This window comes from Magallana gigas, chromosome 8 (genome assembly GCF_963853765.1).
Source record: "Magallana gigas chromosome 8, xbMagGiga1.1, whole genome shotgun sequence".
Classification (NCBI taxonomy): domain Eukaryota; kingdom Metazoa; phylum Mollusca; class Bivalvia; order Ostreida; family Ostreidae; genus Magallana; species Magallana gigas.
The window spans coordinates 38,407,270-38,465,008 of record NC_088860.1 but is presented as its reverse complement, the minus strand read 5'-3'; the positions used below and the strand labels follow the sequence as shown (position 1 = coordinate 38,465,008).

General features: G+C 33.7%; 2 protein-coding genes and 1 long non-coding RNA gene across 3 annotated transcripts; 1 reads left to right on the top strand and 2 right to left on the bottom strand.

Annotated features, from left to right (window-relative positions):
• Nucleotides 1-2,981: 2,981 nt before the first annotated feature.
• On the bottom strand, nucleotides 2,982-7,085 carry LOC105335567 (retrovirus-related Pol polyprotein from transposon 297). The gene has a single exon (XM_011439518.3). It carries the CDS (start codon nucleotides 7,083-7,085, stop codon nucleotides 2,982-2,984), a length of 4,104 nt encoding a protein of 1,367 aa, XP_011437820.3.
• Nucleotides 7,086-16,874: 9,789 nt separating this feature from the next.
• On the top strand, nucleotides 16,875-56,202 carry LOC105344137 (DNA polymerase lambda). The gene is made up of 9 exons (XM_066069672.1): nucleotides 16,875-17,524; nucleotides 21,348-21,425; nucleotides 23,264-23,371; nucleotides 23,571-23,750; nucleotides 25,222-25,350; nucleotides 26,652-26,820; nucleotides 50,393-50,484; nucleotides 51,695-51,856; nucleotides 54,904-56,202. The coding sequence occupies exons 1-9, from the start codon at nucleotides 16,907-16,909 to the stop codon at nucleotides 55,009-55,011; spliced, it is 1,644 nt and encodes a 547-aa protein (XP_065925744.1). The 5' UTR covers nucleotides 16,875-16,906; the 3' UTR covers nucleotides 55,012-56,202.
• On the bottom strand, nucleotides 23,366-48,128 carry LOC136270852 (uncharacterized). Its single transcript, XR_010708729.1, has 3 exons — nucleotides 47,791-48,128; nucleotides 26,643-26,807; nucleotides 23,366-23,501 (listed from the first exon to the last, which is right to left on the bottom strand). It is a non-coding gene; the product is annotated as an uncharacterized lncRNA (long non-coding RNA).
• Nucleotides 56,203-57,739: the final 1,537 nt, after the last annotated feature.

Genomic DNA, 57,739 nt, shown 5'->3' with positions numbered 1-57,739 from the left:
CTTTACCTCTTCAGATTTCAATACACATCCCAAAATTGAAAGTACAAAGATTTTGCATTACATCAGCCAATAATAAGTCAAGATGATAAAATTGAAAATTTGTGCAAGGTGTCCTGAGTACTTCCGAACTGAGAAAAGATGTAAACATTTCCCATTATAATTCTCTAGTCCATAAGAAATTTGTTTTTGTTCCAGTAAACTTTTATGAGTGAAAAGGGTCAATTTGTCAATGAAGATATCTTGTATATTTTCCATTTCATCGATTTCAACTGTACTTCTTTAACAGGTATGTGCATTTATATTAAAAAGTCATCAAAAAGTGATGGAAGCAATAACTTAGGACATGAATCTCAGTATGGCAGCTCTGACATAACCATGTTTAATTAATTATTTTATGCAAATTTAACAAAAATGCACTTTTTTGCTAAAGACTGCTCAAGAGCTGTGATTGTGATGTTTCAACTATCAATGCACGGTATATGATATATGGTCGAAGGTCCTAAAATCAACAGGGTCCAAATTTCGACACTGTTTATCTTTTGTTTACATCTCGCTCATTTGCAGGAATTAGAGAAATTTTGTATGCATATGATACTATGATAGACTAGAATCAACTGGCCTAGTATCTATTAAAATGCACTTCAAACAAGTAAGAAAATAATATATGAATTTTTCCTCACAAAAAACCAGGAAATTTTGTTAATCCACCATTATCCTGAATTTAAATCATCGTAACACAAAAATATAAACACTATGACGAAATACATGGTGTGTCGTCTGCAAGGACCGAAGATTCATTAATGAAAAACAAGTAATGTTGTGAGGATAAATTTTACTGACAAGAAAATGTAGTACAATCGTTGAATTTAGGACCCAGTAATGGCAGCCCCCGTATTTTTGTTGATGAATTTATTCATATATCTATATTATATACTTTGTATGTTGAAATAATAAAATACAAAAATGTTTATCAAATTATGTTAACACAGCAAGCTGATTGATATTCATGATAAATGTCTTAGCTTTCAAAATAATTGCTCATTTTATCTGAAAAGAGGACCTATAGATTAAGACTGTCGAAATATGGGCACACAAGGATATCATACCAAAACAGTGCCTTAACATCTTGGGGCTTAAACATCTTCAGTCTTCAAAATAACCTGGGAGTCCGATCCCCAGGGCCTGGTAAATTTTCAGGCGGGCATGTAAAAATTGCCAAATTACATGCTCGGATTAAATTTTCTGTCAACGTACAATAAGTTTACTTGCCATTTCTTCCATCGTACCCAAGTTTTTTTGTGTAACTTAATTGCTTTGTGCAGTCTACATTCTAGGTACGATTTGTCAAATAAGCGTCAATCGTAATCATTGAAGTGTTTAGTTAAACCTATTGTATATATGTTTGCTAAATTACGAGACGTACACCGATGCCACGTGTAGTCATGATTGGGCTGTCATGATACCATTTTTGAAATAAGCTAAACCAGTCAAACGACCAGAAAGTGACTCTAAATTGAATTATGAACAAAAACATGTCAGAAAGTTTCAGCACCAATGGCAGAAAGACAAGCCATGGCTGGTGTATGACTCAGAAAACAATCTGCATGATGTCTTGTGCATGGTGTAAAAAATTTGAAACATTGTCCCTAATACAATAAAATTAATATCAAACCTTTATTTATTTATTCATTTTGGTTGCACCATACATGTTAACATGTACCGGTAAATATAAGAATTTTGAGTTGGGCATGTAAAAATTGGAATGGGCTGGGTAAAAATGATGGGTTATTGCTTCCATCACTTTATGATAAAAAATTGTAGTGAATACTGCATCTTTGCTGGTGCCTAAACATCTTGAGGCAAGACATAAACGTTCATAATTCGTATATATATTAGACAATTATCAACATCATTAATCATTCGATGTTCTAGGGTAACACGGCTCTACAACAACTTATATAGTGCACTTATCCCCTTCGACGCCCCTCACTTGTAAAACCTGTTATTTTTTTTGTTAGGACCGAACACAAACATATACAAGAAAATAAAACAACAAATAACTCAGCGATTCTTATTTTCAATTTTGATTCCGTACTTTTATTTTTATGAAAACTGACCCACTCATGTCAGGCGTCTCTGCTGTAACCGTACTGTATTTCAAAATGGCGCTGCATAAGTTATATAAGTAAAATCTGTGTACTGTTTTGCATATACCCCATATACTTACAATTGTTGTGGTGCAGCCACGCTCTTTGAAGCTAGATGAATGTATTTCTTTAAAACTTTAAACTTCGATCACTTTGATAAGCAACGATTTTAATATAAATGCTCAAGCAGCTCAGAACTTTTGACCCCTTTCTTCTTTGTCAACAAATCCAATTGATGCCGATTGGCTTATTTTCGGTGCGTCTATTTACCCAAATGGACCCAAATAGCGATTCAAATGGATTAGTATCCCAAACCATATGAATAATTGAAAATGAATTACATTACAAAATTATTTTGTAAATAATTATACTTGGGGGATCAATGAATATATAAAGTATTTAGCTGCCCCTTTTTTTTAATATTTATTTTTAGTAGAACCGAAAGTTTCATTGGGCCGAGGTGTCTTTTACATGGGCTGGCGTGTCTATAAATTTGGGCCGACCCGTCTGGGCCGGGGTGTCAAACGCCCTTGGCCGAGGTGTCGTTGGATCGAGATGTCCGTCTACCATCTGTACATTATCACAAAAGACGGTGGAAAATAAAAAGTACACTATCAGGCCCGTAAGGCCTAAAAAAAAAAGTTGTGTGTTTAGGGTAACCCGACTGTTAGGTTTTATGTGTTTATTCAAAACTCAACAACTAATGACGTAAGCACTACTTGTGCACAATATACAGGGTGGCACTAAATACATTATCTAACATCCCCCTTTCTTTAAAACGAAAGAAAAAAAAATGCACATTTCAATTAAAAGTTCATACTGTTTGTATGTATCTTAATTCATAATGAAGTCATTGAACTTTGATGGTAATCTGGCAATTCTTGAGCTGCCACGCAATTTAGTTGAAGCATTCACTGCACAATTATTGTCACTTGTGGGAGATGTGATAGTCTCTCTTGAAGATCCAAATGCGGTTTGTGGTTTTGGAGCAATAGGCTGCTTCACACTCTCGTACTGGGGAGGTTCATTTGTAATCATGAGTGGATCATCCTCCGGCTTGTAGGGTAAAGGATCTGTTCTTTCTGCATCATGAGCCTCCTTGGTTGGGCGCATCTCTCTTCTGTTTCTACGGTATGCCTTTCCATTTAAGTCGATGAGGTATGACCTGTTCCCGAGAGACTGGGTACATGTTCCAAACTGCCAGTATTTATCATTCGGGTGTTTCTTCATTCGAACGTTTTGTCCAATCTGTAGTTCTGGAAGGTCCTTAGTATGTTTGTCATACTGCTGTTTTGAAAGTTGTCTCTTGCGCATGATCTTTTCATGGGTATTTGTGCTGATATTTGGTTCAAGTAGAGCAGCGGCTGTTGGTAAGGAATGTCTTGTCCTCCTAGACATCAGTCTTTGGACGGGACTACAATTCATATCCTTTGTAGGAGTGTTTCGCCAATCTAGAATTGCTTTCCAGATATCAGTCTTGCTAGAAATACACTTCTTCACTAATTTCTTTGCAATTTTCACAGCAGATTCCGCCTTGCCATTAGATTGGCTGTGATACGGTGATGAAGTAGAATGTTCAAATTCCCAATCACAAGCAAAGGTGTGAAAGTCTGCAGATTTAAACTGAGGTCCATTATCAGAAATAACGGTATCCGGAATCCCATGGCGAGCAAACTGTTGCTTGAGACAATCTATTACGGTCATTGCTGATGTGTCTGTTAGGATATCTAGCTCAAAGAAATCACTAAAATAGTCCACAGTAACTAGATAGTCTTGGTTTTGGTAAGTGAAGATATCAACTCCTAACTTTGTCCATGGTATTTTTGGTACATCATGTGTGATAAGAGGCTGGTTTGATTGTTGGTCCTGCATTTTGTTGCAAGTGCTGCACTTTGATATGAAGTCGCGTAGCTCAGCTGACATATTAGGCCAAAAAACTGCATCTCTTGCCTTCCTTAAACATGATTCAGTTCCAAGGTGACTTGAATGAATTCTACTGAGCATCTCAGGGCGAAGAACTTTTGGTATCACGACTCTGTTGCTCTTATAGATCAATCCATCCTGAGCCGTTAACTCGTCACGTATGTTCCAATAGTCTCTGACTGCTACTGGGACATCTTCTTGACGGTCATTCCAGCCGGTAAGTATGACAGTCTTGAGTGTTTGTAGTACTGGATCACTGTTAGTCATCTCTCTGATCTGCTGAAATCTTGAATGGCTGATCTTTGGAATCCATTCACTTTGATTAATCTGTGAGATTTCTTGCGAAAATGCGTTGAAAATGTATTCGGTATCCGTCACAAAGGCTCTTGACAGAGTGTCTGCTATGTAAAGTTCGCTTCCCTTGGTGTATGTTACTCGTAGATTGTACTTCTGGAGACGAAGTAGCATCCTTTGAAGACGTTTTGGAGCTGCTAATAAGGATTTCTTGAAAATTGTCTCCAAGGGCTTGTGATCAGACTGGACTGTCACAAGGTCTCTGCCATAGATGTACTGATCGAAATGCTCACATGCAAACACTATTGCCAAACATTCTTTCTCAATTTGGGCATAGCGTTGTTCTGTCTGAGATAACGCTTTGGACGCATACGCAACTGGTTGCCCTTGCTGCATTAGAGTTGCACCTAAACCAACTTCAGATGCATCACATTGAATAGTCACTTCCTCATTCACGTCATAGTACTTTAACACTGGTTCAGTGCTGACTAGTTGCTTTATTGCTTTAAATGCATTTTCTTGTTGTGACTCCCAGTGCCATAAGGTATCTTTAACGGTAAGTCTGCGTAGAGGTTCACAAGTTTCAGATAAGTGTGGTAAGTATTTGGATAGGTAAGTCACAAGTCCAATAAGTCTCTGAACATCTTTAACATTCTTGGGTCGTGGCATCTCGACAACAGCTTTCACCTTATCTGGATCAGGGCACATTCCTTCAGAGGTAAGTATCTGACCCATATACTTGACAGAAGTGAGTCGCAGCTTTAACTTCTCCTTGTTGAGTTTCAGACCTACTTCACGTGCTCTTTGAAGAAGCGCTTGTAGGTGAAAATCATGATCCCTAATTGCATCGTCCATAGTCTCACCAGATCCATAGACCAAGATATCATCCATAATGACCTCTGTATGTTGAAGGCCCTCTAATACTTCATGCTGCTTTCGTTGGAACTCTTCTGGTGCTGATGAGAGTCCAAATGGTAAACGTGTCCAGTGGTATCTTCCAAATGGAGTCCAGAATGTGGTGAGTAGACTGGATTCCTTGTCCAGCTTCACGTGCCAGAAACCTTCTTTAGCATCCATCACAGTGAACACTTTGGCCTTTGATATCTTAGGTAGAATATCATCTACAGTTGGCATTTGGTAATGTGGTCTTTTAATAGCAGAGTTTAAGTCTTTGGGGTCGATGCACAGTCTCAGTTTACCAGGCTTTTTGACAGCAACCATGTTACTAATCCAATCTGTGGGTGATGACACTTTCTTGAGAACACCTCTTTTGACTAGAGATTCAATTTTTTCCTTAATTTCTCCCTTAAGAGCTTGTGGTACCCTTCTTGGCTGTCTCTGTACTGGCTTCACTGTTGGGTCAAGTTCAATGTGGTACTCGCCTTCAAACTCACCGAGTCCCTCAAATACATCCTTGAACTCACTAAGAATTTGTTCCTTGGACATTGGCTTAAATTGTGATGACGTAGCTGTCAGCTTGTGAACTACATTGACAGTCAGTAATCCAAGTTTTTCACAAGCTTCTGCTGAAAGGATAGGTGTCTGGTCCATCTCGACTACATAAAAGTCAAGATTTTCTGTTTTTCCAGACTGGATCACCCGGCATTTCAAGGTTGCAATGCCAAGTGGAATGAGTTTCGATTTCCCTCCGTAGAGCTTTAGTGTCTTCTCGGTAGGTTTCAGTGGGGGGTCGCCTGTTTGCATGATTTGAGCGTACTGCCTAAAGTTTATTACGTTGCAGGTAGACCCACTATCCAATTGACAGGTAACATTAGAACTGTTTCCACTAGCACTCATGTGGATTTTTACGAACCACTGTTTTCCAGACGAAGAATTCACAGCATATAGAGAATCAGAGTCTGAGTCACTTGTGTCTTCATCTTGGATACTGTTCACAGTAGTCTGTTTACAAACTTTTGGAAAGTGATTCTTCTTCTTACATTTCCAGCATGTATGTCCGAAAGCTGGGCATTTGTCTCTGTCTCGTGGATGTGTGCCTCCACAGTACTTGCACTTAATAACCATTGCACTGTTCTTTGGCTGTACAGTCTTCTGCTGTTTCTTCCCTTGACCTTTGAATGGATGTTTTCCTCTGGGTTTATAGGCTTTGTCTCCTTTTGAACTGACGTATTTCACTTCTGCTTGTTCTGAATTGGCTGTATGACTGGTGTTGTGTTCTAACTTCTGCAGCTGTGATGAAGTTCTTTCGCTTGTCAAACACATTGTTATAGCTTTGTCCAGTGTTAAGTCGGCTTCTCTTAACATTCTGCCTCTTGATGCTGTGTCTTTGGTCCCTAACACTAGACGATCACGTATCATATCATCAGTCATGTTTCGAAATTCGCACGACTTCGCGAGTTCTCTCAGCCTGCAGATGTAGTCATTTAGTGTTTCATTGGGCAGTTGATCACTTGTATTGAAGATATATCTTTCATAGATAACATTTGTCTTTGGTGTAAAGTGTTTTTGAAGTGCTTCTATAACTGCTGCTATATCCTGTCTCTCTTCTTCCGTGAGGTTTAAGTTCTCATAAATATGATAACAATCTTTGCCAATGACTGTTAATAATGTTGCTATCCTGATTGCATCATGTTTCTTGTCCAGGCCTGTGGCTATTTCATAATTCATCCATTGTGATTTAAAGAATTTCCAGTTCCCTTTGAGGTCTCCCTTCACATTCATAGGTAAAGGAATCGGTAATTCACTTCGCACTACAGACATTTTGAAATGTCACAAACTGCACACCGTAGTTTTTCCCCAGAATCGATCGTTCGGTATAAAAATGCAAATACTGCTGTCAATACACTATTATGCAGTTGATATTGTATTTCTGATGCACACTAACATAAAATGTTGTCAAACTCTCAGACTTTTCTGATAAATAAATAAGTTCAAATCTGATTGCAAATGGCCGCCGTAGAAAACGTGCTCACCAGCGTGACAAACTTTAAAGCGAAATTTCAGTGTCGTTGGGTAAATATGCAACGTTACCACTTGCGCCTGATGTAGATATGAAGCTCTTTCGACGAAATAATCACTCGATTGGTGTTGTCTTGCTTCTGTTTGTGGAAATTGTGGCTTCGAATACGCCAGCTTCTGACACCATGTTAGGTTTTATGTGTTTATTCAAAACTCAACAACTAATGACGTAAGCACTACTTGTGCACAATATACAGGGTGGCACTAAATACATTATCTAACACCGACCTAACCTACGAAAATGCCCCGATCCTACCATATTTAGATGTCTGTTTTTATCCGATTGTGATTCTTATATTATTTCTATTAAAAACTCATTTTTAAATATGACACAAGCAAACATTCTTAGGATTCACGCACAAAAAAATATGATAAAATTAAAAAATGTCATCAGTGTTATCCTAAACAAACATTTTTTTTATCAGTTTGTTTATAGGCCTAACATCGTCTTTTATTTAAAATGGGGGATGGGGAATATTAAATTTCTATATCCAATGCTATTTTGTTTAATAATTTTGACATCCATCCAAAAAGTGTATGGGGAGGGGGGGGGGGGGGGGGTCGGATTACGTCAACGTAGGTGAATTTGATCTCGGAATTTTCGAGATTGCAAACATTTATACTTTCAAAACTGTACTTATAGTTTTCGTACAATATTGTAAAAGTGCTAAACTCAAATCGAGTCACATTAAGAAATAACGAAAATCAGCCAAACACTTTTATCTTGATGAATACAAATTTATCCAATAAAAAAATTAAATTATAAATAAATTATGATCCAGCGCTGTACCCAGCAGATCTTTGTGATGAATTGGTTAGATTTCTGAAATTTCCCCGCATGAATGTTGTTTCTTTGCTGGAATATTATCTGTTATGATAAACTCAAGCCAAATTGACCAATGAGAAATTATCTTTGTTTGTGCTGCGACGTAATTTTTTCGATCCCTTTTGAATTTCGCTTTTTCTTTATCCGCGGATTTATTGGTGGTGGTGGTGGTGGGGGGGGGGGGAGCTCAAATTTCTAAATTTCTTTAAATTCATATTATAAATTAATGCCAACAATATGCCTGGTAAAAAATTCTGGATACGGGCATGTCGTTTTTTGTAAAAAAAAAAATAAAAAAAAAATAAAAGTAAAGAATGATATCAATTTGGGATTGGATTGTATCGATCGATCGCTTTTTTTCTTTCTCGCATAATCTGAAAAGAATTTTGTTAAATATAAAATAAATACAATCAATCAATGAGCATGCTGATTTATTAACAAATATCTACATTTTTCAGCTCATCACATCACCAAACCGTGAGATTTCTCCAACATGTAGATAAAAAGCGGCGAAACTTTGACGCAATATATCTAGGGAAGAAGACATATTTTGTTAAGCATTGTAGAAGAGAAAATTATTGTATTGATAATTTTAATGGATCCTACTAATCAAAACACCATTGTCTGTCCCTATTAAGGATCTAGAGGACTGGCCCCTAAAATATTCAATCATTTGTATCTAAAAAAAATTAACAAGATTTCTAGATAAGTGTAAGAACCAAAAATGTCATTATTCGTGAGAAATTTGGAATGAACCCATGAAAAGGGGCTGGCCCCTTTATTAAGGGACCAATACTCTCGGAAACTCTATTACAGATAATTTAAAAACAATACAGGTTTTGCAATGCACTATAGAAGAAAAGTTTTTGATCGTTACAATATGTATCAGAAAAAATCAGTGTCACGCCCATTTATAACGTAATTAGGGATTTTTGGGGGCCTTAATGGTAACAGACATTGGTGTTTTGATTAAAGGAATCGATTAGAATCATCAACGCAAGCATTTTCTCTTCTACAAAGCTAAACAAAATATGTCTCCTTTCCTAGATATATTGCGTCAAAGTTTCAGTACTTTGGCCCCTAAAAATCCCTAATTACGTAATAAATGGGCGTGGCCATGATCTTTCCTGATAGATATTGTTAGGATCAACAACTTTGCTTCTATAATGCATTTCAAAATTTTTATCATTTTTTAGTTATTCGTTATAGAGTTTACGAGTGTCTTGGCCCCTAATTTAAGGGGCCAACCCCTTTTTCTTGAATTCAGTCGAAAGGCCTCACAAATTGTAACATTTTTTGTTCTTACACGTATCTAAAATTGTTGATCATTTTTGAGATACAAATGATTGAATATTTTAGGGGCCAGCCTTCTAGATCCTTAATGGGGACATACATTGGTTTTTTGATTAATGGAATCGATTAGAATCATCAATGCAATCATTTTCTATTCTACAATGCCTAACAAAATATGTTTCCTTCTCTAGATATATTGCGTCCTAGTTTAAGTACTTTGGCCCCTAAAAATCCCTAATTACGTAATACATGGGCGTGGCAATAATTTTTTCTGATAGATTGTGTTACGATCAACAACTTTGCTTCTATAATGCATTACAAAATCTTTATTGTTTTTAAGTTATTTGTAATAGAGTTTACATGTATCTTGGCCCTTAATTTAAAGAGCCAGCCCCTTTTTCTTGATTTCGTTGAAAAGGTCTTAAGAATACTAACATTTTTTGTTCTTACACCCATCTAGAATTGTCGATCATTTTGAGATACAAATGATTGAATATTTTAGGGGCCAGCCCTCTAGATCCTTAATGGGGACAGAAATTCGTGTTTTGATAAAGGGATTCAATTGAAATCATTAATTCAAACATTTTCTCTTCTATGATGTCTAACAAAATATGTCTACTTCTCTAGTTATATTGCGTCAAAGTTTCAGTACTTTGGCCCCTAAAAATCCCTAATTACGTTATAAATGGGCGTGGCAATAATTTTTTCTAATATATATTGGTACGATCAACAACTTTGCTTCTATAATGCATTACAAAATCTTTATCGTTTTTAAGTTATTTGTAATAGAGTTTACGAGTGCCTTGGCCCCTAAATAAAGGGGCCAGCCCCTTTTTCTTGATTTCGTTGGAAAGAACTTTTGATTCTCTACCACTTTTGTTATATATGTCTTAACAAAATATCAACTGATAAAAAGATACAGATCAAAACGTGTGAAAATTTTAATGCAAAATTCGTATTCAATTTTCGAGCCTAGGCGAGCTCAAAGATATGGCGCCACTGGTGCCAAAAAACTACGTTCTGCACATCTTCATATTATGGTCTACCTATCCTGAAAATTTCATATTTATATCTCTGATAGTCCCTGAGTTTATGTCTGCACAAAATTGGTCGTAAAAACGGACAAAATCGGCCGTAAATCGGAACCGGAAGTGACGATTTCAAAATTTCAAAAAACTTCTAGAATTATGACCACTGGCAATCATCTGTGAAAAAATGGTCGAAATCGGCCGAATAGTTTTCGAGATATCGCGTGCACAAAATTTGTGGAAAAAAATAATAATAATAACTAGATACGATCTCGTTACGAGTAACGAGGAGGTCTTCCGTTCAATTTTTCAAACGATACCATTAAAATATCAATGCAATTTCAGAATTTCCACTCACATTTCAAATACAGCACATTAAAGATTTAATTTTTTAATCCCCTAAAAATTCCTAATTACGTCATCAATGGGTGTGGCTATGAGTTTTACAAACTGATATTGGTACGATCAACAACTTTGCTTCTATAAAGCATTACAAAATCTTTATTGTTTTTAAGTTATTTGTAATAGAGTTTAAGAGTGCCCTGGCCCCTGATTAAAGGGGCCAGCCCCTTTTTCTTGATTTCTTTGAAAAGGTCTTAAGAATACTAACAATTTTTGTTCTTACACGTATTTAAAATTGTTGATCATTTTTTAGATACAAATGTTTGAATATTTTAGGGGCCAGCCCTCTAGATCCTTAATGGGGACAGAAATTCGTGTTTTGATAAGTGGACTCAATTTAAATCATTAATTCAAACATTTTTTCTTCTATGATGTCTTACAAAATATTTCTACTTCTCTAGTTATATTGCGTCAAAGTTTAAGTATTTTGGCCCCTAAAAATCCCTAATTACGTAATAAATGGGCGTGGTAATAATTTTTTCTAATAGATATTGGTACGATCAACAACTTTGCTTCTATAAAGCATTACAAAATCTTTATCGTTTTTAAGTTATTTGTAATAGAGTTTACGAGTGCCTTGGCCCCTAAATAAAGGGGCCAGCCCCTTTTTCTTGATTTTGTTGGAAAGAACTATTGATTCTCTACCTCTTTTGTTATATATGTCTTAACAAAATATCAACTGATAAAAAGATATAAATCAAAACGTGTGAAAATTTTGAATGAAAATTCGTACCCAATTTTCGTGCCCAGGCGAGCTCCAAGAAATGGCGCAACAGGCATTAAACAACTACATGCTGCACAACTTCAAACTATCGTCTACCTATCCTGAAAATTTCATATTCATATCTCTTATGGTTTCCGAGTTTATAGCTGCACAAAATGGGTCGTCAAAAATTACAAAATGGCCGACAATTCGGTACCGGAAGTGACTACGAAAAAATTAAGAAAAATGTATTAAGTTTAGATCACGCCCTAACATCTGTGAAAAAATAGATGAGATCGGTCGAATAGATTCCGAGAAATCGCGTGCACAAAATTTGGAAAAAAATAATAATAATAATAAATAATAATAATAATAATAAGAAACAGTACGAAAACAATAAGGTCTTCCGTTGGAAACGGAAGACCTTAATAACTAGATACGACCTCGTTACGAGTAACGAGTAGGTCTTCCGTCCGATTTTTTTTTTTGTTATTTTAAATGATACCATGAAATATTGATACAATTTCATATTTAACACCCCCCCCACCCCACCAAAAAAAAAATTAATTAAAATATTGGATAAAAATCTCTAATAACGTCAAACAAGGGCCTGACGATGATTTTTTTTCAAACCGATAATGTAGTGTTCAACAACTTTGATTCTATAATGCATAACAAAATATTTATCGTTTTTAAGTTATTCGTAATAGACTTTACGAGTCTCTTGGTCCCTAATTAAAGGGACCAGCCCCTTTTTCTTGATTTTATTGGAAAGAACTTTTGATTATCTACCACTTTTGTTATATATTATTTAACAAAATGTCAACTGATAAAAAGACACAGATCAAAACGTATGACAATTTTGAATGAAAATTCGTACCCAATTTTTGTGCCTAGGCGAGCTCCATGAAATGGCGCCACTGGCATAAAACAATATAATAGGGCACAACTTCAAACTATAGACTACCTATCCTGAAAATTTCGTATTCATATCTTTAATAGTTTCTGAGATCAGCTCTGCACAAAATAGGTCGTAAAAAGATAGAAAATCCGCCTTAACTCGGTACCGGAAGTGACGATTTCAAAATTTCAAAAAACGTCTAGAATTATGACCTCTGGCAATCATCTGTGAAAAAATGGTCCAAATCGGCTGAATAGTTTTTGAGAAATCGCGTGCACAAAATTTGTGGAAAAAAATAATAATAAGAAACAGTACGAAAACAATAAGGTCTTCCGTTGGAAACGGAAGACCTTAATAATAATAAGAAACAGTACGAAAACAATAAGGTCTTCCGTTGGAAACGGAAGACCTTAATAAAGTAAACAATGAATTTGTTATAGTTGTTACGTAGGATGATACACGCTTAAAAACATTTACATGTAATTATAAGTTATAGCGATACCTGCAAGCGGTACGATTATTGCTATTATGCACTAGGGCACATGCTTACAAGCTGTGGAACACGTGATGCTATTTTTGCTTTACATTCTATTATTAGTAACAGTCTATGTAAAAAGAAGAGGTTATATTGTGCATTCATCGATTTTAAAAAAGCGTTTGATTCTATTGATAGACGACTTTTGTGGCTTAAACTTTCAAAGGTTGGCATTGAAGGAAAATTATTGTCAGTTATTAAAGCGTTATATAGTCATGTGAAATCCTGTATTGGTGTTGATGGATTTTTATGTGAATATTTTTGTAATAACCTAGGATTAATGCAGGGCGAAGTGTTATCACCTATTTTATTCAATTTATATGTAAACGATTTCGAAATTAGCTTTTTAAATGCCGGTTGTTTATCTTACGAGTTATCTTCCCTAAATCTGTTCTGATGATATGGTCCTGTTCTCTGAATCTGTGGAAGGTTTACAATGTCCTTTGAATGAACTACATAGCTATTGTAATACTTGGAAAATGCATGTTAATGCGGAAAAGTCAAAAATTGTGGTTTTTAGAAACAATGGCAGAGTTAAAGATAGTGAGTGTTGGCATATTGGTAATGATGTTTTAGAAATTGTACAACAATTCACTTACTTAGGAATACTTTTCAACTTTAACAACAAATTTACCAAAGCTGAAAAACAATTATCTGAACAAGGTAGAAAAGCATTGTTTGCGCTTAGAAAGAATATACGGGGAATGTCATTTAATATAGAAACTTTATTGTCGCTTTTTGATTGTTTTATTGGTGGAATTGTTTTAAATTACTGTTCAGAAATATGGGGAAATAATATAGGTTGCAATATCGAGAAACTTCATACAGACTTCTGTAAACAAATTCTCGGAGTGAAGAAAAGTACAAATACTGCTTACTTATATGCTGAATTAGGCCGTGTGCCCCTTGTACATTATAGAATGTTTAACATTATTAAGTTTTGGAAAAATGTCTTAATTAGTGACAATTGTATAATTAGACATTGCTACGAAGTTGTGTATATTAATTGTGAAGAACACGGTTATAAAAACTGGGTTTTCGATGTAAAGAAAATTCTCATTGACCTCGGTTTTTTTGATATATGGTCTAACCAAAAAATAAACAATGGTATTTTACAACTTGTAAAACAAAGAATTTTTGATCAGGCAAAACAAGATATTTTTGCAAATGTTGAAAATTCAAAAAAATGTTCTTTTTACAAATATCTTATCGATGGTATACATCTTCAATACTATTTAAGAAAATCTATTCCCATTAAATTACAGAAATATATAACTAAATTACGACTATCGTCACATCGCCTGGCTATTGAAACTGGTAGATATAATAACACAAATAGAGAAAATAGATTTTGTCCACATTGAAAATCTAGTGTTGAAGATGAATTCCATTTTTTATTTGTTTGTCCTCTATACAGAACATTGCGCAGATTATACATGAAAGAAAATTATTATAAAAAACCTTGTATGTTTAAATTAATTCAACTTTTTAATACTGACAATGTTAAAGATCTCTGTAATCTTGGCAAATTCATCTTAAAAAGTATGTTATTAAGGGACAACTGTATTACATAATTGTAGTCTTTTGTTTTCTCAACCTGTATATGTAACATTAAATGTTATTATCTGTACGTGCACAAGTTCTCCTGTAAATACACTACCACCTCATGTTATACATATGTTATACTGATAAGCTGTAAAGCTTAAAGAAATAAAGAATTGAATTGAAGTAAAGCTAATTATAATAAATTGTTCAGTTCTTCGATCTTTTATTTCTATAATTATAATTAATTTTCATTACTAATTTCCGTAAGAAATGTTTTATTTTTCATATGTTAACATGCACAAATGCAGAAACAGTTTTAAACTCTTTATTTATGTCCTAACTACATGTAAAATTACATGTATGTATTTTCATTTACACTTTGTAATGGATGTTTATACGAACTCACTTCGGGTAAGTACTTCTTTTAAAGAATTACAAAATAATACCACTTATTTTCAAACAAAATACTCCTAACTGAGAAAAAAAAATACAAATTAAAAATATACCTCGGACATTTTATGTAAGACGGACCTTTTCTTATACGGGCCGGACCTTAAATGTTACAATGTAACACTAATGGTCCGCCCCGGACCGTTTTATAGGGCGGAGCTTAAATTATACGACACTGGTCGGATCATTTAAGGTTTCTCCACCCTTGATGTTTTTATGGTTAAATCCGTGTAATATTTGTTTAAATTTGAAGATTAATATGTAAACATTCAAATTGAACTTAAATATGGATATGTTGTAAACACTTTGTTCATGCTGTAGAAGCTAACACAGGTACACTATCAGGGCAATTATAGCGGCGGCTGCTCTCAAACATAACATTTTTTTGCTGGTTTCTGTATAATATAAAACAATTTTTTAAAGAAATTAATTGCAATCCTTTATTTTATGTACTTTAACATTTTAAGGCCATTTAAATTGCTAGTATGAATGCTATCACATTTATAGTACATTTCGATACAATTTTTCAACCCTGAATAAGTACAGTTTAGCAACATTAAACGTCTATAACTTTTGAAATAATGGTTCAAACTCACTGAAAATTGGTACATTTGTAATTCATTATATATCCTATCGAAATCTGCAAAGAAATGTTTACCTTGCCAGGTTAAAAAATTATGAATTGTAGTCTCTGTCAACTTTTCCTATGTACCGTTTTATCAGTTTTTCATTGAATTCAGCATTTCAACTCCAACTACTCTTTATTAATTGTTAAACATTAGTGCCATTTCATTTTACATAGCTTAAAATTTGTTAAACACAAATGCAATCAAGAAATATTGGCAAAACCATGCATCACATACCACTAATATTATAACCGATAACGGTAAAATATTCCGGAAAGCCCACAAGGATGTCATGCGACAATCGAAAGACCTTATGGATTTTTGAGATGGTTGACGGTTTGTTATTGTCATTTTTCATCTACACACAGTATGTAAGATGTACTTCATACACTTTATTTACATATAATTTATACAGTTCTTTGATATACATAGACTACGTATACAAAGAAAAATTTGAAACAAACTATATAACTAAATTGATAAATGGAAATCTTTCTATCAAGTGCTGACCTCAGCATCTCAAGTGTAAGTAGCACGTCGAATATACAGCTAAAAAGCGTCTAATTTACAACTTAAAAACCGGTTAAAAAACTAATGTCCTGGATGCAGGTTAGGGTGATAGGAGGCAGCCGTGGTGTTATTTAGCCAGCTGCTTCTTGAAACCTTCAATGGTACTGTCTTCTTTGAGTCCTGATCTTAAAGACTGTTCAAGTCCCTAATGGTTCTTGGGAAGAAGGAAAACTTAAATACACGTCTCGATATGTTGGTGGCTGACGGCATTTGCTGACCCTTGTCCTATTATTATCACCTAGTGTTAAAGTAAGATGTTGCTGGACGCTATCGACTTGGTACGTCTTTGCTGCATGCTGATGCAAAAAACCTTCTCCTCCAAAGCTTTCAGAAACTACTTTAAAAAAACTGACAAAAAAGTTTTAAATATACCATGAATATTGCTGCATTTTTCAACCCCTTCATTTTGAGGTCCGCAGACCTATGCTGAATATTTTTTCGTTAAATTGTTTTTGTTTAATATGCAAAACAATGATATTAAAATCCTAGGGCTGTTTTTTTAAAGTAGAACTTTGTATCCCCCCCCCCCCACTTAGCATGCCTCGGGCTGGTATTTATCCCGAGCCTCTCTCCTAAATAAAATTTGGATCCGCGCAAGTAGTCAACAGAAATAAATTCTCCGGGAATCATTTCTGTTCACATTTGTTTCTACATTTAGCTTGCGTTTATTTACTTCCTGTTAAAATGGCGAAAAAATCGCGAAAACTACCTCAAACTTTCAGCGACGTGATTGATAAGTCGCAGAAGTTCTTTACAAATGTTAACATATTTATTTTAAATGCTGGAATCGAAAAAGCTCGCTGTGATATATTTCGGAGACAGACGGAGAGATTTGGTGGCACACTCGTGTCTGGGATAGAAGATTTAGGGGCAGATGATGCAGGATCGGGCTATGTTGTCGTCGATGACAAAATGGAAGCAGACAGAATGTGTAGGCTTCTGAAAATAGATCACCCTCCTCCATATGTGAAGACTGTAAAATCATCTTGGTTAAGCGCATGCATAAAACAAAAGCAACTGGTAGACATTGTCGCCTATGAATTAGATGTATCTGGGTTAAGTCGAAAGAGAAAACATGAAAATAAAAGTGATACAGAGAGTGAAGAGGGTAAAGTTTCAGAGGAAAAGAAGGAAGTTAAGCCGGCCACAATGTGGCATAGTTACAAGAAACCCAAGACCCAAGAAATTGAGGGAGAGGATCCAGACAGTGATTACGCCCCCAGTGATGGGGAGGGACCAGATGAAGTACAGGGACCTAGCGTCAGCGCTACATCATCAACATCACCAGAGAAGTTAATTGCTGTAAGTTGACTTTTCATGTTAAAACTAATTTGGTTCCTTTAATAAGGTGCATGGCTCTATACACCCACAGTTTATTCCAATTTTCAATGAAACAACACAAAACATTTACTTATCAAATATTAAAAAATGATGATAGTGATACTATAGGTATTTTTAAAGATTTTTTTAATGTTTGATGCATGCTTTTATAAAATACTTTTTAAAAAGTTAACTATTAACAAATTGAGCGTAATTATATTGTCATATGATTGACAACTCCTTGAGACACATAGGAAAAAAAAAAACATTTCGTAACATTAAAAATTAAAAAAAATTTTAAATGTAAATTTCCCTAAAACATAATTTTTCATATCTTCTTACTCTGTTGAAAAATCATCTGAAAAAAGCTGCTTGATGTTATAAAAATGTATTTCAATGAATGTGACATTTATTTAAATCAAAGTACTGAATTTGTACTGACGGGGTTGATTTTATCGATTATAATTTATTTTAAAATCAATTTATTTTTAATTAGTTTGTATTTTAATTACACACTTTTTTATAATATGAATTTTTAGACTTTTCTGACAAGAATTTCGAGAATCATGTTAATATGTAATATTCAAAGATAGATTTCAACTACTAGTATGTATTAGTTATCGAAACAATTCTAAAAATTGTATGGATCCAAGCACTATTGATATCGAACTCTAGTCTCGTTTTTAAACTAGACGCTCGGATGTGTCTGTTAATATCCGACAAGCAAGAGAGCCCCCTCTCTGCTTGTGGCAGATTTACGGGGACAGCCGAGCGTCTGGTTGAACAAGACTAAATTAACTCTGGTGTAGGAATACATGAGACTACAAAAATTTTTAAATTGTTCGTAGTATATAAAATTTGACTGTCACTATTTTCAAAGTGTTTATAGATAAGTTTCCTTGAAAAACAATGCTTCAGCATACATTACATCGAGTTTTTTTCTATTATTTTCAAGAACAGTCAACTTAGTCTTGTCAGCGGTGATGATTTGTGCTTAAGTCCAAACAGTGTTTCACTTTCGGTTTGCCAGAGTAACTGCATAGTAGAGTTGATTAAAAATCGACCCCCAAAAATGGAATAAAAATCATTGCAAATAAATACACAAAAATTTAAAATTTTATTTGGTATGAAAGTTCCTCAAGTACATATGCATGTAAGAGTTATCGTTCCTAAATCCCAAGGCCCAAACACTTTGTGGACTTTTCAATTTCTGAGTTAAAGAAAATTTCCTAAATATTGTGTTGGAATGATAAATACATACATATTTCATTATAGGCCTATATAAGTAAACATAATCCCTTTATGCAAAACTATGTCAAATAGATAAATTGAAAAATTAACTTATAGGATTTATGTATTCCAACCGGAGAAAAATTCGAAGTCACCCTCCCATCCCCTTAATTAAGGTGTATGGAACATATGTCAATGTTAATGTGGATTAAAGTACATTACTTTGACCAGTTTAGAATTTCCTTTCACAATATTTAACCCAAAAATATGTTTTAGAAAATTTTGGAAAGGTTAAAAATTTTACAAATCCAGCGAGATTCGAACTCGTGACATACAGGTCGGTAGAGAGCCCTCTAACCCACTGCGCTATGCTGTCAGATATCACTTCCGGGAAAGAAACTATTTATAAAATTTTACTTGATTTTATTGTTTATTTCGATAAATAATACGACAAAACATGAAGGTATCACTTCCACTATATTACATGTAAATAATAAATTTTCCTATTATCAAATTATCTATTCACTTTAAAAAGTTTTCAAAAGAGCGGTCCCCATACCATTTGCCTCAGTTTAAATCGGTGATTACCGGAATTACACGCTTCCAGATTTACTTTTTTGCAAACAACATCATCAAAAAGTGGTCTATAGAGCCACCTTAACTGACTCTAGACTAACAAATTGATATAAAGTTGAATATCTATCTGTAAAATTTAATGTATTTATAAAGGTTGATGCACCTTGACAATTAAAAATTGAAAAACAATGCTTCAGCATACATTACATCGAGTTTTTTTCTATTATTTTCAAGAACAGTCAACTTAGTCTTGTCAGCGGTGATGATTTGTGCTTAAGTCCAAACAGTGTTTCACTTTCGGTTTGCCAGAGTAACTGCATAGGAGAGTTGATTAAAAATCGACCCCCAAAAATGGAATAAAAATCATTGCAAATAAATACACAAAAATTTAAAATTTTATTTGGTATGAAAGTTCCTCAAGTACATATGCATGTAAGAGTTATCGTTCCTAAATCCCAAGGCCCAAACACTTTGTGGACTTTTCAATTTCTGAGTTAAAGAAAATTTCCTAAATATTGTGTTGGAATGATAAATACATACATATTTCATTGTAGGCCTATATAAGTAAACATAATCCCTTTATGTTAAACTATATGTCAAATAGATAAATTGAAAAATTAACTTATAGGATTTATGTATTCCAACCGGAGAAAAATTCGAAGTCACCTCCCATCCCCTTAATTAAGGTGTATGGAACATATGTCAATGTTAATGTGGATTAAAGTACATTATACCGGTAATCGAAATACTTTCACCAGTTTAGAATTTCCTTTCACAATATTTAACCAAAAAATATGTTTAAGAAAATTTTGGAAAGGTTAAATATTTTACAAATCCAGCGAGATTTGAACTTGTGATATATACAGGTATGTAGAGAACTCTCTAACCCACTGCGCTACGCTGTCAGATATCACTACTGGGAAGGAAACTATTTATAAAATTTTACTTGATTTTATTGTTTAGTTCGATAAATAATACAACAAAACATGAAGGTGTCCCTTCCACATTACATGTAAATAATGAATGTTCCTATTATCTAATTAAATCTTTTCATTTTACAAATTTTTTAAAAGAGCGGTCCCCATACCATTTGCCTCAGTTTAAATTGGTGATTACCGGAATTACACGCTTCCAGATTTACTTTTTTGCAAACAACATCATCAAAAAGTGGTGTATAGAGCCACCTTAACTGACTCTAGACTAACAAATTGATATAAAGTTGAATATCTATCTGTAAAATTTAATGTATTTATATAGGTTGATGCACCTTGACAATTGAAAATTAACTTTTTGTAGTTTCAAATTATTTTTTAAAAGGAAATCTTTATTTCATGATGTACACCATTAAATTCCATCACACCTTGCATGGTAGAAAATTGTAGTAAATCTTATGAGAGTTATCTTTCCTTTGATCAGAGATTTCTGTTTAACTATAAAGTATACACCGACAATCCAATTATTAAATTTTAACATGTGTGAGTTGGTAGACAATCCATCATTGGATGAAATGTGAGTAATTCAGATAAGGGGACTGAATTATTTATTGACTTGACAACAAAATTTACAAAACTAGGTGTTCAATGACTGATAAAAAAATGAAGAGCATGTATATTTTTACATTTTACAATCCGTCATTGGATAAAACGCAATTAATTCAGATAAGAGGTCTGAACTGTTGATCGTCCCCGAAACAAAATTTACAAAACTAGGTATTCAGTGACTGAAATATCAATGAAATAGAATACGGATGCTTTCAAGAATTAACAGTTTTAGGAAAAATGATTTAAAAAAAATGAAAAGCATGATCATTTTACATATTACATGTCAAAAAATTACTCTGTATTTATATTTAAGAGACATTAGGCTAACTTCCTTTAATTTAGATTATTAATTTTTGAGTTAATTAAAGGTTTTTAGTCAGCATAAATATGATTTCAAAAATGCTATTAATATGATTTTAAAAATGTTATTATTTAGACATTTTTTTTTTAATTTTCAGAAAGGACAATGGGTATGCACCCAGTCTTCAAAAATGATGTCAGAAAACCTGAATGAGCACATCACCTGCAAACTTGAGGCATGTATTCATGAAATATTATAATCCTAGAAGTATTTCAATAGATTTACATGCAGATCTATTTGTACATAATGTATTGAGGTATGGGGAGGATTCATGATTCAGCTCAACATCAAAGTTGGAAAAATAAGTTTAAGAATATTCTTTAGAGTGGAAATGTACATATATAGCTATCAAAAAACAGTGTGTATGTACCGGTAGTCTGTTTAGTCAACTAGTCAATTAACTTATGACTTGTATCTGTTCAACACATTTAAAGTCGATTATTTTAGTTACACACAAACAAAAGTTTTATCATAAGTTAATAAAATTTGTCAATTTTTCTCTATTTGAGTCTAATATGGATACACATGTATGAAGCCCCTGTTGGTTCTCATATTATGTCAAAGATCATTTATTATCTGTTCACTATCCTTGAATAGATTGGCAAATGGGTATACTCCATGTATCTTATTAATGCATCAAGTACAAACAATATATATGCCAAAGTTTGTTCCGAGCTGCATGCTCACAATTTGCATCTGAATACCCGGAAATAATATGCCAGTAGTTTATATGCCTTCATTGCAATAATGCGGCTCTAATTTAGCAAAATGGTGAGCTATTTTTAGAAACCTCCTGGACACCAAAAAATTGAGATAATTGAAAAATTTTAAAATCTTGAGAAAGGTAACCTTATTAACACTTTTTAAGTATGAGTTGAACAATTTTGGTCACAGGGCCATTTTTGGTGGTTACTGAACCAAGTTCTTTGCTTAACCTATTCTAACAGTTACATCAAACCTTCTGTTGTTGTTGTATCCAATATACACTAGAATACTTTTTGGTCTGGGTTTTTCATTAACTATGCATAACAAATAGACAATGCACAATTTTTCAAGGACACCTGAAGAAAAAACAAGCCTGTCAAAGCTAGCGGACAGTCCACTATCTGGATGTGATGTATGCTCTGAACATTTCATTTATCTGTGTTTAATAAAACAGAAGCCTTGGTTTTATAGAAGGTCTTGTGATAGAATATGCACAGATTTATATATACTGGCATATATGCAACCCCATTTTTGCACATATCCACGTTTTAGATACATTTACATTGGTTTGCACATTGATAAATAATTTTTACAGAAAAAGTCATAGTCTTAATTAATGTTCTACTGATTTTAAACTACCACAGTTTTTACATGTAATTAAAACCACATTGACTGTAAATATGCCCCTCCATTTCAGCTTTATGGTAAACCTCAATTTATGATGTGTTTTCTTTCTAAATAGAGCAGAATTTAAATTAGCTTGCCTATAACATTTTATCCTTTCCTGGTTCATTACTAATAGATGAAAAACCTAAAAAGAAAAAAAAATTCAATATGAATTATTTTTACAGCCACATTAACTAATTGCTTAATAGAAAAAATCCAATGGTTTAGTCTTAACATTTGATTTAAATATGTATTGTTTGCAGCATAGTACATTTAAACTTCGATATCTTGAACACCGATATCTCGAATACAATGGATATGTCGAAGTATTTTTAAGTCCCAACCACCTATTTTTAAAGTATTTATAACTCTCGATATCTGGAATATTCGGATATCTCAAAGTTTTTCAACAGCCCCATCTAGTAACGAAGTTTGACTGTATTATTAATATTTACCATTTTTTCTGAATCAGAAATCATTAACAGATAAAACACAATGAGGATTGAATAGTAGATTTTAAGTATTTAATAGAAGCTATAGTACCGGTACATATACTTATATCATTCAGCAAAATGAGTCCCTCCCAGTGTTCTTCAATATTGACATATTTGATAAAAGATTTTGCTTTTTCATCTAATTTAGGAAATGGTGAAAAAGTACAAGTCTACAAGTGATCAATGGAGAGCATTTGGATATCAGAAAGCAATCCAGGTGCTTCGAAAACACCCTACACAGATATCTTCATGGGAGGTGAAGAACAACTTTTGACTTTTTTCTATTTTTAGCAAAGTTCAGTTTTTTCTCTCTATAATTTCTGTCAGTCAGGAACGTCAACACTTTTTCTACTCTTTGCAATCCACCAGCAGACTTTCTCCGAGTTCTGTAGATAAACATTATAGAATTTTTGAATTTTGTAATTTTTTTTTAATGCATTCAATTATACATACAGGAGGCCCGGGCATTGCCAGGAGTCGGGACCAGACTGGCAGACAAGATATGGGAAATTGCAGAAAGTGGAGAGCTTCGGAAACTCAACGAATTTAATGCGGACGAAGATATCAAGGTGATTGAGTTGTTCACCAACGTATGGGGAGCTGGGGCCCATACCGCCAGGCAGTGGTTTCAGCAGGTATGTAAACAATGTACATGTAAATAAATATACTGTGGTTTCATTAATATTCAAGGGTATCAATTTTCATGGATAACGTACCGGTAAAAAACAAAATTTCAAGGATACGTTAATTCGTGGTGAATACAATCAATACAAAATGTTAATAGAAATTGCACTTCAATGAACATCTAATTTCGTGGATAAACTTAATAACGAAATCCACGAAAATTGGTATTCAACGAATATTGATGAAACCACAGTACTGTAGATTGGCAAATAATCACGATGGTTTTAATTTCACTATGTTCGCGATTCATCATTTTCCTGCAAAATTAAACCCATCATGAATACTACCATTAGTTTCTAATAAAGTTTTAATGCTTATGTTCTGATCAATGGATTTTCTAGCAGCGTGAAATTAAAATCATCGCGATTGGTACTAAATTAGAAATCGTGAAATTTGAACACTGTGGAATTAAAATGACTGAAAGTAAATGAACCCAAATGGAGCCACCCTATTGTATTAATTCGATGATTTGAGCAGTGACAAATATTTCAGCAAAACAGCTAGCATACTGACGTAAAAAAAACCCCAAATACTGGTAATAATAAAAATTGAAATTTTTAGAATGTGATTTAATGTATACTGTATTTAAGTGGATATTAGGTGGATAAATATTTTTACTATGGAATGAAACTTTTAGAAATTTATTGTACAGTCTAAAAAAACAAATTGTTTTAGGGAATTTCATATTGCAGTGTTAGTCAGGGAACTCGATGAGAATTTAAGGGGTTCAAGGGGCTAATTTTGAGCAAATAATTAAAGTTTTATTTTGTGAAACAATTTTAGTAAAATCATCATACATGTACTAGATGTATGATGATAGCCGTTCTGTTCACTAACAATGTTAAAAGTATTTCTTGCAAATTTTTACCGGCAATATAAAATTTGAAAATTTAAACTTGGCAAATACTTTTACACTTAAAAATAGCAAGAATAATGTTAATTATTTTTTTGTTAAACATCCAATTTTAATCTCAAGCCACTTTATTATTGTGGGTTGGATTTTAGATATTGATACATGTAATGTAATACTAGTAGTACATGTAATGGTTATAGTACAAGTATATTGTACTCTTGTGGCAAAAAAATTCTCACTTTGTCACATTAAGCTTGCATAATTAGTGTCCTGATCAGTATTTGAAAAAAAAAACTAGTGTTAATTTGTGAATACAGCATATCATCAAAATGAATTTCTGTATCCATACGTAGAATAGGTGTATACACAGCACTCATTAATACAGCTATCACCTATACAATAGACAATGAACAAAGTTGGTCAAAAATGTTTATATAATGCAGTAATCTGAGAATGTAGCATTCAATTTGGTAGACTCATATATAATAAAGTAATCTGAGAATGTGGCATTTAATTTGGTAGACTTATTGAGAGAGAAAGCTTCAATCTTCAGAGCTTATTGATTTCAGGGATTCAGAACACTAGATGACCTTCATACAAAAGCCAAGCTAACACATCAGCAAAAGATTGGGTTGAAGCATTATGAGGACATTTTGGATCGGATGCCGAGAACGGAGGCGGCCGCCATAGAACAAGTGGTAGGTTCCATCATAAACCATTGACAGCAGCTGTGTTACATTGTTATTTTACCATTTACACCAAAAAAATTAAAAACCAGTCGGTGGGTATATTACATACATAAATGGCGAGAGTGTGTCATGAACTTCCCAGTACAAGTTGTCATTCATCTACTATGTACATGTACTTCATGTACATGTAGAATAAAAGAATAAATGAGTTTATATATTTCATTGCATCTTTTAAAAGAAAATAAGGAGCTACATTATTGCAAAAGTTCATCTATGATGTATTTACACTAGAACTGTGGGATTGGGCCTCTATGCATAGCTAGGTGATGGGTAAAAGAGTATGATCATGATACATGTAACATTTGAAAATCTTAGATATTTTTACATGTATGCTGTGTTTTACTTAATTAGTAATGAAAAAGCAAATGGTTATAGGTACACTTATCCAATGTATCAGTACATACTCTTTTATTTGCTCTAGAAGTTTAGCATACTATATGTCATTTCAAATCATAGATAAAATTATACTCCGGTTCTGAGGGAGAAGGGGTTTTACTGTAAAGTCTGTTTAACCTTTGTGAGTCTTTTGTAAAAATATTACGTCGCAGTTTTCTCAGCAACTACAAAATTTTAGCAAGCTCTTTTTTTTAGCATGCCAATATGATGGCATTTATTTTTGTACAAATTTGTATATGGGAATCTAACATGAACTTTCTGTTTATTTGTGCATCTGTCCATACCAAATTTCCATTGCAGTTTCTTAGCAACTACTGTTGGCAGGTGCTTGAACTTTAAGCACACTCAGTTCAGAAATAAGTTCATATTAGAGTGGGAGTATTTGCAAAAATAGAATGTTTATTTTGCTGAAAATATGGTAAATCGGTATTAGAATAGATGAAATATTATCAACTTTTGGTGAATAATTGTTCCTGTAACTGTACTATAACAGAGATTAATCCCACAATACATCCAAATCTTCTTGGGGATCAAACTTACAAACTATAGGCTTATAGGAAAACTTGCTTACCAAAAGCTGTTCTTGTAAGAGAGAAGTTCATGAGGTTCGAATTATGAGAGCCTGCAATTTGTTTTTTTTTTAACTGAAACCCAGCCCTTATATACTTGGTATCAGTTGTTTTTTTGTGGAATAAACAACAAAATGATGGCTTTTTTTGCAAAATTACTTGCTCAAAGTAATAGTTAATCATTTAATATAGTAATTTAAATCACTAATTGAAGGTTTTATCAATTAAAAACTCATCCATCGTTATTCAAAATGATAAGCTTTCTCTTTTCATTACCTGTTCCAGGTGAGAGAAGTTGCTGAGTTCCTAGCCCCCGGGGTCATCGCCCAGTGCTGTGGGTCCTACCGCCGGGGTAAGCCAACCTGTGGGGATGTGGATGTTCTGGTGACCCACCCTGATGGCAAATCTCACAAAGGGCTCTTCTCTAAACTCTTGGCCAAACTGAAAGAAAGTGGTAAGTGTTCATACTGTCTGTTAATCTGTCTGTTTGTTTGGTGACCAACTCTAAAGCAGGCTGGATGGTCAACAAATAGCCATCAGATCTACTTTATACAGAATTCTTCTTTTGAAGGAGATTTGTTTAGTCACAAAATGGCCACTTGCCCATCCAGCCCTTTAAATTCTGCCAACTCTTTGTCAGGCTGGAAGGGAGAGAAAATTAAGTGGTCATTCTGTACATGTAAAAGCATATCTTCCTGTCTTTTTCAATTTTAAGACTGATGCCGCCTTTACAGATGTTTAAAATTTGATCATAAATTTGGAGAGCCAGTTTCTCAAAAAAAGATGATGGTGATATAAAAAAATTAACGGAGTGTATACAGGGTAATTTTCGCCCCGTGGAATGTTCGCCCACATACTTTTGCAAATTTCGCCCTTCTACACTTGCAAATGGAAGGTATTACATTAACTTTGCACAGTATTGAATTCACCCAGGCACAATTGTGTTAAAAGAGAGATAATTTGAGACATTGAAATTTGCCCAGTCTTAAAATTGCCCGCTGACCACTAGGACGAGAGGGGCGAATATTACCCTAAAAACAGTATTTGATTCGTACTTATTACCTACTCTCTGACTTTAAAAGCTTAGCTGATATATAGTGATGGAAGATGGCGTAAACTTCAGATTTGAAAAGAAATAGAAGCCACGTACATTATTGCAACAACTAGTTAATACTCTGTGGCCTATTGATTTATCTGTATATATATGCTTGACTATACTGTATATTAAAATTGGAAGTCGAATTGAACCAAGAGTCAGGTTTCTTCTTACTATCATCCCATGCTGAGGGTCATCGGGTGTTCATAAACAACTGTTGCTGTGTTTTGTGGAGAGAAGCACTAAAAAACAAGAAGTCATCTCGTGGAGTTCTCAAGTAACAATTAGATCTTGACGCTCTAAGTACCAAATGAATACAGACAACTGAAAGTACAGTATATTGTAAATCACGTGTCCCCATTTTATCTCTCTAAAGCATTCACTGCCAGAAATGTGACCAGCAAATTTTAGTCAGATTCTCTTGAAGCCTTTTTTTTGCAGATGACACATAGTGAATGGTCAGTCTGTCCGTCCTTCCACTTGTCCAAAATCCACTTTTTCATAATGCAGCAAACAATTTTTTCTTTAAAGTTGTATGTCTGCTTTAGATTTATAGGTGATTTAGTGTCAAGATATTCTAGGTTAATCTAGAAATTGTAAAAATAAGTGAATACCAGGTATTTTTACTCTTAATTTCCTTGAGTGTTTTCAGGTGACTTGATTTGAGGAAGTTTTTTTCTAAAACAAACAATAAACATGCGTCATATGTATATTGTTTGTAAAATTATGACCATGGCCTTTAAATATTATTGACCTTGGATTTAAAAAGAAGGAAAAAGTGTCGCTGATATTATACTCTGACATTCTTATTACTTATTACATGAAGTCTAAAAATGAATTTAGATTTGCCATATCAGCATAATAGAACAGAATAGAAAAGTGTAACTTCTCTTTTTGCATTAATTTTGTATACCATTATATCATTAAAATTTAAGTCATTCTGATTAAATACTACTAGCATATTAGCGCATCAAAGAAGATCACCTTTATGCTGGACATGTTTACAATTTGATCAAAATTCTGAGAGAGATAAAAACCGATTCCTCACCTTTCTGAACCTGACGGTGACAAAACACGTCGTGAACACTGCAGTAACTGGTCAATGTTTCTTGGTAAACATCAGTTACAGATGATCAGTTGTCAGACGCAAAAGGACACGATAATAATTAAACGGAGATCTACACTCTCTGATCTCTATGCTTTGATCTTTAAGGACGCTGGGTAGTCAGCAAATTACCCATCAGATCTAACTTAACAATTTTGAGTATGATATTTTTTTGGTCATAAACTAATGTTATAATCGTTTAGAATAAAATACTGTGGTTTCATCAATTTTCGTTAAATACCAATTTTCGTGGATTTCGTTGTTAAGTTTATCCATGAAATTAAGTGTTCTTTGAAGTGCAATTTCTACTAATAATTTGTATTGAAAGGATCATTGGCCACGAATTTAAGTATCCTTGAAACCGTGATTTTAACTTTATCCACGAAAATTGATACCCTTGAATATTAATAAAACCACAGTAGTGTTCAAGTCCAAAACACCGTTTCACTTCCGTTTCACCAGAGCAATTGCATAGGAGAGATGATTAAAATCAACTCCCAAAAAATAGTCTCTCAAATGAACAATGGTTCAAGGTTTTTTCCTTTGACGAGAGTTGATAGAAAGGATCAGCTTAACCTCGAAATACATGGAAATCAGTGTTAAACGAAAACTGATAAAACCACAAAACAACCAGCTAGTCTCAATGGAGAAATATCCGTCTGTTTTTAGCAACAACTATTTGACAATGTGAATTTAATAGGTCTAAATATTCAAAGAAGGTTTCTGAACTCCCCTGATACCCCGTCCACCGATTTGAGATCTGCGCCAATGTCAAAAGCAGTTTTGCGTGTAGAAATAGTAGACATAGTTGTTAGTAATTTTAAAATCTTATTTTGCACATTTAGTTTCTTTCTGTTTAAAATCGTGATATCTGGTAACAATAATCTCACATGTATTAACAGCAATATTCTTATTTAAGAAATAAAGTATGAGTTATCGTGAATGTTGCAGAATAACCTCCGAGGTTGATAAATGTTGTTTTGAAATATAAAAGCCGAGGCGTTAGCCGTGTAATGGGGGGGGGGGGGGGGGGGGTGATCGAGGTGAGGGAAATGAACCCTTTTTTGAATTGGTAGCTTTGATTTTTTGTGTGTGTGTGGTTTTTTTTATTTTACGAATTTTTATGATATTAATACCAGAAATGGAGAATATGTGTACATAGGTTGGGAAAATGTACAATATGCTGTAGATATCATTCTAACGTAAACCCTTGTTAAAAGTAGCTTTTTAGACTGATTTTGACCGAATTCATTGAGGACTCCCGGGGTTTCCTCAATGATGCAGCAAACACGTTGTTTACATGGAAATGTTGCATTGTTAACATCAGGAAGCCAGTGTTTATAATATTAAGACGACAAAAATTGATCCCTCTTTTAATTGGTGCTTAAGAGACAGCAGTTGCTGATGACAGTGTATACGTGCAGTTCTGACTTGTAAAGATGACGTCTGTAAGAATACTTGGAAATCAATGCTAATTACGTTAACAATGCTAACTGGACCAAGGCTGTTTTTGGGATGTCAACATTTGTGACGTAATTAACGATGCATGGATTAAAATATTTCAATATAATTATCTTTATAGATTTTAAAATATCTGTAAAAACTATACAATACAGATTGTCTATTATAGCGAACAAAAATATACATGTGGTAATTGTTTTGATACATTAACATTGAATCAGTTACATGTAAATATATTGACTTTTCTATAAGTGAGCATTTGAATTTTGTTTTATTCAAAGTTGTAGGCATTGAAGACCCGTGGAAACAAACACACACACAATCACACGTAAAATTAAAGTTAAATTAACATGCTTTTTTCCCCTTAATTCCTTTCCTTTATAGTTTTGCTAAAATATTGTTGTTCTCAATTCTTGATGAAATTCTTTGCATAAAAATATATCAGACAACGTGGTTTGTGTCAAGATATATGTCTTTATAAAAATGCCCGCTGCTGGTTTGAATCGAAGAATGTACAATACTCATACATGTATGTATTTATTACTTCAGTTACATGTAAATTCAAGTGAAATAGGACACATTGAAATGTTACATCATGGGTACGCATACAAATGTACCATAAATATACATGTATTATTTTCTTGATTTACAATTTACAATGTTTAAAAATGAAGTGGTTTTTTTCTATTTAAATTTTCAAAATAAAGGATTGTAAAATTCAGATGTGCATATCACAAGCTGATGCTTAAACCACAAATTATGGTAAATAAATGTAGAAAAAAGTATAATGTTAAGGTTTTTCCAACGCAAGTTGCGTGAACATTACACAATGAAGGTGTAACACAGAAACCTGACACTTTATGTCTTATCTTAAAATCACTGAAAAAGTATTAAAGATACCTAATATATTATACGTTTTTTTTATTATGAGAATAATTGATAATGTCAGGTGCCTGTGGGTATAGACAGTTTCTCATTTACATGTAACCCACTGACTATATGTATATATGTCTGTATCGTAGAGGCAATTTGCTAAGGGAAGTAGTAATATAATGGTTAATTTTAACAATAAAGATCAACTGATTTCAAAAACGTCGAAAGCAAATTCAGTGTTTGAGTGTGACAGTTCTAGTGGTTTTGCAACAAAGGGTGGGGTATCAGGCAAGTAGCATCGTTTTTTGAAAGTGGGTGGGGTGGCACAGTCTAATCCAAAGAATCTTGACAAGCAAATAAGGGGAATTTATAACTTCTCGAAAATCATGGAAATTCTAACATGTGGGTGGGTGGGGGTGTTATTTATGATTAGCGTTCTATTCAATGTTCACTGTTAATTTCTTTATTTTCCCTTCTCAACTTCATCTTTATTCAATTTTAAATCTGTAAATTTAAGAAACATGTTTGATACGTGCCTGGGTATGGAATTATTCTTTAAGTCATGGAAGCAGAAAGAGGGTTATATTTTCCAATTCAAACAAATAGGGTGGTAGACCCACATCATTCAGTTCTGACCGGTCGGGCTTATCGAACGCATTCCTTGATTGTTCGCTTACGGGTGAATTACATAAAAGTGTTCTTAAGGTCAGACACGACCTATCTTCCATTTTTTCTAATTTCCCAATTTCCGCAATATAAAGATTTTCACTACGTTATTTCAACATATTTTCACGTTATATATGATAATGCAGTGTATTTTTCTATTTAATTTTAGATATACATGTATAATTTCAATTGAAAATATATAATATGACTTTATTGATAATCATTGTAGTGCATTTTACGTGCTATTAAAAGAAAAAAAAATCAAAATGTTCAAACTTAAAAATTAGCCTGGTAATGAATCCTGATAATTTGGTCATGAACAAGCTTGAATGCAAATAAAAGAAGAAATAATATATCAAGGAAAATGATCTACATGTAAAACTGAAGAACGTTGCGTTTGTCTTTAAAGTCACCATCAACAAACATTATTTGATACGTAAATTTTAAAATCTTGACACTTTTGTACAGTTACTTGATACGGCAAGATACATGTACATAGTCATTCTGAAACCATTCATGAGCTATATATGCGTTGTTTGGATATTGCTATGAGGAACCCAGCTGGTTTTATATTTAGTAGCAACCGTATCAACACACGCTGGAAATCCCCATTTTCTATTTAAATTCAAGAGATATGTGCACGTAAAGGTGTGTGTATATCTACGCAGTATTTGATTAATATCAAGAAGAGAGCGCCCTTCCGTTAGTAATCCAGAAGCGGGGGAGTGAAATAAATTCTCTTGCCAGACAAGAAGTGGAAAATACACAACGTTTACACACATATTTCAAAAAATCAAAATGAAATATATTTTTCATGAAACAGATGTTTTGTTTATATCTTGGGCTTGGTTCTGGTAGTCACTGTTTGTGGCTAGATATAGGATGGCATTTTTTTAATTTCATTTAATCTTGAGTTTTTCCTTTATTTTAATATTTCTTATCAAATGATTTCTATTCTATTTAATTTTATTGAAAATAAAATCATGAAATATATTTTTGGTCTTTGTTATGAAGAACAACCACTTGAAATGAGGTTACAAACCATGTCCCTCTTTTGTTTGCATTTTATCTCTTTTGTTTCATGTTATAGATATACATGTAGCAACGTTTACAACCTTAATAAAATGCTTGTTTGTATATACGTTCAGATATATGATATGCGTTTATGAACACGCGCACCATTATCATTATATATTTTTTTTTTATCAATTATGGTCATTTAATGACCCCTTTTGTGTTCTCCATAGCTATGTTAGAGATCGTATTGATACAAAGGTTAATCGGCGCCTGCCATCTCTAGTCAGGTGAATCAGATTATATGAACGATCGCCGTGTGACGTCAGAACAGGAAGCCTCTACCTTTTACAATGCTGAGATCATGCGTTAAAATATTCAGCCAGTATATAAGCGCGCGGTGAATAGCGAGTCATTAGTCTCACTACAGAGAGCTATTGCCGAACGTCAGTGTTAGAAAAAAAATCGTTGAGCGACTTTGTTCATACTTTGTGTTCACTTTTAGCCAAGCGATGACTGTGCAAGGAGGTGGGATGTTTGACAAGTACAATTCACAGCGGAGGGATGCCCTCGCAGACATTTTCGATGGAATAGACCCTGCTCTGCAAAAGCGGCTGGAGCAAACGGCAGGGATGGACATTTTGGAAAAGTTGAATTGTCAATGCAGACGACCAAAATTCGTGTTGTCAGAAGACATTGAGAGTGATGACGACATTGTTATAGTTACAGAAGAAGATGAGAAATACGTGTCCCGCAGACGACATGCAGTCGGGGATATTTACGAAGGCGTCAATCCCGAACTTTTAAAACGTCTGTCTCCAGAAGTCGTGAAGTTCTACAAATCAGAAAAATTAGTTTGTCCAGACAAATCTGCACCCAAAGTGACGGTGAAAATCAGGCGGTCATTTTCGATGGTGTCGGAAAACGAGATGTTAAAGTTCAATGGATTCTGTTTACACGCGAGAAGAAATGGTGTTCCAGACATTTCAGAAAAACTGCAAAGTTTCGAGAAAAAATATTTACGGAACATTTATTTTTCAAGTTTTGGGTCACCTAATAGCGTGCTGTGTTACTAAAACTCTCGGAGGAAAAAAAACAGACAATAAAATCATCAAAAGTACGTGATTTCCAACAGACTAAAATCATTACGGTTGTGAGATTGGTTGAATGTGTTTGAATGAATCGTGTAAGGAAAACAAACAAAGGAAAGGTGTTCTGAACTATTTTTCCTTTGACTAATCGCTTATTGTGATGGTATGTACTGTCAGTGTACTTTGTGTCGTATTAAGAATATCATCTGTGTTCGTTTCTTCGATGATAAACGTTTCACGGTTAAACCGCTAACAATCAAACTTAATGCTAATCCATTGTTATTTATTTACACGTATGTTATACATGTATGGTTGGTAGCCAATTTTCACAGAAGATTGCTACGAATAATTTTTGTATTGCTCATGTTTTTATTTCCTTTTTTATATATTTGTTGAATATAATGCCTATTATGTGAAAAATAAAATATATAAAATATGATTCCTTTTGTTCTGCTAAATCTGTATTTAAAGAAGGATCGAACTGTCCACAAATGCATTAATCAAAAATGCAAGGAAAATATATTAATGCAGTCGAGGAAATACTAGCAATAGGTCTAAGGGAAGACTATTTAATAATGCATAATTTATAAGCATAAGCTAGAAAACTTTTTGGCAGTCTAAATACTTTAGTAGAACAGTGCATATAACACTGAGTAATAGTGTGAGTGTTCGTTGTTTTGGATATGTAAAAATCTCAAGATACACAGACGGATCAATATTTTGTTATACCGTTTTCCCCTCCCTAAACAACAACACACATTCATGTTGCGTTCATCAACACTGCGTCAGCGCGGTGTAACCCGATACCCTATAAATTGATTAGACCCCGGTGACTCGAACACAAACTTCTGATTGGTCTCCGCCTTGAAGTAATGCTTCTGTGACTGACCAACACAGGGCTATCGAGTTAATTATTAGGATTGATATTTCTTATTTGTTTGTTTTGTTTTGATTTGGTTTGTTACCGGAGAATATAATTTCAGCGTTGTTTTTGGCGTCATATAGATATAAACAAAACATCATGTGTTGATAATGTTAACACATTAACAATCCCATGCAATGCATAAATTTTTTGGTGATGTAAGTTTGTGGTGAATAATGCATACGGTAAAATAACGGATTGGTATTCTGTGTAAGTGTCGAGGAGCGTATAAAGAAATAAATCATTGATGACGATATACGACCGATATCAAATCCTTTATCTATATGTCAGGTGTGCTTTAATTTCCCAAGAGGACTCAAGAAACGTAAAATTGTCAGGGAATTTTGAAGGATTATAAAGGTTTAGTCGGGATTTATCGTTGTAATATCTGGGGTTTTTTGTTTGTTTGTTAAAAATCTTTCAATTATAAAGAAACAACAATGATACTAAGCCGTATTGTGTTGTACATGAATTGTTTTCTTGTACTGAGCAGTATACATGTACGTGCAAGTTTTTCTTGAACTTGTCTTTTGTGATTTCATGAGAGAGAGAGAGAGAGAGAGAGAGAGAGAGAGAGAGAGAGAGAGAGAGAGAGAGAAAGAGTACCGTAAGGTTGAAATAACATGATTGATTGATAAAGAGAGAGAGGAGAGAGAGAGAGAGAGAGAGAGAGAGAGAGAGAGTAATGTACCGTTAGGTTGAATAACATTAGAGATGGAGGGAGAGAGAGAGAGAGAGAAAGAGAGAGAGAAAGATAAATGTACTCTTCCATTGTCTCGACCATTAACAACACGTGTGTATGTGGTTGCTTAATTCAAGAGTTGAAGTATGTAAATCGGAAGCTCTGACCAAGTGACCCTTGCGATGAGTGACGCAGAGACGAAAGCCGGGAGTCCCAGGGAAAATGTGATTAAAATGTGAGTGTTAGGGGCCCTGTGGGTATATATCGCATTGAAAGCTAGGCGAGTCTGAAATTTCATTGCTACATTTGTACGAAGTTTTAAACTTCCTTCAAACCCTATCTATAAGGAAAACATTTTTTATCTTTTTTTATTCGTATTAAGAAAACACGAGATCCCAATTAGACGGCGATATTTCATGTACTAACATTCCACACGCGAAGATTCACCCCAGTGCCCGCTTGACGTCATAGCCGTTTGTTCTGGTGACCTGATAATTCATGGGTCGGAAAATTGGTCCTCGTAATTTTACACCTAATATTGAGTCAGTTATATGGGGAAACCCCTTTGGTTAACATGTTCATGTAGATTGTTATTAATTACATAATCGGTTGGTGTTTGATTTTTGTTGTTGTTTTTTTTTTGTCACACATACTGATTGTTATCAAATATGTCAATAGTTTCATGACAACTTTAAACCCCACAAATGTCAGACATATTTTACGTTTTTGACTGTTAGTATATCAAAACAGTCTTTTGAAATTTTTTCTTTCAAGTTCTTATTAAATTTTCTTTTAATTTAAAATATGCATAGTAGAATAAACAATCGGTTCGATCAGCTTTAGCAAAAAAAAAAAATACTTTTTCTGTTTAAAATAACTTGCTTATCGTTAAGACCCTCACTGATTTTTTTTCTCATTTAAGAATAATCCATGTTTTTGTTTAAAATCAACAATGTAAAAAAACGACTTGTATGTTGCTTTAAGCTTACCAAAGGTACATATTATCGAAAAATGTGTTAACATCTGTAAAAAGAAATCGACATTTCGCAAGGCGTCACTGAAATTTTTGCATGAAGCGGGGGTGGGGTGGTTTAAGCGTTTTTCTCGATCACTAAGCACGGATAAAAACCACAAAACCAATAGAGAAAAGCTGTGCTTGTTTATTTACATCACGATAAAATCTACAGACATACAAGGCTACAAGCTTGTACGGTTAATTAGATCGAAGACTCATCCACACACGCCCTACGACAGAAGTAACAGGCCTCAGGGGGGTAGATAGTGGTCAGATATGGTGATGTTGGACAAAGTTTTACGGAAAATATTGTCACAATGAAGAAGCAGATAATCGTTTATAAACTCGCCGTATTGAATTAAATGTACGATTTACAAAACTTGACAAAAGCGTAATTATAGCTTATAGTTAAGTTTGACGTTTGACAAAATGCGCTCGCCCACATTTGATTTTTTTTTTATTGCGCAATAAAATATTTAATTTTATAGAAAGTTTATTTTTTATATACATGTATCATTCGTACTTGTAAATACAATTTCAATTTCGTTATTTACCAATTAAGGGCCCTCAAGGGGCAACATGAAGATTGTACATACAGCATCCAATGTACATAAAACATTCAATAAACATGTACAAGAGGGAAAGAGTTGGATGATTGAAAGAGCTAGGACAGACATGAACATTTATAATTAGTATATATATGTATGTTTCTATACACTCAATACAATGTCTTCTGTATATTTTATTATGTTAAACCCCATACATAAATATGTCAAAATACAAATGTACATACAAATCTGAAATAGTTTATCATATGATTGAAAAGTTTAAAACCAATATTTGACTAGGAAATGCAAGTTAAGGCAATGCCTTTTGTAAAAATTTACCAAGAGAGTTTGATATATCTAATTCTTCACAGTTTAAAATCCAAAATAATTTTTGTTTATCTTGCAAACTAGTAAAATGTTTTGCTTTAGATGAAAAATGTACATGTACAGTACATGTACATGTAGATGTACGTGTACAGTATGTAATTATGTAACATGTTGATCATAGGGTTTCTGTGGGATTTTATTACAGACCTTAATGTTCATTCAGTTTAAAATGAATTCATTAATTTGCCCCCCCCCCCAACCGCCCTCTTTTCGGTGTTCAAAAAGGTAGAAATAATGTATGTTTTACATAAGTAATCTAGAGATCAGACCAAGTCAAAGGCACTGTACTTTATTTAGTCTGCCAATGTACACCTACTCATCTTTTTAAGCACTGTAGCGAACATATTTACTTTGCTTTAAAATTTTTCTAACAAGTGAAATTAAAAAAAAAAAACCCACGTTAGTATAGACAGTTAATTGGCGCTAATAAGAAAATAATGGAACACGTGCGTTTCATACCGCATAATAGCAGATATTTTATACTTCTACATGTAGTTAAATGTCACTTATGTATATGTATTAAATATACGAACAGAAGAAGTTCGAAAACATGACATTTCTTGCGTTTTCCCTCTTAGCGGGAGTTTTCATTATTTAAATGGCATTAATAACTTACCTGCGATAAAAAATTTACCACGAGTTTTTACATGTACATGTATTATAAACGTAAAAAAAAACCACTTGATGTTTTTAATCATGCATCTACTGCTTCCGAGGTAAGTTGATTTCATCACATTAATAGTTCATCGGGTAGTCAACAATTCTAATCGCATTCTGCCGTACCCATGGCCTCACCATTATGAATAATTAAATTTATTTATCTCACAGGGGGTCCATTGTGTTCTCACTGCATCCGTATCTCACCTTCTATCCGTTTTATTGTGTATCTTGTGTGCTTGAATTGTCTTTTTAACAATTTTACATCTACGTGTATTACTAATTATGACGACAGCATTAAAGTTACAAAGTTAAATCTCTCTCTCTCTCTCTCTCTCTCTGATGTTTGGCATTTAACAATCTTTCCACCCGTCTACTATATGATTAAAAAAGTTACAATGTCCAGACTTTAGGAATTAAAACGTAGGCAGTAATCGCATCCTGCTTTATCGTATTGTTTTTAATTTTTAAGCATCTAGAAAATGTAAGACTTCGGGTAAGCAAATACGAGAAAAAAAATGTTTGTCTGAATTGAAAATTAAAGCTATAAAATATAAAGAAAATATCATCATAAAAGATACACTGTTAGCTTATGCCTTTGAAAAAAAAATGACATGACGTCACAATTTGATCATAATATCCGGCCCAAAAATAATTAATCAGTGTTTGCTAGCAATAAAGAAACAAAAACTCGGTATGAAGTTTCATGCCTTTACTCGTGGTTTCTGTGTATTAAAAAATCCTCTTTTAATGACATTTTGTAACCATATTTTTTTTCAAACGAAGCAAATCGTTCAAAGCCTGATACAAATAGTGGGACAGACCTTAATTAATGAAACATATAAAAAGATGATTATGTCTTATAGGCTCAGGCTGCTTTTCTTAGAACTTGTGTCGTAATATCCGATTAAAGTTTAGACCCGTGTTTGCAATTTTGTTCTTTAAGCACTTAGGTAACAAGGTTATTTTTTCAAAGATTAAATTTTTTTTTTTGATAAATACTAATATAATAATACAATAATAACGTTGTTTTGTAAAAAATCATATAGATAAAATGTCTTATTAAAATTAAACTTGTAAATCCGTGTGTCGCCGGCCCAACAAATCTCGGCTGTAACCGATGCAAGAGAGCAATTAATTCAGTGCAATTTTTTAAGCCATCCGTTCACTCAAATACCTTAAAAATACATAACAGATGCAAGTCATATTATATGTACATATTCCATAATCAGTCCGAACGAGTTCTCTGTTGAGAACAGACAATTTATAAAAAAAAATATTGTCTTAAAAAAAGTTGTCATGATAACTACACAATGTACGGAATTTTCAAACAAATACGGAATTGATATTTTGTCAACAATTTACACAACTTTAATAAAGCATTTGTTTGAACATAGCATTTTCTTGGTAAATAAAAATATCTTTTCGAATTCAAGAAATTACAGTTTATGGCACTTATTGAGGTAATACACGTACATGTACTTCTTCGGTAGCTAGAACTTTTGCTTGATATCTTTCTTGATCCTTTGTGAAACCCCATTCCCTCTCCCAATTTCTTAAAATCTTTTATAAATTCTGTACATCTATACTTCATTGTTATAAAATATTTCCCGCTATATCAATTATATTATGCAAATAAAATGGGATATATACATGAACAGTATGTATATATGAATTATATATATGATTACATCTGTATAATAAGACTTATTGATTTAACATTCTATGTAATATTTCCCTCTTTGTGGGTCTTTGTCCAGTTGGCCAATGACAAAACTAGGTGGACAATCAAAAGTGAACAAAACTTGGATGAAGTGACTCATAATGCATTGACCGTGTTTAGAAACGAAACATTCACATTTTGATCGAGTTTTCAATTGAGACACATGATGCATTCTATGTTTCTTCGTAATTCCGATATTTTTTTAAATTGATGTTCTCTCTATTTAACGAGACAGCATATTACTGATATTACCTAAGACGTTCTTTTATTTGAAGGGGGGGGGGGGGGTTCAGATTGTGTCATTGAACTCTATCGGTGAAGCTCAACATATTCAACATCTTCAAAGATGCAGAAAGTGGGTTGATTGGGTCAACCCATACGTCAAACGGATTCCCATTTTGAGCCACATGTACAAAATACATGTACATGAATTTGTGCGCCCTGTGATGAAATTTAATTTTTTTATTCAATGTTTATATTTCCCCATTGTTGGGCAATCAAAATATACAACGGAAACGGAATTTGGATATAAGATGACAACGTTACAAACCTCTTAACAACAAAGCTCTTGTGAGAAATCTGGTGTATTCTCTAAAGATGGCGACCAAGGGGACAAAACTTATGTAAAGTGTAGAGTGGTCTATTTGCCCGCCGAAAGATAATGCTGTATGAAATAAATTTTTACTCATCTTTTTCCCATATCAGACGTTCCTTTTACACAGTGAAATATACATACATGTATACATTGTAATATGATTCTGAAATCCAAAGCAAGATTTAAAGGAACTCCCATGCTGCATACACACACAAAACAGACGAAGCTGATCAAATATGCAAAGAATTTTTTGGGATCATGATAACGTTTGATGTCAAGGCGTTTTGTTGTGCTGAAGATAAGCTTTCAGAAGAGGGAAGTACAAGACTTTACATACATCAAATAGCGTTAGCGTCCTTGATATACTGCGCATGCATCGCACACTCAAAATGCAATGAATAATACAACCTCATTGTGATAACGAGTTTTGAGAAGATGTGTACGTACATAATTTGATTCCAATTTGACCATATGTTTTGGCATAAACGCAAAATGTATCATCTAACAACCCAGGCCCCGGGGCCATAAAACCTAGACGAGCTAACTTTAGATCTCAGTCTCACTTCTAATATATTCCTTTTGGAAAAGTGAGACTGAGATCAAAAGTGAGCTTGTCTAAGTTTTATGGCTCTGGGGCCTGGTCTCTATTAAAATATATTAACGTTTGCATGTTGACGTAGTTTTGAGTGCCTTTGCATACTAGTATATTTTTGAAATGCCTCTTGTTTTTATAATGAAAGGCAACGCCTTCACATGTACATGTATATTGTATTTACCTGTCGAAAGATTTTTTCATTTAAAAAAAAATATATATTGTATTTAAGATCTGGTATGAAAATGTTCAGCTAAGTACACGCGGAATAAATTATAATAGGAAATTCTAGAATGTTATAAAGGTAAAAATAAAGTTATTTTTTTTCCCCATGTGAAATCATTTTGACCTAGAATAAAATCATTGAAATAAAAAGAAAAACATCCGGGTTTTCCCCCGTCAGTGAAATACTCTAACTTCCTGTTACATGATTTTATATATACGCGGTATTAAGTAGAATTCTCCAGGTATTTCTATGAACCTTTACGTAAAGGAAAAACCCAGCTCAGTTTGTAAACAAATCCGACAGTGTATGATTGCATCAGGATATATAATAACCAAGAGGCCTACTTAAGTCTATAATTTCGGTGAAACGTTCTTTTATTGTATACGTATTAGTACATGTAAATGTATGTCACCACTGAAAAACTCAATTTCAAATCAGACGTCTGCAATGTCACCGTGGTATGTTAAGTCGATCGTCTGCTCAACAGAATTGCCTTATAAAAAAACCAGTAGGTGTTTATGTAAGAAGTCATTGTGCTCTCTCCATTTCTTCTCTTGTTTTCGTATATATGTACTTTGTTTACCGAATTACTGCTTAACCCGTGCGTATAGATGCACATGCAATTAGATATCATTATTGGTTTGTTGGTTTTTTGTTCAAGTACAAGCGATTTGAAAAACAATGCCGTGCTTACGATTAAGCAATGCTTTTTGAAATTACAAAGAGTCCTCTTGAAAGTGAAATTCTCGCCGCTTCCAAAACATTACTTATCTCAAATCTTGGTGCTCTAAATGTTTTTTCAACAACAATAGGATTTAACGAAGTTACATATTATATAGAATTTTTATATTATTTTCATATTTGACTGTATATTTATAGTATTCATTGATTATGATTTCCTTATTTCTGGTTAGTTTTAAACTGAGCATTTATTAAAATGGCGATAAAAAATGACGAAAAGTACTTGGAATGATAAACATTATTGTTATTAAAAACTGTAGTATATGACAACAAAAGTATTGAAAGTTAAAATTAGTGTGTTTGGAGATCAAGGCATGGGGTGCGTCTTTTCAATATTATTGACAGCCACATATCATCAGAAAGTAATGATAACATGTTCGTTGTGTCGTCATCAATGAGTTTTCTTGGTCTTTACTTGACGTTCCTCCAGGTAATCGACAAGTTGATAGACTTCTATAGCACGGGTCATCGGTCCTGTTATTTCGCACAAACTAGCTAGCACCGAGTGAAAGTAAAATAAAAACAGTCTATGATTTTATCTATATTGTCAAACTCTAGCTACTCTACCTGTTGCAAAGGTACTGAAACCTCACTCATTCTGTTATTTTTGTGCGCGCAAACTCAAAGCACTATCCATCAAAACTCTTTTTTCTCTCAGAGAGAGAGAGAGAGAGATTCATTAAAAATTCTTAGGATTGAGAGAGAAAAATAGATTCATGTTAGTCAGGGATACTAAGAATTAAAGTTAATCGTTGAGAGAGAGAGAGAGAGATTCATTCACTTAAAAGAAAGTATTAGTATTGAGAGAGAAATATAGATTCATGTTAGTCAGGGATACAAGGAATGTAAGGCCATTCTCCGATCGAGTGACCGAGTATCTGTTGGTTCTACACAGCACCACGTGTTCTTCTCGTCTTGTGTCACCGACTTCATGCCTCGCCACCAAGTGACGGTATTATCCAAACATTACGTATGAAAAGAAATGAGTAGGACGTCAGCAGAGACGCAGCCCTTTGTTCCGTGTCGTCTACAGAATGTTGGCATTTCACGACAATCATACAGCGGTCATTATATGAAACTTGAAACTGTTTCGAAATAATGAAAACAAAGTAAGAAAAATTGATTTGCTTAATCAGGAAGATTTGCGGCACGCCAAGAAAAAAAAAAATAAAATTGTTGCATTATTAAGATTATACATAATTGTATACAATTACTGAAATGAACAAAATGCTGGTAGATCGACAAGCAGTATTAGAACTTGCACCTTGTTTTGTCAAATAACAACATTTCTGCAAGCTTAAGATTTCAAACACTACTTCGAATTGCAAAAATAATGATTTTCTATGATTCTTTTAATCTTATGAATGATAGACAGTTGAAATGTTTGTTTTGCATGCCTTGCAAAGGCTTGCACACTGAAATTTATAGACTTGTTTCAGGAATGCATCATTCAACACTCCCCAAGTTACGCAAAACGCAGTTCCATCAGAACTTCGATATCAGAAAATTGGCCATGATATATCAAAGCTTTGTGAAATCGGAGGGAAAATTCAGTGGCTATGACGTGTGCTTCTATTATATATTTATGAAGGTCGTTCGTTCGTAGCTGAAAATTAGAAAACATATATCAATAGAAGCTTGTGTATAGATAAAGCACGTTGTTTTTGTTGTTGTTGTCGGTTTCTTCTTATTTTTTTTTTGGGGGGGTGGGTGGGTATCTGTATCGTCAGAAACTGAAAGTAGGCTTCGTTGTTTGCACAATAATCAGTGTGATATGGTTATTATGCTTAAAACCTAAGAGATATGAGTGAGCTTTTAGATAATACAACTTTTATACATTAGATTTTGTGATGGGTTTAAGGGTGGTTTATAAACATTAACTATTAATAAATGCATAGATAACGTGAATTAATAAATTTGCATAACTGCTTTTAGGTACGTCAATTTATTTCATATATAGATACATTGGATTGATTATAATAAAATATTAATTTCTTAATGAAATTTGATGTCTCTTGTAACACAGAATTCTACTTTGTAATCTAGACGACCCGGCGTAGGAACCGTGTGAAGCTTACATGAGCTCATTTTTTTTAAATCTCAGTCTCAATTTTCCTTTATATATACATGTATTTTATGTATATCTCAGTAAAAGTGAGACTGACACCATTAATGAGTGCCATTAACCGCTTATCTTTTAAAAAGATTGGTGAACTGGCGCTGTAGCCGTCATAAAACACAGAAGCAGATTTCTAAAACATTGGTTTAAATTTCTGAATCGATTAATTAACAACAGGGGGGCACAGTGGTGTATTGGAATTGTGCCGGGCTATAGTGGGGTTGTGAATCTAGAGTGGGCTTCGCATCGGCAATGGCATAGATCATTTACTGTGCCTTAATCATTATGTTTCTACTGTAATTTCAATTTCAAAGTGACAATTTTCAAGAACCATTGGTACTGTTTTGTAGCAAGCGTATCTTCTCAAGGCCTTTCCGGCAATCTCGGAAAACATATATCCGAGGTTGCTTTCCGAGCCTGCCGGAAATTTAAGACAAAGCTAGCTATTTGTTATAATATTAAGAATAACTTTGCATTATATGACCTAAGCTACTGTTACTTTTTTGACATTTACAATAAACACAAAAGTTCATGTGAAGATGATAAAACGAAATTCAAATGGTACAGTTTGACTACAGAAGTAGTCAGTATTCCCAGAATCCCCTACTATGGAGTCGAGCATGCGTATTCCAGTGAAAAAGACTAACGTAGTTGCTAGCGCTCGAGAAGCTTAGCCCTTAGTGAGTTTATCCTGATTTTAGAGGTGGGCACTGTTGACATTCTTGGGACATGACCAATTCCGTGAAAGAATTTTAAGGAATTCATCTAGTCCTTGGCCGCCCAGACAAAAGAATGCATGTATTGAATGTTTTGCAAGATTGATTACACAATTCAACTCTTGTATTACAGTGTCTTATTAATGTTTCATTGTTTAGGTTTGCTGTGTACTGGGCATTTAATTAAATGTCGTTTTCAAGAAATGCATGAATTGCATGAATTGCATGAATTGCAGTCATTGTGCATACCACAGGCATTTTTGGAATATTAAGGAAATTCGATGCATTTTGGTTGTTAATTCTAATACGTTTTTAATATACAATTAGGTGTTAAGTGGTAGACTGTTAATTAGCCTAGTTTCCGAGACACACAGTCTTGTATTAATTAAGTTGACCGACTTTGTTATATTATATATAACATTCAGATTCAGAGTCTCATTGTATTAAGTAAGATCCAATTGAAAGCTAATTACACTATTCGGAGAAAATTGTCTGTCATATCCTTTGTAGAATGTTTGTCGCAGTTTTTCATCCAGAAAAAAGAAAAATTAAAGAATACAGTGTACGTGTGATGAAATTTAATTATGAAGGGAATAAAAGTCAGTAAACGGATATGTTTATTTAGTGTCTTTACATGTCAAAATATAAAAGAGAAAAATTAATCCCTTTTTAGGACAAGATAAATGCTTTATTGATGATCGATGCTTTTTGATGAAGATCAAAGAGAAAAAAAAAACAATTTTTGTAATTATCATTTTTTATCTAGGTCACGAACTTTGAAAAAATCCCCTTGATCTTTAAACACCACGATCAAAGTTACATGTATGTCCCTTAAGATGTATAATGGTTAATCATTAATTATCAAGACACAACGCCTATTGGCTTCATTCATACTCTTTACCATAAGTTTATGTAAGTTGTTACCTATCAGCTCAATAATTGTCCGTGTTTTTGATTAATTTAATATGTAAAATCAAACATACATGTATCTTATAGTACCTATCGAACGTGATGCAGCGATGTCAGAAAATTAATATCATATTTGTTGCCCTTGATTATAATGGCCGTTACTTCAGCAGACGTAAAAACGGACGATTTATATTTGTATCAATTAAGAAACTTTGGCTTTTCGCAAAGAAGACAATAAAACCCCGGTTATACAGTAAATCCAAGTCCATATTCCTTTGTTCATCATCATTGGCGGACACGAGTTGACATCCAACCACCTATTCTGATTTGCAACATTTTAATATAGTATCCATGCTTTATCCAACAGCAAACATTTGTCGCATACATTTCATTTATAGTTCAGTACCATGATTGTGATATCTTGTTGACAAAATTGTCTTTAAAATTTTTTTTAAAGAACAGATGACGTCTATCACTGTTATTTATTAGATTATTCAAATTGAGTTTGATTTTTTTCCATAAAAGTTTTCTTGTTTTGAAAATAACAAAGACGGGGAAAGGATTTTATCTTTAACAAATACTTATCTCGATTGATAATTCAGAGAAAGTTTTTACTTCAGTATAATTATTTTTTAATAAATTTATTCAGAGATATTATAAAACATACTCTCGATACTCTTTCGTAAATGACCGATATGGACTGACTAGGAAAAAAGTTCAGATCAGGATTGGTTTCAAAAAAGTGTGAATTTACGGACGTTTAGTATCGCTGCAAAGCAGAAACATGATTCATTGAATATTGAACTGCATGGTCTGTTTAATGTTGAGTCGCGTGATATGTTGAATCAGCTGTGTGATGTGTTGAATGAACTGCGTGATATGTTAAGAGAGCTTCGTGATATGTGATATGTTGAATGAGCTAGCTGCGTGATATATTGAAGGAGCTGTGTGTTATGTTGAAATAGCTGCGTGATATGTGGAAAGAGCTGTGTGACATGTTGAATAAACTGCGTGATATATTGAAGGAGCTGTGTGTTTTGTTGAATTAGCTGCGGGAAGTGTTAAAGTAGCTGTGTGATATATGTTAAACGTAATATGTTGAATTAGCTTCGTGGTCTATTGAAAATTGAGCTACATGGACTGTTAAATGTGGATTGCGATAGGTGATCATTCAGTTAATGCAGGACTGGCCACAGAATGAGGCGATTTATTTCTGACGCCTGGTTCAGACTGATACACAATATCTGGGAGATTATTATGATTCATAGTTTAACAAGGGACATCCGGGACCTTGGCTTAACGATGGATCTCCCTTATAGTGTCGATCTGTTCACTGTATAGATGTAAGCGTACTGTTACTTTCACAGGACAGAGTGTGTATTGAACACCCTGCATTCACTTCATTGATTGTAGAGTCTCGACGGTTACTGTATAAAAAAGTCGTTGTATTTTTATGAGCGATACATATTTTTGTCATTAAATTCCTATATTGGTCTCATTTTCACTTTAGTTTTAAAAAGTAGTTTCTGTCGAACTGTTCATACTAAAGAAACAGGTCAAAAATGACCACGAGCAAATACATGTTAGTTAAAATATATTTAAACTATAATATCAATCAAAAAAATCACCATGTTCACGTAGAAAACATACCAAAACAAGCATTCTGAGAGTATTGCATAAGCAATAAACGTCCCCTACCGGTTTGTGGAAATTGTGAAAACAATGCACTGTTATGCAGAATATCGAACCCGAACATTAAAAAAATGGAATATAAAAAATTAATTTTCTCGATTATATGTCAACCAGACGTTACAAAAGTGTAAACTTGATCTGTAGATTGACTTTTTGAAGCTGTTCAGCAAATTTCGTATTATTCCTCAAACGCATAAAGAAAAAAAGTGTGGAAAACTGAAGTTGGACAGACAGACGGACTGACGGACGCAGAGGAAAGCTATAGTCCCCTCCGGTATAAACCGCTAGGGGACTAATAAAGGAGCGACTATTGTATTCAATATGAACAGCATTTGTCTTTAAGTACATCATAATTTGCGCATATGCATGTACATGAAAGTGCGTGTGTAGATGCCCTCTGTATAACACCCAAAAAGTGATGACTCTTATTCTTCGTATCTCTTTTAATTAAAAAAAATCTTGATCATTCATAGAAGGAGAAAGAGGCCATCCATTCTACAGTAGGTAATCTAGAAGCACGTCTCTACAAATGTCACAGTCTGCAGTTCTCGCTAGATAATTAAACATTCCACACACGCATTCTTAAGTAATTACCTGCATGCCCTCGCCTGATGTATGAGGACCCAGCGAGAAAGGATTAGTGGTTAGGACTGCTTGTTCATTCTGATTGGTGACTCATCTACGGTAACGGCACACTCTTTTAATTTGTTTCTCTCTCTCACGTTCACAAAATCCCAACACTCTGGCGGTGAGAAATTGATGCTCTCTTCTTATCGTTGGTTGGTCCACCTGTGCTCCAAGGTGAACGGTGATGCCAGTAAAGCGACGAAACCAAGAGTGATGCAACGTAAATAAACTTAAACGGGAAGTGGAATGTGATTTGCATAAGTAATTTACTTTAAATTGTTGTTATTTTGTGTATATTTATAAAATTTTATGTGTATCAATTTTTTTAAAAAAAAGCAAAAACAACATAATTACACGTTTAACCACAAAACAGACAGACACATACGTAAGAGTTATGTTTATCATGTAGTTTTCGTTGCAAAAGACATCGAAAATAAACCTATCTATACAAGAGAAAATTATATCAAGGTGCTGATGTAACAGTTAAATGCATAGATGTGTTGTTATATACATGTGCATTTGGTAAGAAATGCGTTTCTTAATGTAAGGAATGCTTTTATGAGCACTATTTAGAAAAATAAATTAAACATTCTTGAGAGTTGATTTCTAACAGTCTGGAAACCGAGTCTGTTATGTTCAAAGATAGTAAAAGTTTGCATTCAATAAAAAGCACATTTTAAGCAAAGTTTTCTCTATTGTTTTCTCGCATTGGATACGTTTGTCTTCATCTTTTCCTCCTCCTCGTATTATTTCCTCGCAGTTCTTGTTAAAAAAATCAACCGAACTTTATGTATAACGAATGCTATATTGTGAAAAAGGGTTTTGGTAACTTTACATGGCATCGCAATAGTAGGTGTCATTGATTTGATATCAACTGTTTAACGGTTGATTCTGTGAAGTATTGGGTCACAAACAATTGTCATTCATCAGCCGCATCAATTTGACGGAAGGACGGTGATCACATTGACTTCAAGTTGTCAGCTAAGGGTGATGGATAATCTGTCATTAATATTCACAGGTAATTATCGAAGTGAACGGATCTTACCACAAGTCATTACCATTGATTAACCCCAGGGTTCGTCTCGCTCGTAAACGCCCTGCAGGAAAGTGAACCTAGCGTGAACTTAAAACAAGGTCGTCTTCACGATCACCATTGATAAAACATATATCTAGGATAGCAAGCAATAAACGATCAAAATACTTTCAAGATACAATCTGTCTTATGGTGATTTGTAAAAATGTATAAAAAATTCAAAAATCATGGAATGATTACATACTATCATTAAGATATATACATGCAATGATTATTGAACACGATGGCTTTATGGATTTGTAAAACCTTCGTTTATACCTTTGCCAAGGTAGCATTTTTGCACCTGTCTAAAGTGCACCCGTCAACGGTTTTCGAAATATCTATATAGTATATGTAGGATCTCTCATGATTCGCGACGGTTTCTGATTTCATCCAACTCGGTGTGTGTTTTCTATCCTTGAGCTTCGGGGAGGTGACAGAAAAACAACGAGTTGGAAAAATCATATACCATTGCAAATCATCTATCTTCTTATTATCATATGTTTTTACCACGTCTTTTGTCAAACTACGAATTCGACCTTTTCTGTTAACATCATAGTGGTGAGCCGCACAACGCATTTACTACAAGATCAAGAACTAGAGCCAAAAAAAAAAATAAACGAATCAAGCTTTACAAGCAAACATTTCATTTTTTAACAATTTCTGATCAACTTATGAAAGAAAATTTATTAAAAAGCATACTTCACACTATATTACTCTTGACTTTTCAGCTACATGTATAATATTTTGATACTTTTTCAATTTACGTCAATTTTTCGACTTTATTGTTAGAGCAACGTAAATGCGAAGAAGAATATTTATTGTGATATCAACAATTTATTTAATAAGCGATATCAACCGCATACCGTGCTAAACGTGTGATAAATGTTTGTATCTGTTTACACATTGTCGAAAAATCATAACCACATTTATTTCAACGTGTTTTTCGTATGTCTTCGCAAAATGCTTACGTTCGTTATATGCAAAAAGCGGTATGCCAATTGCAAAGTTGTTTGATTGCAAATCGAATCATGGTGGTGTACATTTTGTGCAAAATTCTGTATTGTACATTGTGTTAAGCCCGTATTAAGCACATATGTATTATTAAATGTAGGGTATTTAATTTTATTATGAGAGAAATATATTACGTCGTGTGCCTGTGGTTATAACTTCTACTCTGTGGTCAAAGTTCTACATGTATTGGAAATGCCTACATGCATTTAAAAATGTATAAATGTTATATTTAACATTTCCGTCATACATGTATCGGCCCTTTACTTACTGCATCTTTTAATATTGAAACAATTAATATGAATGTAGGTCCGATTGCAAACTTTTTGCATTTGCTTTTTTCTTATTTTAAGTTATTTGGACATTTTTTCGGGAACGATGATTTTCACTATATTTACATATACACGATTTTCCTCTGGTATATGAACATTTTGCTTTTATTTCCATATGTGCAATGATTTTAAGTTGAGCTCCTCTCGTTGACAGGTTTTCTGACGGACGACCTAGTAACAGCAGAGGACAACGGAAATCAGAAGAAATATTTGGGAGTCTGTAGACTTCCGGGAGAGAACCAAAAGGTTAGAAATCCCGCGGATTCAAGATTAGGTTTTCTTGGTTTTTAAAAATTAAAATGGCACCAGAGATAAATTTAAATACCTCTTAAAACAGCATTGTTAATAAAACATGTAAATTCCCTAACAGTTCAAACGTTTTGTCTTGCAGCTCACGCTGTTAAATTGTAGTGTGTCTTTTATATTGACAATTACGTTGCAAATACGTTCCCTCTTTATTCATCAGCTCAAATAGACGTAACTTTAATTTTTATTGAAATATTTCATTATACATTGCAAACAAAGTTTGAAGGGGGCTTATGAGAATTACCTTTTCCGTTTATGACGGAAAGTTCTTACTTCACAAAGATAGCTTACAATGTATGACCTATGGGTGTCATTATTTTGACGCACGTTCATTTGCATTTTGGCAAGAAAGAAAAAGTTATGTACACGATTACTGTCTAAAAGAGAAATACTTGAGTTATTAAATTTTCTTAGGGCCCGGGGGGGGGGTTCATTAATGAGCTTGCTAATAGTACTTTCAGTTACATGTATTTATGGATATTTTGTAAACGAGCTGGATGCATTGCAGTTTTCTAGATAAAAAAAAGACCCGGTTTTTTACTGTGAAAGTTTCATCGTAAAAAGCAATAGAAAAGAAAAAAAAGCGTAAAAACTGGTTTGACGGGCCAGATTTGACGAGTGTCTAGGTTTTACCTCCTGGGAAATTTGATTGAAAAGTCGTGCATTGTACCTCATAAATTATGGACGATCTAATTACTATTCACTTCTAGACCTGTTCAATATTCGACACATGCGTGCACTTCGATTACTCTGTGTGTAAATATTAGTCATTGTCTTCCTGGTTCGCGGCGCCCCACCCCCCGCGGCCAAATCAGTGGGGAGTTTTATAGAAAATTTCTTAATTGAAATCATTATTGATTTTTTTTAAATTTTCCTCTTCTCTAGATGTTTTGCAAAGATGAAAATGAAATTAGGATAATCTAATCTAAATATATTGTAGCATCAGGACCTATACACGTGCTATCCTCTCACAGCATTGCACGTTTTTCTAGGTGATTGTTCTGGCACCAAGTTCGAGCTTAAACCCCGGATGTTTTTACAAAACATAACTTTAATATCTTTAATTTTGATCTGTAAAAAAAAAAGCCACAGAAACAGAGAAAATCAAAGTAATTATAATTGTTAGTCGTGTTTGTTACTTTCTTTGCAGTATCGCAGAATTGATATCATTGTGGTGCCATATGACGAGTACGCATGCGCGTTGGTTTACTTTACCGGATCAGTCCATCTAAACCGATCTTTGAGGTTATTGGCCAAGAAGTCAGGGATGTCCCTGTCAGAGCACTCACTAAATACCGGGGTGATCAGAAAGGTAACGACTGCTGACCTTAATTACTTGTCTAGAGAAAGGTTACACTAATTGCAGATGACCTTAATATCGGCATTAACCTTTCCAGCAGTAGTCGCAGACAATCACTGTTGACTAATGATTTTGTTTGCAACAAACTGACTGGCAATATCTACATGAAGCGTATTTTTGTTCGTGAAAAACGACCACTTTCAAAAATTATTTGTACAGGGCACTTAATTGCATTCAGAGTATACGTAATCAAAACGAGTGCAGTGTGATGCACCTTAACTATTTATTGTTGTACTTATATAAGAAGATTCTTTGGAAATTGCAATTACAATGTTTGTTTTTAAGTGTATAATGTAAGTTGTTTGCAGGTGTGTAATTAGGACTGTCTTTTTACACTTCAACAAAATTAACCCGTAAATGTCTACTGAAAGATATCAAGTTGTCAACACAAATGAATAGTTTAAAAAATGACAAGATGATAATTCCATAAATGAGAAGAATATTCTCTGATAGATTAGATGGTCGTAAGTAGAGACATTAAACGACCTATAGGTAGAGGCATCGTTGAGAAAAAATGTGCAATTGAAAGCTCTACCTGTCAGGGAGGTGTGAACACCAAGTACAATCCCCTAGAAAACAGACAGGTTCAACCTTTGCAAGAGCACGTCTATCCTAGTCCAATTCATTTTTTCTCTATGATTTATCAAGTTATGGATTTTAGAGGCATTAACAAATCTAGTCGGTATGCTGCAGATCCAAGGAAGATTAAACTAGTATTGCCAATTACACTGTGCATCGCACGTAGTTTGCTTTTTCTTTTTGATAATTGAATTTCTAAGAATAAAAACTGATTTCTCATTTACCAATATGGCGCATGCTATGGTGTTTAATTGTAAGCTTTTAATATTTTTCTTATTTTATTAAAATAAGCGTAGCAATTGCGTATTTAGACGCGTAAATGGCTGGGGCCTTGAGACGTAGCACCACTTACTTGCGCCATTCAATTAAGTTGATAAGATAACATAAATTGTTTATTATTTGCAATTTAGAGCTATAGAATCTGTTGGTTCTCTTTAAAAATGTAATATTTGATTAATCTATTCTAAAGTAAGATAAGGGAAGTGTTCATTAGAAAATGCATTATGAGTTAAAAGTCAAAACTGGGATTCTTTACATGAATACGATATTATGCAAATGAAGGGTACTATCTTAACATAAATTCGCAATTCGCTTTGCAGCTTTAAAGACAACCATATATAGTACGTGTATTTTAACTATTTTTAAAACAATTTAGCTATAATTAACTGTGTGTATATTTTGCATCTTGATAAACTGCAACTATATATTTTTGTGCGAGATATTCTCTCTCTCTCTCTCTCTCTCTCTCTCTCTCTCTGCAATTTGTCTTTTCTACCTTCAATATTCACTTGCATTGGTTGACGGCGTCATTAATTTATCGCGAAAACACCAGACCCACAGAAACATCAGACAGCTAGGACTGACTTTATGACGAGGTGAGACAGGTTATTTGATTTCTAATCAACGGCTGTCATTCTATCACAGAAGTTCAAGGTGAGATGTTTGGAGTTCACCGGGAATATACATGTATATTAGATCTGTGAAAATGAAGCGAAGCGTACACTTATACACCCTCTGTTCAAGGGGCGTCATACCTGCTGTACTATTGCAGTGAAAACATAGGGAACTCTTAAAAGTGCAGACGTTTCAATAAGATTAGCTTTGCTCGATAAGATCATTGACAATTAGCAAGTATTGGAATCCATTCAAGCAATTCTACTCTTACACATATATTGATTGCAATTATTTGCAATATCTCTACATATCGACAACCCCTGCATACAAAAAACGTTCAGAAAACTTCTTCCAATCTTACCAATATATACTATCATTTAAAGGGGAAACCTAGACAGTTTTTTTAGTAATTTTAAACGTCTTTAATTGTTCGACAAGCTGTGTCAATTACAAGGCTGCAATGGTCACGTGCCAATACTCAATCCTTTTCCCGCGGAGATGCTGCGCGTTGAAATCGGCGTTTGACGCACTTTGGCAATTTACTTCCCCTCTCTGTACACCATATCGCTGTACTAAGCTGCAGATATATAATATTATTGCTCAGCATCACACGATTCTCATGCGATACCACACACTGAGCTACGGTTATAAGGTGAAGGTCATCTTTCAGTTATGCACTAACAGGTTGCAAGAATTCTTGGATCACGATTGAAAAAGAATAAGGAAAGCTAAGGAATTCATTCTTTGAATACTGAAGGTGAATCCGAGATCTTTTATGCTCATGACGAAATGTCAATAAAAGTTCCCCCTTTTTAGGCACTCTGTTGACGACTTGATTTGCGACATAAATCTTCGAATGGGGGAAATTCTCTGGCTTGGGGATAAGGAGGACAGTCTTTTGGATAAAACTTGACCATATTAAGCTAAGGTCATTGATTTTATTTGTAGCGGCATGTGCGTGCTAAATTCAAGAACTATAAGAAATTTTGAAACCTTGACCAGAATACTGCTGAAACCTCCGTACAAGTGTATGTTAAACGAACTACAACTAATCAATAGTATCCCACGTTCTTTAATTTAGAACTCGTTTTGAATAGATCTTTTAAAGACGTGTCATTTTTCCTTCTCGACTCATACAATAGTGTAATGAAAAATTGAAACGGATTTTTTCTTCCGAATAAGCTAGGTGATTTCAGTAGAACTGTCCAATATTTTTCTCCAAAATTACAGACACAAGAGACCAGAAGCCTGCTATACTCAGTAATTATTGAAACTGATGAGAACGTTTGCTGAGGAAATTGCGTTTTTCTTTTGTTTAACCATTCCCAGTTACCGCAAACCAAATATGAAATATTGCTATCGGCGCAAAAAATCTACTTCACCATGACTTCTTAGGTTTCTTTTATAGGTTTGTTTTGCAAGGTGCTAATTTAGGAGGGGAATTCCCAAAAACTCTCATTTCCAATCTTATTGACTACTCATTTGCACTGGACTTTGATGATGTTTTGCTTTTTTCACTTTTTCAGGGAAACGAGAAAGTCTTTGAGGGAACCCCCCTACCCACCCCCACAGAGGAATCGGTTTTTCGACATCTCGGGGTACCCTACCGTCCACCAGAGGAAAGGGATCACTGAAATAGCCAATTGGAGAGCTCCAATGTAATGCGTAATGGGGCGGATCCAGATACATTGGTGTGCGTTTCCAGCACTTTGATCCTCAGTATCAAAACATCTGTAGTTGTATTTTAAGATATACCCATGCAAAAGGAAGCATTTTTCATGCTTGTCTGGTATCTTCATTCTTTGACGAAAAGCTCTGTATGATAATTAAGTTTCTTTATGAGATTGTGCCTTATATCTGTTCAAGACGTTTACCTTGTACATATGGTAGATTGTAGAATTGCTAATTTTGAATTGACTGGTACTGATTATAATACTTAAGAGATGTTGATCCTCAATATGTTCAATGATGGAACCATGATATACGGAAGGATTATATATAGTAGTAATCATGACATGCAACCCTATGTTGTAGTAAATTTACTATAGCAAATGTTATTTTGATTGAACATATTTTTTCAGAATTGAATGGTCGAAGTATTTGCAATTTATTTACTCATATGTATATAGTTTAGTATGTTTATATAGATATTCAATTCATTTTCATAGGATTTTTAGTCACTCATTATTATATTTTTTCATGGAACCATGTTTTTTGCATGTATGTATTTATTGCATAGATTTTAACTTTCAAAAATTAAACTTAAATATCATTTTGAACTTGCATTACTTTACTCTTTTTGTCTATATACTCATTTTTTGTCTCCGTACATGTGTTTACATTTATTTAGTTTTTATTTTAAATAACCAAACAATATCGTTTCTTAGATCAATTTTATACTATATTTGTATATCATAATCATGATAAATTGGAATCAAATTAAAAAACTTCAATGTCTGTCTAAATTTGCAACCTGTCCCCCTCTTTATATACATAGCTGTGTCTCCTTGTCTTTTTTCTTCATTAGTTCGATTTTATCTATCTAACACAATATTTGTACTGTATATCCCTGGTCATCTATGGCCAGTATGTAGTATGTATCTACATATTAATTTTCTGTGATATAACACCACTACTGTCTCAGGTTGTTAAGTAGGATGCTGGTTTAGTACTCGTGTATGCAAACATCTTCAAACTTAGTATATTTACTTTTCTAATCACAGTTGGCATAATAATATTGACAGGAAAGAAGTCTGCAATCAATGATGTTTATTTTTTAATTTTTTAATTGATTGATATATTTTCGCATGTGTGGAAATTTCTATGTGAACTATGGAGGTATGTACTTTAAAATGACTTAATTCTATGTTTTTATAATGTTATGATTTTCACACCACATATTGTGAAATGTACCTCAAAGTTTGAAAATGAAAATATAATTTATAAAAAGTCGTGAATTGTTGATATACGTATATTTTAACACCGCATATTGTAGAAATTTCCTCCATGTTTTAGGTAGGTATATACTTTGAAATCCATGTAGCTACAACCACCAAACCTCCTTAATTAAGCAATATACTTACCAATTCAGGTCATTAGGGCATGATTGTATGACATGCTCTACACGTGTTTGATATTTATTGCGTTGGCTTATGTCGGCTTCTGATCTATAATTCAATTAAACCACTGCATGCTTAATTATGTATTTATTCTCTGTCTGTTGTTCCTCAGTTGATAGATGTGTTATCCATCTTCAGCTTTTCTTTCATTCATACAATGTCATTGTTCATCAACTGTGTTTTTTACTATGATGTTATAATAAAGGATGTCACTTGTGGTCAAATAAATTCAAAGTCAAACTTTATAGGTTAATATTCTCGTCTTTAAATCAAAGATCTCTTCTCAAAGGATTTTAATTTAATTATAATTATACATGTAGAGAAAAGCAGGTGCTTTAATCTCAGGCTTACTTCCTCGTAGTAAACAAGGAGTCATGATTTGTACAACGGTTCCTGGGGAAAGATGCTTTGATGTTTTAAACTATGCTGCTAAATTCTATTATTAATTGAAATAAACAACTATTTCTGATTGAAATGCTGAATATTAATAAAAACAACCAAGAATTTGTTGAAATTAATTTACATTACATGAAGAGACGGTAAGACTATTTGATCGTTTTAGTGTGTTGTATATCAGAATCGATAAATCAATAATGCAAATACTGTATGTATTCATGCATTTAAAAGCACAGATACTGGATGTATCCAGTGCACAAAACGCGTATTCGTTTATTTTGGGATTATATGTATAAAGTTTTTAAGAGTCGATTTTGCTTTAAACTAAGATGCCCTATTGATTAATAAACCATTTTGATGCAGCCATACTATGTAATTTAAAAATCTTTTGTTTTTACAGTAACTGTTTATAAAGCTAAGTACCTTGACATTCAAATGCGTCGCCAAGCATCTATCAGTATACTGAGATTCGTTTTTGAACATTTTATTTTTCCTAAACAATTACTACTACCCCGGTGTTTTCTCTCACCCATACACACACACCGATGAAAGTTCAGGTGTAACACTGTTTTTGAAAAGATCTTGGTGAAAAATACTTTATAGTAGATACACCAGGTGTGTCAGGAAAAAGAAGATAAGGTGGGCGACAAAGAACTGAGGAAACAGCTGGCCGCGATATGCACATGCGTCAACATGGCCTTATTTGTTTTATCGAAAATCATTTTATCATGAAAATGCACATAAATGAAATTAACGTTTGTTTAATGCTTTCACAATTAGTTTGTCAGCTGCCGCAAGCTATCTTATTAGATTTTCAATATATTTATATTTTTGTGTGCGTGGTTGA

Coding starts and splice junctions, on each gene's coding strand:
- LOC105344137 (XM_066069672.1), top strand. CDS start 16,907: ATGGCGAAAAAATCGCGAAAACTACCTCAAACTTTCAGCGACGTGATT. Junction 23,372..23,570: donor CACAGATATCTTCATGGGAG/GTGAAGAACAAC, acceptor TTATACATACAG/GAGGCCCGGGCATTGCCAGG. Junction 26,821..50,392: donor GGCCAAACTGAAAGAAAGTG/GTAAGTGTTCAT, acceptor TCTCGTTGACAG/GTTTTCTGACGGACGACCTA.
- LOC105335567 (XM_011439518.3), bottom strand. CDS start 7,085: ATGTCTGTAGTGCGAAGTGAATTACCGATTCCTTTACCTATGAATGTG.